A 72,089-nucleotide genomic window follows, 5' to 3' on the forward strand; every position below is an offset into this window, starting at 1 on the left:
CATTATAGATACCTTCATAATGCATTATAATAGTCAGTATAAGCCATTAAAAGGCATTATGAAGGTATCTATCATGCATTACATGAGTGCTTTAAGTAAAGCATTACCAAAATAACTCGTAAGGAAAAGCATATTGTCTTTCAAAAACACATTTTCTCTCTTCTTCAGAAAAATTCACTATTGTAATAATATTAAATGTCTTCATATCAACTGAGTTTTTTTAAGCCACCAGCCGCCACTGGACCGGACAGACTGGCATGTGAAGCTTTGCGGCAGTGGAAAGGTTTGTGTCAAGTATTAAGGCTCCTGCACTGTTTTCTAGAAGGTGCAACAGAACAGGTCTTTCTGACCTGATTGAGTTTGTATCTTGGTCTTAAACGATTAATAATTTACCTCCTGTGCACCAGTGTGTGTGTGTGTGTGTCTGCGTGTGCATGTCTGCGTGAGCAGGTTTACCTATCCTTATGGGGACACACTGTCCCCATAACGTGATAAATATCCGTTTTTTTCCCTTATGGGGACCGGTTTCCTGGTCCCCATAAGGGAAAACTCTACTTTATAAAAATCGGTGACTGCTATGAAAAAACTAAAAGTGCAAAAACTGTTGTATTTTGTTTGGTTACTTATGGTTATGGTTAGGGCAGGGTGGGGGTTAAGGTTGTCATACTTAGCGTTAGCATTTTTCCCATTGAAATGAATGAGCGGTCCCCATATGGATATGTTTACCCTACGTTGTGTGTGTGTGTGTGTGAGTGTGTGCGTGTGCGTGTGTGTGTGTGTGTGTGTGTCTGCGCATGCGCATGTTTCCCAGTGTGTGTACCATGCATGAAAATCCCATGGACAAACAAAAAAAGTGAAAGAGGGCACCTAAAAGATTCTGGAATTCTCTTCATGCGGAAAAGAACAAGCTGTGAGGTCAGTGGGCCCCATTCCCAAAAGCGAAATCCCGGCAATTATTCGCAGGAGATCGGCTGAGCCCCCCCCCCACTCCCCGACGGCAAAGTGTCTGCACCCTCCAGTGAGCAGCCATGACTGACAGGCTGCCGCAGACGCTTCACGTGACAAATGAATATTTCACTGCTAAATAAATAAAGGATGGCCGCCGTTTTCCTTCTGAATGACTTCTTGCGCTCGACTGCCTGCGGCCGAGATTTGCCAGCTCCCCCCCCCCCCATCCCTAACCCCACTCCCAACCCGGAGTACCTCTTCCAATGCTACAAACTTCCATTGCCCTGGGAAGTGGCATTGCACACAGGTAAATGCTCCTCATTCAATCTGCAGCCTACAAAAGAGGCAATTAATCAGCGTTGTTAGGTCAGAAAATATAAATGTGGGGGGGGGGGGCTCCTCTGTGTATCCGGATTCACCTGGGTCACCGAAAGACCAGGGAATTGTTACATAGCAATTACTGTAATGTTTGGAGCACATGTCAGGTTTGAATGACTTTGTGTAATGCTATCTATAGGGTGATTAAAGGTCTTCTTCAGGGATCTGTAAAAATAATACATTCCATTTAATACTAGATTAAGTCTGTTAAACGTCTCTTCGTTTAATAGGCATCGCTAAACACGTTCTCGGCCTTCCCTATATTTTTTATGGATTACGTCTGTGGAGTTTAGTGGGGAGCTGCCTTTCCCAGAGGAACATGGTGTGATAATTCAATTAGCCAGGCTATTACAGACTCTTCCTGCGGTTACCATGGGGGGGGGGGGTGCAGATGGGATTTCAGCTACCTTTGCGGCCACCTCCCCCCTTCCGATGCTCATGCCAGAAAGTCGTGGCAGACACAAGGCAGAAGGGAGGTGGTGGTAATTACCCCTCAAAGCCTCAATCACACGGCTGAAAAGCGTCCACTCAGCCATACACAGGTATGCTCATCCGCCCGTCTCCCACCTTCTGCCGGCAGGAAAAAAAAAACACATAAAAAAGGGCCCTGTGCGATTTCACAGCCCTTGGTTTTCAGCTCGGACTCTCGGCGATGTCACTTCCTGTCAGTGAACACTGACAGTGCTGACAACTGCGTACATTGTCAGCAAAATTAGAAGGAAACTTTGGGGAAGAAGACCAAAGACAAAACCGTGACGTGCTGACCTTTCAGATGTCCATGCCATGTGGCTGAAAGCCAGGAGGAAGAGGAGGAAGAAGAGGACTGATTTAATAGTTGAGAGAGAGGAAGATGCCCACTAGGAATGCAGAGACCTGTTTTGTCTTTGGTCTTCTCCTCCAGTGCTAACTAAAAACACGTAGATAAAACGACTGAAATATGAGGAAAGGCTTTGGTCCAACCAAGCAGGCCGACACCCCAACATCACATTACAGCAGCCGTGCTCGGGCTAATTAACAAGGGCGTCTGCTCAGCGATACTCAGAAGGCACCTATCCTGCCCCCCATCCAAGCACTGGCCCACACACCTTAACACACACACATAGACACACACACACACACACACTCTCCCCAGCTGTCTACTGGAGCGTCCGTCCAAAAGGGTCACTCGCCACAGAGCCGTCCAGGAGCCTGCTGCTACCGGCTATCGCATTTAATTACCCAAACGGCGAGCAGGACAGATGTTGCCCTTGCCGAAAGGTCGGCTCGGTCACTCTCACCTGCTCATACCCAGGCTTCCACTGGCGAAAACAAGCCGGGGAGAGCGGAATACAAAGCTGTAACGGCCTGCTGCCGAAGCGGCCTGCTGCCGAAGCGGCTACTGGAGCTCCACGCTGATGTTGCTCCACACTCCAGTTTTGTTCAAACTGCTATTTTTCCTGGTGTCGCAGAGATCTCCCATCGTTACTGGTGATGCTCATACTTGGAGCAAATGGCGACCAGCCTTGCCAGCCTTCCACCTTGGTACCTCACCCTGCCACTGCTGTCCGGAGCGCTGCTTCTTTGGAATGGTTTCAATCCGGATGTGTACATTTCACGGCCATGCACTGGCATCCTACCCAGGATGTATGCCAGCCCTGTGCCCAGTGCTGCCTGGGACAGGCTCCAGCTCCCCCATGATCCTGACCAGGACAAGTGGTTGGAAGATGAATGGATGGATGGATGGATGTCTTCAGTAGCACTATAAAGTATACATATACATACACTTCACACATTCTATAAATACATTCTATATCACACACAGTATATTAATAAAGACATTTTCTATTAAGTCTTCCAATATGATACAAATATAGTAGTTCAAAAGTTATACATATATGAATCTAAATATGATCTTGCAGATGAAATACTTGATCATATTATTATTTCACATATAAATAATAGTTTAGAATACATCTGCAGAAATTAATATCTTGGGGTCAAACCATAATTTACATGTATTGTACAAAAGGTATAATGTTGACTAATGTAACTTCAGACTATATCTACTCTAGTTTCACACACATTTAGCCAGAGTCTGTTTTTTCCAGCTTCCCTCGTATTTTTAGACATTGCATGCAGTAACAAAAATCAGTGAAGGAGACCTGTGTTTACTAATTCGACACGCTGCATATAACTCAGCCGTCTCCCAATAAACTTCACTGAGCAGTGGATGGCTTGCAGACTTATTTTAAAACTGTGGGCCACGTATGAATTTCCCAGACGATTTCTCCACTGCATTCACCCAGCGAAGCCGTCACACCGGGATTGGCTGAATCAGTGTGGGCTGGCCAAGCGGCGGAGGAGCAGAACAAGTCACAAATCCTTTTATTGACTGTCTCGCGGGCGGCATATCTCTGGGCATCCCTGCCAGGCTGTAAACTTATAAGCCCTTGTCACTGACCGCTCCAAGACCGCGGCAATCTGTTTGCGGCCCTGTTCTCCATCTGCAGACCCGGACGCCTCCACCACCCCCCCCTCGCTTTTGTCCCCCACACTCTCCCCAGACCCCCCCAGTGAGCACCATCGCGCTTTGGGCGCTCATTAAAAATGCACCTTCCAGTTGGGCAGAAAAACACCAGCTAATCTCATCAGAGCCCAGAGACCTCCACATATGTAAATCTACATCTGTTCCCTTTCAAAGCTGAGATTTTTCTGGATTTACACACACAAGAGCCTCCCCTCCTGGCGTCCAATCGGCCGGAGCGCATCCAAACCAGCTCCCCATCCCCCACCATCACCGATGATGCTGCCACCAGTGCCGCTCCACCAAACAAAAACACACGTGCATCCAACACAAATAAGGCCCACCCCCACGGATATGCGCGTCTCGATTAGCTTGGCAAATCTAACTGGGATCCGCATGGCCGCTCAGAGATCACTGACGTATGACCCATCAAGGCCAGGCCGCACGATAAAGCCAGCCGTTCGCCTAAGGGCACTGCCTGGGCTTGGAGGGGTGGGAGGGGCATTCAGGTGTCTCCCCAGCAGCCTGCGGAGGGCCCAGCTTCCCCGCACCCCAGTGCAACATCATTACACACGTTATTTAACAAAGGATTACACTGTCTGCCCTCGCTGGAGACGGCGCTGGAGGGCTTTGCAGCTGAGATGGCTTCATCAGCCGGAGATTGGGGAATACCAGGCTCACCTGAACGACTGCAGGCTCCAAAGCCAACCATTAGTCAACAGGCGCAGTGTGTGCTTTACATTATAGCGGTGTCTTCCTCTGTTTACCTCCTGCCATTAATTAAACAGTGAGGTCAACTTTTTAGACAATTGTTCACATGGGAAACTAAAAGAAAGCTCTTTCTGTTATTTAAGAAGCTAACTGAACCGTCTTCCTGTGACATAAGATGTGACAGCCTTGATGAGAATGATGTGGACCTGAAAAAAAAAAAACAGTACTGAACTCCTGAACTCAGCCTGACTGCGGCCCAGTGCCTATAGCCCGTAATCAGGAGTGACACTTAGCTGGTCTCCTCTGAGCTGCGCATTCCTACACCACATCTAACCCCCAAAGTCCCTCAAACCCTTGACACTGGTACAGAGTGATCCGTGAGGGCTCCAACGCGCCGTGCTCAGTCACAATCCCCACCAGAATGACCCAGGGCCCGATGGCTCACTGAGTACTGAGTACTGCAGCACCAAATCCTAATCTCCCTGCACCTACATCAGGGCTGGTGGAGATCTACTACCTTCAGAGCTTAGGTGCAGCCCAAATATTAACAGACCTGATACAGATAATCAGGCTCTTCAGTAGCATCTTGGTATCAGAGCCGGCTTTGTTAAGGCTAAGCTTTGCAGGGTGAGATCTCCAGCAGCAGCAATAAGCAGCTCTGAAATATACCTTCCATCAGCGTTTCCCTTCCTTAATGACCCCACCCCATTAAACACACACAAAAACACACATAAACATCACGACAAATGGCACTGCCACAGAAAATCACATTCATGCACCTCACACACCACAGCAACTGTCAAAAGGGCAGAATTAATTCGGACGGCTTCACGCGAAGGGCGTACAAACTGAGGTAGATGGGGGAATATATACCCCCCCAAATATTTAATTTTTAATCGTTGATCTCCCCAATAAACAGATTCAAGATTCAAAGAACTTTATTAATCCCAAAGGGAAATTGCTTTGTCCTGGTTATACAGTTGCTCTAATTAACTAATTAATAATTAATTAATTAATTTAAACAGACCTTCATTCCTAGGTTATCAAACTCTTCCCTACCGCACTGGGTGAGCTGAAGGCGACTGAGAACATGCCTGACACTGTCCCACAAATCAGAGAATTACTCAAAGCATCAAAACATCAGTGCTCCTGTTTAGAACCTTTTTTATTGTGATGACAAAAGACAGGTAAATTACAGAAAGGCAGGGAGTGACAGAAAATAGTTAAGGAGGACTGGCAGAAGTATGTAAGTGACATTCGGCATTTGTAAAGCTCTTCACTTTGCAAAGAACAGCAGTGTAATGGTTATGAGTGTGGCCTCATGAGGCTAAGCACACTGGTTTCCTTTCAGGAAAGGGGTGGTCTGGCTCTTGTACACTTCAGTGAAGCACTTAACCTAAAACAAGCATTCAGCTTTATAGATGGCAAAAGCTATACAATTAAAATTAGGTTAGAGGCTACATTTAGCAGTGCTGGGGTACCAGCGGGATAAACGTTGATAGCTGTTCAAAACCAAAACACCCCCCTCCTCCTGGAGGTCAATGGACTGGCCCAGCAGTGCAGCTGCAGCTCAGCAGACCAGGTCAGACGCAGGCGTGCCATTGGGCAGCTGCGAAACATATGCTTACAATCACAGTCAGCAGATGGCACAGTGCTGAAGGTTCTGCTGTTGGTCCTTTGTTACTCAGGTATTTAGTCATTCACCAAAAAGTATCATTGTGAAAGTTTCTTTATACAGAAGGCCTCAGCTTAGAAGCTATAATACTAATTAATAACTAATGGATGGATGTTGCTCAAACCAGGTGGTGCAGTGGTTAGGGCTGTCGCCTCACACCTCTGGGACCTGGGTTTGAGCTTTCACCCATCCACAAGGGCGTAACCTTGGCTGGAACACTGGGGGGTCGAGGTCTCCACCCATTACAGGGGAAACATGATTATTGGGGGGGTAATATTGGCTGGATCTGATTATTGGGGGGGTCATGACCCCCCTAACCCCCAAAGAAATTACGTCCATGCCCATCCAACATTTTCTCCCCGTGTTGTCATGCGACTCAGATTTCTGTCCCCCTGTTATGGGTTTCGTGTCTCGTATATTTTGTCTGCCTGTGTCATGCTCTGATTGTTAGTTGTCGCTTGTCATGGTGTCACCACCAGTAGCAAGCTGGTGAGGCCGGCTTTGGTCAGTAAGGCAATAAAGATTCTGATTTTGATTACTAAGAGGAGATGGGGGGGTTCGCAGATGCTGGGGGGGGGCTGTAATAAGAGATCTGGGAAGGCCAGCTCACTGGGAACTCTCTTCAAAGGCCTGTCACTGCCGGCCTGCCTGTCACTGCCGGCCTGCCTGTCACTGCCGCAGACTGGGCACCTGCTGCCCGCCGCTGCTGGCCTGCCTGTCACTGGCTCCTTGGACCCGCACTGTATTCCGCGGCGAGCCCTTAATCGCTGCACAAGAGTGGAGAAAGTACGAGTAGGAGAGTACAAATAGCAGCTTCAGAACTTACAAATCAAGTACGGAAAAAAACAAGCCTGAGTCTGTTTAAACATCTGAAAAACAGAAGCCTTTCGAAGGTCATTTTACAGATATAACAATGTTTTACACTCCCTTCATTTAGCAGAAGCTTTTATCCAAATAGACATACTTTTATTTACTTTATTTTTTTATTTTTTTTGGGGGGGGGGGGGGGCAGGGTGAGACTATGCCCAGAGCAATTGTGGGTTAAGGGCCATGAGCAAAGGTCCAATGGTAAACTTACTCCACCAACCCTGGGATTCGACCTAGTGACCATCCAATCACAAGCATGGCATCCTGACCCACTGAGTCAATCACTGTACCCCCTAAAAGATGATGTATTAAATTGTTCTGTTTTAAATACCTTTCTTCATTTATATATGTGAAAACTCAAAAGTTTAGAATGACTTATGTTTTTTGCCCAGAATTAAATGTAAAGGATTTTTGTTCTGAGTCACAAGTGGTTCTGAATTCTAGTCATAGAAAAAAATTATGTAAAACACAGGAAATTTCTAGAAGATATGTACCTTTCTTAAGTTATGCCTAAAGGGTGCTACTTCAAACCACAAGAAGCATACATGATCCATATTGTAACATCTACAAGAGTATATTCAGGGAAATAATCTGCATTGAGACAACGATATAGAGCAGCGTAAAGATGGCGGATTTGCATGTTTAATTAAGACATCATCATGTCCACGGCACCACAGCAAACAGAGAAAGGGGCCCGCAGCTGTGCAGCCTGCAGTGGCAGTAACAAGGGCTCCTTCCCCGCAGATTAAAATGCGAATCTGGGGATGAAGGGGAGGAGCTTAGGATGAAACAGGGTTATGACCAACTAATGCACTGAAAAGGCTGCAAATCTTTTAATTAACACCATGTGAAAAGCACATTCTTACTTCATCAGGGTAATAAAACTGTGGGGGGGGGTCTTTGTTGTGTATGGTATCAGGGCCTTGGCACTCAGGGATGATGGAGCGAGGGGGGGAGTTGGGTTTCATGGGGTGGGGGGGGGGGCTAATCAGGTTTATTTGAAGTCACCATCTCGCTGGCAGTGTACTGTCCCTCATTAACTGGGCCCTGCCAGTACCATTGTTCCGTAGCATCAGAAATGCACCAAAGGAATGGAGATTTCCCTAAATCCAGACCATCAAAGGTACCAGGGCTCACGGTGACGATTCTGTGCCTCTGGATTAGAGTTTGTCAAGTGAAAAAAAGGTGTGTGCGTGGGGTGGGGGGGGGGGGGTCACTATGCTAAATTTTAACCATTCAAAATGCAAAATGTGACACGATTCAGTCTGACCCGGACGACTGGAGTTGACACTGCCACTAAATAATCTGGAGGGTGAGGGTTACAAGGTGAGGGGGAGTGCCTAGTGGACTCCTCTGGACTTACCGAGGCGGGATGAGGCAGAGGGATCGGCAGGGAGTGCCTTGTGGACTCCTCGGAACTTACCGAGGCGGGATGAGGCAGAGGGATCGGCAGGGAGTGCCTAGTGGACTCCTCGGGACTTACCGAGGCGGGATGAGGCAGAGGGATCGGCAGGGAGTGCCTCGTGGACTCCTCGAGACTTATCGAGGCGGGATGAAGCAGAGGGACCGGCAGGTTGTGCCTCGTGGACTCCTCGAGACTTAATGAGGCGGGATGAAGCAGAGGGATCGGCAGGGAGTGCCTCGTGGACTCCTCGAGACTTATCGAGGCGGGATGAGGCATAGGGATCGGCAGGGAGTGCCTCGTGGACTCCTCGAGACTTAATGAGGCGGGATGAAGCAGAGGGACCGGCAGGTTGTGCCTCGTGGACTCCTCGGCACTTACCGAGGTGGGATGAGGCAGAGGGATCGGCAGGGAGTGCCTCGTGGACTCCTCGGAACTTACCGAGGCGGGATGAGGCAGAGGGATCGGCAGGGAGTGCCTCGTGGACTCCTCGGGACTTAATGAGGCGGGATGAGGCAGAGGGACCGGCAGGTTGTGCCTCGTGGACTCCTCGGAACTTACCGAGGCGGGATGAGGCAGAGGGATTGGCAGGGAGTGCCTCGTGGACTCCTCGGGACTTAATGAGGCGGGATGAGGCAGAGGGACCGGCAGGTTGTGCCTTGTGGACTCCTCGGAACTTACCGAGGCGGGATGAGGCAGAGGGATCGGCAGGGAGTGCCTTGTGGACTCCTCGGGACTTACCGAGACGTGATGAGGCAGAGGGATTGGCAGGGTGTGCCTAGTGGACTCCTCTGGACTTACCGAGGCGGGATGAGGCACAGGGATCGGCAGGGAGTGCCTTGTGGACTCCTCGGGACTTACCGAGGCGGGATAAGGCAGAGGGATCGGCAGGGTGTGCCAATTGAAAGCAACTTCCGCCAAGCAGCACTTTTTCTGGTCCGGTGTCATTTTCTCCCTCGTAGAATTATTAAGGTTTAATGTGGGACACAACTTTCGCACATGGTGCAGATGTAGCCACCGTTACTTTATTGCTTAACAAGGTTAAGATAATTACTTCCTGGTTATGGCAAAGTCTTTCTCCTCTCTGCCGGCTTCAAACAGCAGTGATGAAATCCTGGCAAGGGAGGGTTGAGAGGAGAAGTTTATCCGTGGATCGCTTGGCATGGGGAGTGTGGCGGCCAAACCTAAGCCCGTTAAGGGCATTAGCCTCCCTTTCCCATGTCACTAATAGTGAGCCAGCCCAAGATCAAATTGATGTAAATCTCTGACACAAAGAGTTTACTCTTCAGGAGTGGATTGGCCTATGAAAAGGAGGTTTTACTCCACAGAGAGAACAAAAGGTAGCATGGCAAGGGAGGAGCTGGTGTAAGGTGTGTCTGGCAAGGGGGGGGTTTAAAACACCCTCCCCCAGATCAGAGGCTGGCCTGCCATCAGCCAGCAGCAAGATACGTGCTTCTGCACATGTGGTGTACAGGCCATTGCAGCCAGCAGAGGGCGTAGTGCTGAAGGCACACAACCCAAAAGGGGCCTGGCATTCTAATGCTACCTAGTTACTTAATGTGAAATTTTCAATAATAAAATAATAATAATAATAATAATAATAATAATAATGAAGTTGTGCGAGACAATATTCGGATGAGAATCTATAATATTAACATCAGTACATGTTCATTCAGATAGAGTGTGTGACTCCACAGGTTAGCTCTGTAATCCGAAGGTCGCCAGCTTACTTCCTGTGCCTGGCAGAGTGATCATCTCAGTGCCCTTAAGCAAGGCCCTTAAACCCAGAAGCCACTCCAGAGGTGCCGGATTACTCTCACCTCTATATGCGAGTCTCTAAGAGAGTAAGACCGGATATATGAAAGTGAAAGACTGTTACATACTTGTACAAATAAAGTCGGCGGTGTGAATATGTCACAACAGGGAGCAGCTTTTATTAGAATATTGTTTTGGGTGCAGTGAGAGTGACTCGTAAAGGTTACCGTGAGTTTTAGCCCAATAACAGAAGTGTGAATTATGCCTATAAGGGATTCAAGTCCTTTGGGACAGACACATTGACTGAAAGAGCCAAAACAAACGCCGATCACAGCTCCTCTCTCCAGCTCCCCTGCTCTTCCAAGGCAAGGGTGCCACTGTACAGGAGCCAGTCTTCCAAAAAACAGTCCCCACCACCAGTATCAGAAACATTCACCTTCAGTCCCCAAAAAACCCTTAGAAAATCCCCCCAAATTGGGGAGGAAATTAGGCCATTAACAAAGACAGCATGAAGTAGCTGCTCACTACTACTGCAATTAAGACAATAAATGCAGACTACATTACCTCCATCAAGTCCTCAGACTTCCTGACATAAGAAAAATAAAAAAAGATCACCCATTTATCTTACAATTAGCACATTTTGAAACCTGTTTCAAATTGTTTCAAGGAAAACAAAGCCCCCCCCCCCACCTTATTTTTTGTCTCGCTGTTTTTTTTTCTCCCCATCTGTGTTTTCATTGTTTCTTTTCCTTCCACCGGTGTAAAATTTGCCAAATTATAGCTTCAGCTGGTTTGAAAGGCACTGAAGCGGGTGTCAGCTGTCATTACCGTCGAGCGCCGCGCCAAACGCCACAAAAAAGCAACAAAAACATCACTCCGAACGAAAATGGAGGGAAAAAAAATGAAGAACTCGCATCGTTTTCGATAATTACCAAACGATAACAGGGCGGGCGCTCAAACGCAGCCACTCAGAAGAAAGCAGGCTTTCTTTTATGGGAAGCTGGAAGTGTTTGTATAGAGAGAAAAAAAACGCATCGCCTGACAGGCGGAGGAGAACAGTGAATTAAGCAAGAGATAACAGCCTGGGGCTGGGGGGTAGCTGTTCCATTTCCCAGAAGCCCCGTGCGGCGTGTTTAAGGGGAAGTCGTGGACAGGCCGCATAAACCCCGGGGCTGTAATAGAGGCATGGCGTTATCCGCCCGGCATCAGCCTGATGTTTGACTATGGTACAACTGCGCTGCCTGTGAGCCGGGAGCTCAAGCACTCCGTTATTAGCGGTTAGCCGAGGGCCCCTGCAGATAAAGCCAGCTCTGCTTCCCCACAGAGGGCCAACAGGCACCGGGCCTGTCAGGGAGGCTGCTGGGAGACGACGAATAAGCCGGCGCAATCTCCCACGGGGCCCCAGCTAGCCTGACGCTTCTCCTGCAGACCTGAGGTTATTGTGGCAGCCCGGCGGGTTCGAGGGTGGGGGGGGGGAGTATACATTCAGCTCCATTCTCTCCTCAACGTGGCTCTGCTACCACTGGAGATCCTCCTAGTGCAGTGTCAGAATGTGTGTGTGGGTTAGGTTTATATTACATTGTGGGGACCAAATGTCCCCCACATTGTAATAAAAACCAGTTTTTTTGACATCGTGGGGACCATTTCTCAAGGCCCCCACAAAGATCTGTGAATGCAATCAAAAAAGTACAAATGCCAAAAGTCGTATTCTGTTTCGATACTTATGGTTATAGTTAGGGCTGGGTAGTGATTAAGGTTGTCATAGTTAGCGTTAGCATTTTTCCCATAGAAATAAATGAGCGGTCCCCATAAAGATGTGTTTACCCGACATGCGCATGAGTGTATGTGTGTGTACTTCGACTATTGTGTGCTGCACATCTGAGCCCCAGTGCTTGTAAGACTTGGGTTTACAAGGGTGCCTAAGAAAGTATGGCACCATTGAATTACTAATGCAATAGTTCTCAGTCCTCAGTCTGTTCCTGGCACCCCCCACCGACCCCCAGAATCACTTTCATTCCAACCCACATTGATTTCAACCTGTAACATTTGTTATTAGCCTATTAAGGACCATATAAGTCTGATTAAAGGAGGGTTGGAATCAAAACATTCTGGTGGGGGGAGGACAGGATTGAAAACCACTGTAGTTATGTGCACCATCAAGTGGAATCAATCAGTCCAGCACTGCAGCATGATTGGTCACTAAATTCTGATACACCCTTAGTGATTGTTCTGGACCCTGTGTGTGGCTTTGCCCATATGCTGGCCCCACAAACACCAAACAAAAGGTGTGAAAACGGCACAGCCTCCTCCGTTCTGTCATTAATACCTATCAGAGTAACTCCCCAGCAGCCCCCCTGCTACAATGAAATGAGTAGATAAAAAAGCACAGGCTCAAATAAAACAAAAATAAAGCCGCAAATATGTTAAGAAGACCAACGCTACTGGCACGGGACAAGCACTAAAGAAAAAGCACAAAAATGGCACCTGTGTTTAGTTAAACACATGGCAGGCAATTACCCATTGAGAATGAGTCATGCTGTAAAGCCAAGCTCGACGTTAGGGTACAGAGACGCACACGTTGCTTTCTGAGGCTAACTACCTCTCGACGTTTAATCACGAGAACCGAGGGCAGCTAATTACCCTCCAGACAGGTCCCTCTCTTGGCCTTCGGCGGGGCAGCAGCTATTTTTGCCCTGTTTGGATAAGGACAGGAGAGAGCTGGGTCCACAGTGTCCTCGTCCCAGTCCGAAGAGCTATTTAAACCCAGTAAGACGCAGCTTGTTTTTGACCCATGTAGGCAGCATCGTGCATTATGGTTTGTAGTCCTGCTTATTTCCATAAGCCACCCATTTATTTTGGTTTGTCCCAAGCTATATTTATCTACATCTGACAAGTTGAACTTGGAAAAGAGAACGCAAAAAGCCAAACGCGCCGCCCGCCACGCTGTGCTGCTTGGAAGACCCCTTTTGTTTTCACATGTGCATTTCGTAATGAAGTAATTACCGAGTTGTTTTCATAAAGAGACTTCAGAGCTACTTAAATCCCAATTTGCAGGGAAGGATGATAAAATATTTCAATAACCTGAGCCAGGTTTTATCCTTTCCGTGGGAGACGCGTAATGGATGGACGGCTTTGAAGGAACAACGACTCGGCGAGACGGAATGTGACATCTTAATATAGCCTAATTATTTTATAATTATTTGGAGACGCAGGAACTGTGTGACACTCACTGCTCCTCAGCGGGAGTCAATATTTGCTCAGGGTCGCCACAGTGCAGGATATTTGCTCAGGGTCGCCAGGGTTTCAGGCACACAGGCCAGCACCTGCGAGACCAGCGCCCGCGGCTGCCCAGAGCTTCAGAGGAGGTGTCACAAAGGAGGCCCCCACCAGGGGAGTGGGGGCCACACAATAACTGTGACAGTTGTAGTTATTTACAAGATGGATCTTTGCCTGGGGCGTAGGTGACGACGCTGTTGCTGGTCCGCTCCGTTAGGGCCAGAAGGGTACAGCCCCCAGGGCCTGAGTAACTGCAGACACCACCAGAATGTTTTGATTCAACCACATGCTGGATAATACTGCACCTGCTTCAGTAAAAGAGAGGTTCAGCAGCAACTGGCACTGGAGTCTATCTGTAAACATGGCAACAATGCAGTTTTACATAATCTGTCACCCCGTCCCTGTGCATATATACACGCTCACTGACTCACACACATACCAGTTGTTGGACATACAGCAGTAATCCTATTCCTAGTGCAGTATGGGGGGAATGACTGCTAAGGATCTATTCCCAGAATGCCTAGCAGGAGATACACAAGCCCAGGAGGTTGAGCTGCAGTTGTCTTAACCTCCTGCTGTGTGCTTGCTGGTTCGGTCATAAATGGATGTTAACTCTGGGCCCCCGGTCAGTCACACTCCCCTGCACAGCAGCCTGTGACAAGATCCCAACCGTCAAAGAAAATCACAGCTTTAATCAACAGCCAAAACCACTGGCTGCTTTGGAAGCGTCAATGAAGCTAAAATGGCACATAGCTGCCACTGGGGGGACAATATAGTATATAAATACAATGTCAATGTAACACGATACTATAGACTGAAGTGTTAAACAACAGCAGCTGTGATGAAGCTGTGTGACAAGGTGCAGTGGATGGGAATGTGAACTAATGTCGGTTGTGATGAAGCTGGGTGACATGCTACATTGGACGGGAATGTAAAGTAGGGTCAGCTGTGATGAAGCTGTGTGACATGGTACATTGGATGGGAATATAAAGTAGGGCAAGCTATGATGAAGCTGTGTGACAAGGTGCAGTGGATGGGAATGTGAACTAAGGTCGGTTGTGATGAAGCTGTGTGACATGGTACAGTGGATGGGAATATAAAGTAGGGTCAGCTGTGATGAAGCTGCATGACATGGTACAGTGGATGTGAATGTAAAGAAGGGTCAGCTGTGATGAAGCTGTGTGACATAGTACAGTAGATGGGAATATAAAGTAGGGTCAGCTGTGATGAAGCTGTGTGACAAGGTGCAGTGGATGGGAATGTGAACTAAGGTCGGTTGTGATGAAGCTGTGTGACATAGTACAGTGGATGGGAATATAAAGTAGGGTCAGCTGTAATGAAGCTGCGTGACAGGGTACAGTGGATGGGAATATAAAGTAGGGTCAGCTGTGATGAAGCTGTGTGACATAGTACAGTAGATGGGAATATAAAGTAGGGTCAGCTGTAATGAAGCTGCGTGACATGGTACAGTGGATGGGAATATAAAGTAGGGTCAGCTGTGATGAAGCTGTGTGACATAGTACAGTAGATGGGAATATAAAGTAGGGTCAGCTGTGATGAAGCTGTGTGACAAGGTGCAGTGGATGGGAATGTGAACTAAGGTCGGTTGTGATGAAGCTGTGTGACATGGTACAGTGGATGTGAATATAAAGTAGGGTCAGCTGTGATGAAGCTGTGTGACATAGTACAGTGGATGGGAATATAAAGTAGGGTCAGCTGTGATGAAGCTGTGTGACATAGTACAGTAGATGGGAATATAAAGTAGGGTCAGCTGTGATGAAGCTGTGTGACAAGGTGCAGTGGATGGGAATGTGAACTAAGGTCGGTTGTGATGAAGCTGTGTGACATGGTACAGTGGATGTGAATATAAAGTAGGGTCAGCTGTGATGAAGCTGTGTGACATGGTACAGTGGATGTGAATGTAAAGTAGGGTCAGCTGTGATGAAGCTGTGTGACATGGTACAGTGGATGTGAATGTAAAGTAGGGTCAGCAATGATGAAGCTCATGGTTCAATGCTCATGGCCTTCTGTACTTTATCTCGTCAGCTGTAGCTATGTATACTTTCTTCAGTTACAGGCTGGTGCCTTATTTATCAGGTGGAGGCCACTGGTGCTCCCCATACCGTCCTTATTGCGCTGTAAAATCTCTCTCCAACTCAAAGCTTAGGCTCCCCTCCCCTCAGAAAGATGGGCTTTGAAGGCTGGTCCTTGGGGGGGCATCCCTCCCGACTCTCCCCAGCTGCTGGAGGTTTATAAACCTCACACAGGTCAGATTGAGCCCCAGACGCGTCCTTTCTCGTTCTCATCTTTTCTGTTACCAGGGAGACGGCACACTCCAGGCCTCATTTATAGAGTATGACCTGCTCCCCCCCCCCCCAGAGAGCCACCCGCATCCCCAACACAGGGTCCACCAAAGTCAGAACTGGGCCAATGGGCCACAGCAAGCAAGCAATGAATTAACTCAGTTGGCAGAAAGGGTGACTTTTTGTTGTTTTTCTTTTCATTTTTGTTGTTTTTGTTGGATGCTGTCCTCGATAGCAGCTTATTCAGTTGCAGAAAGTAAACATTAAAAAATACATATATACTGAGCGTGAATAATGAATAGACCCATTATCTAAAGAGCCCCCCTGCCTCCCAGCCCAGTAATGGTACTACCCACCAGCTACAATAAAACCATGCGGCCGCCTTGCCCAGAACACTAAACTGCCATCAATCTTGCCCAGGCTTTCGACAAAAACAAACGCTTTCCAGGAAGCGGAGCCTAAAATCCGAACACAAATCAAAACAAGTGCTGTGCAGGGCGATAAAACAGTTGTAATGGTCTAACTCGGGGGCTTTAAGGGAAACAGCAGGGGAATGTACTGCCCCCTATTGACCATAGGCTGGCATGGATAACAGCCACCCACTCCCCACAGTGATGGAGTGTAAGAGGCCTTGGGACTGATTTTATGATTGTCTTAGAACTTGTTTTCACTGTATTGCCATCGGTCTTCTTATGATAATATAATTAAAATGGAGAAGTATTGAAATATCAGCCACAGACAAACAGCAAGCGGTGCAAGAAGTAATGCCAGTCTGACATTCTGCAGTGACTCCTGCAATCACAAGGGGGCACTATTTTCACAGCCCCCCCCCCCCCCAAAACCCATTCCAACGAGAAGCACTCATTAAAACGTCTTAGAGAATCGACTATATCCGTGTGAGATTTGCCTTCCCAGAATGCAGAGCGAGACGAAAGATAGCAGCGCTTCCACATAAGGGCCTATTGTGCTTTTAGCAGAGCTGAGTTCACACACGTGAACTCCTCATCATAAACGTTACCCCCTTCTAACATTTCAAAGTTGGGAGCGGTGTTAAAGGTTGGACCTGTGGGGATACTTCCAGAAGCATCTGCTTTGTGTGTTTAAAAGTCTGTACCCTGGGGAGCCCTCAGCCAGAACTCATAACTTCCTTGGCATACGAGGACTCAACAATGAGAGACAGCTAGTACTTCTTTTGGGGAGGGGGGGTTATATATAGGCCAAAACAGAGTCTATTTTGATCGTTGAAATACCATTTCCGTGGTGAAACTGGGGGAAACCTCAGCAAATACAGGCTTGATAAAATCTGGAGCGACGTGATAAAAATTTATGAGAGTAAGGAGAGTTTTTTTTTTTTTAATCGTTCAGGAATATATTGAGATCATGAGTTTCATGTTACTGCATGATCTGTGGCACAACAGACATTCCAAAACCGACAGCTCAAAGAAAACCACGGCAATTATGTCGACCTGAGTGTTTCCTTGCATGTCTGGAATTGTGTGATTTAAATGACACGTGTATCAGTCTCTCTTCAATGAGCCCATATTTTTTCAGTATTTAAACAATGCAAATTAGTATAAATTGGCCAAAAAATAGCTCATAATCCTTGTAACCTGTTGTTGTTTTTGGCTGCTATCGTAGTTCGGTTTACGCTTTCCTGTTTATACTATGGTGTTTCTAGATATTGTCATCGTGCAGGAAAAGCTGTTTTCAAATAAAAGGAGTTTAGAGAGGGGGGGTCGGGAGGACTATAATTCCATAAGTGTGCTGGGCCCTAATGGAGGATTCAGCGTCATGCTGGAAAGACCCTAAACAGCGCTGTGTCACAACAGAGCCGAGGACAGACCGGCAGCAACGGCGGCCCAGTTTCCTCCCTCTTTCCTCCGTCTGAACACTCCGGCGGTGCTGTCAGTGGGAAAAATAAGGAGTGAATTTAACCTTTCATCCAGCATGCGTGGAGGGTCACAGGAGGAGGGGGGGGGGGGGAGATGGCAGAAAGCGAAAGGTCACAGCACACCCTGGCAGCCTGCAGCCACATTGGCTCCCGGGGCTGACACCCTTCAAACGGACGTGGGTCCAGGCGACCCTGAAACGCAGCCCTCAGAAAGCAAAGTCAACAAACAGATGAATAAAACCCCTGCTTTTGTCTTTCCAGCTCCAGACACCGTGGATGAGGAGGCCACCGCGGAGTCTTGCAGAAATAAAGTTCAAATGGCATGATTCCATTAAATTTCACTTCCTAACTGTGTATCATCCATCAATTGTCCATAACCACAATCCAATACAGGGTTGTGGGGCAGGGGAGGGGGGGCGCTGGGGCCTATCACAGGAAGATCAAGTCTGAGGAACATTCTAGACAAAGCGTCAGGCAACAACTAACTTGTTTATTAGATACGCTTTAATTTCTTACTGCTGTCAACCAGCCTTATTTTACTAAGTAAAGTTAAACTCTTGGCTCAAGTTCACAAAATAAGAATTGGAATTAGAAAGGAACCCTGAAGTGTTTTTACACAAGGGTACCCTAAAGTCCGTCTCAGAGCCGTTCTTCTCTTAACAATACATTTTAAAGACTTCAGAGCAGTTCTGGCAGTTCAACAGGAATACTGCAAGTGGTTTAACAAAAAAAAAAGAAAGATCTGACTACAAATCTCAGGGTGATCTCTTCAACTTTTTGGTTGTTGTACTTGGATCCAGAGAAGCCAGATTTGTTTACCTTCAAAAGTGAAGCCAGTTTCATTTGCTGTCCACAGAGAAATTTCGGTCGTCGATGTGGATTGAGTTCCCATCCAAACTAAACAAAACAACATTAATGACCTTGCATTCAACTCCAAAATAAAAAAAAGATCCACTCAGAGGATTAGGAATGTAACTTCAGATGTGCGGCTGTTTGATGTCCGTGCAGGAAGCGGCACAATTCGGAGTTCTGCTCGGGCAGGATTGGCCAGCAGCTTGGGGGCTCACCACACCCCATGTGTTGCCCCTGCTTCAATTCTTTGGTTTTGTTTGCTTGCATGGATGTTATGGAGGGGAGGGGGTGGGGCTGAATTTGGAATTAAGCTGTTTACATATCTCTGAAGGTCACAATTCATACAGTTCGCCATTACCATCTACCCCCTCTCAACCCACAAACTCAGCCACTCCACGCTTAAGCTCCGCCCCCTGGCCCCCACCCAGCCCTCTCCTGGTTTAGCACCTTTGACCGCATGTGGAAAGTGGAATCAAAGGCCATCATTTTGACTGTGCTTGTCCATGTGACACCATAAAGGCCAGATACTCAGGCAGCAGAGCACAGAGCAGATCAATGTACGGTATGACTATGCTGGGACTGGGGTCCGTGGGTCATTACTGTATAATAATCTTAAGGAGGGGGGGAGGGGGGGTTCTTTAGAGGAAACAGCAATGACTAATAATGGCGGTTGGGGGTCTTTATGGGAAACAGCAATTAAGTTAACAGTTTACTGTACAATAAGAGCAGGGCAGATTTGCAGTAAACAGTTACAGGAACATACAGAAGCTGTCTGGCTTCAGTGGTGGTCCCACAACCATATGCTATCGGTGGATTTGTTAAGCAACTGCCTGTGTCACAACCGCCCCTGGCAAATACAAACCAGTTTACATCAAATGCTATAGGTCACCTGCCAATAAAGACGAGCCCCACCTGGCAACCCACCACACTGCATAATCAGTCATACAGATGCTGAGAAGAAAGTTTGCATTGATTCGCTCTTATGAGTGAACTCTGCGCTCGATTGTCCTGACCACAGAATTTTAAATGTTTTATTGTGTTATAGTACCAAAGGTCTGCCATGCTTCAACACAGCCCTTCCTGGGAAGACCGGGCTGGCCATTGATTTTCAGGGCATCGTGAAACGAACCCGCAGCGATGTAGAGCCCTCGGGAATGTTTACTCAGCCGCTTTCACAGCCGTATCAAAACAGAGACGCAAGAGAAGCCAACAGGAATAACGGGAGGGAGCGTTGCGCAGGTGCTGCTGCTCTGCCGCGGCATTAAAAACAACGGCAAGAAGCGTGTACTTTGTTATCGATTTTCACCGTTTCAAAGCGAGCCCGTGACTGGCAGGAGAAGCTGTAAAACTCTGCGTGGCTTCTTGATCTACGCCATGCCCATAAACTTGGTTTTATTAAGAATTCCCGGTTTTGTAAACGGATAAATCACGTCTCTGTTTGGGGCGGGGGTTTCTGCATAGCAACAAAAATAAGGAAATAAAACAAACATCGCTTTAGTCTATTTTTACCGCCTAATGCCTAAATCTGAGACTTGAAAATAAGCGTTGCAGACAGAGACCTTAGAAATTCTTCCCGTGCGGATGGTGAAGTGAATCAGTGGAAATGATGAAATTGGATTAACACTTTGGAGAGTTAAATGTGTTTACATTTACCGCTCACGTGTGGTGTGGCCAGAGGTGTTGAAACACACGCAACATACTAGGTTTTCTCAGGAATAAACAGCTTTGCAGGCTCACAGCCACGGTTGTCATAACTGATCAATTTATTTATTAAGTTTCTCTAGAGCTTGTGGGACGTAAATGATGTCTGTTTCAAAGAGTTGCAAAGTTTACATTTTAATCACAGGATCAGGTTGCCCAAAACTTGGGATGCGGGTAACAGGCCGTGAATGTCTGTATCTTGTTTGGGAGCTTTTCGTGCGGTTTCAAAAAGTCTTTAAACTTCACAACCAACCCGCCTATCTATTCCTGACATATTCCATTTTTTTAAATTTATTTAACCAACGATGGTAGGTGCGTTTTTTTAAACATATGGTTGTGACACCGTGTTACCACATGTTCCTAACAATGTTAAGATGGTGTGACAGGATGTTCAGGTGGTGACATTACAGACAAAAGGTAAATGAAAAGATAGAAGGGGATGCACATTCGCCTGTGGTACAGTGCAGGATTCAAAGTATGGTGGCGGGAGATGGAGATAAATATTGAGAGATGAGACAGTTTGAGGAAGGGGGAAAATGTAAACAGAGAGATAGCGAGAGCAAGGCGGGGGGTGTTCCAGAAAAATGCCCTGCAGATGATGCACTGTAGACCGGGGCAGGACGTCTCAGTGGAACTGGCGTTACCTACACGCTGTAAATGTTCACACTGGCTCAGTATACAGCCCCTAACCAAGGCCAATCACAGACACTCCTAGTTTATATTTTTGTACGATCTAAACTGACAAGTCAGTGTAAGAAATAGTATAAAATAAGATCAAACATACATGATCATAATCCGTAAGCATGCTTAAGCTGCCGCTGCACAGCTACAAACGAGACATCTTAAGATAAATAAAGACATCACCATATACTGTATGAGAAACGCACAGCACCACCTTCTCGTTAGGAGGACATCTTTACTGGCAGACACATACAATGAGCGGATGACCCTACAGTTACAAAAAAAAAACGTATTATTTAAGCATTCCTGCTTGCAGGGAGCAGCGACAGCCGTCTGCTTCGTACACCCCCATCACCAAGCGATCAGACTCAGTACACCTTCCACATCACAGGAAGATTCACAGGACAGCAGACCTTGGGATAATGGACTCATTTTCTGGGGTGAGCCTCTGTAATTTTCCCATTTAGTGTAATAATAGGTTGGCAAGATTCAAACTAACAATAACACGGGAAAACAAAGTGATGCCACATCATCAGTGTGCCAGACTGTCACCAATAGTGAGGAACATACCCAATACTAAAGCCAGAAATGACAGTGTGAGTGGGCTAGTAGATAATCAGGTGGCCCAGTCCCATAACAATTCACTTGGTAACAAAATTCCACTACAGATTCAACTGCATACACATATCTACATACATATTTGTGTGTCTGTGTGTGTGTGTGTGTCGGTATTTAAAACAAGGCATTACTAAGACCAACTGATCTAACCATGCATACACACACACCTGTCAGTCACAATCGTTTTATCGTACTATATCGTGTGCTGCAATTCCTGAATGTTTGGACCTAGGTTCCATCTGGGTGGGGTCCGGGACCACCCGTGCCCACCCATGCCGGTAAACACATGGTAAGCAGAAGAAAGGGTCTAAACGAAACCCATTTTGGACGACTCCTGCGTATCCGTTATGTCTGGGGGTCTGCTGGCGCTTTACTAAATTGCAGGCTTTTGAAGGTTTCCCTCAGAAATGGCCATCATTACACGGCTGGTTCTTCATACAAAGCCGGCTAATTCTGAGCACAATGTAATCGGTTATATGCTTTATCTTCCCATTACAAGGCTGTTATGAGCTGGGCCCGCCTCAGTGAACAGGCATATGTTTCACGAGACTGAGAGAGGATTACCGCAAAGTGCAAACGACACTGCGTCACTGGGAGTGATAACCCATCGGAAAGTCACAGAAGTGCTCAACACTTTGCTCAACAGTGTGAAAAGCAGCCTGATTGTCCAGCCCAGCCCACCTGAAAGGGCTTCAACCAGCCACTGTGATTTTCAATGGGGGCACCTCAGAGACCGTGTGGCATGTATAGTCAACGCTAGGGGCCGGCCTCACTGGATCCTCACGGTGCCGCTGTCCATAATATCGAGCCATTGCGATATTGTGTAGCGAGTTCCGGTTTGCGGGGGTTGGGGGCACTCAAGCATGCATAAAACATAAGGGGTCAAATTTAATTGCATCGCAGAGAGGCGATGAGACAAGACTAATTATCTTTATGGCTTGACAGCAATATTTTATTTGACTTTAGCACTGGGCGCTGCTAACTTGGCTGGCGGGCGGCGGGCAAGGGAGATTTATTCCCCCTAGAGCTGAGTCAGCTCATATGGCATCTTTGATTCCCCCAACAGTTGAAATGACCGAGGTAATTCACCGTCATGATTTATTCATCCTGTTGTCATATTTCAAACACCAAAAAGCCTTGATGCTCCTATTTTTCATGCCTTAGTGTAATATCTATTGGTTTTTGTTTTTTGTATTTTTGTGTGTCGCATGTTTTTATTTCCATTAGGACAATTGGCTGGTTTAAGGGTTAACTCTGTGACGGAATTCAGAGCCCTGTCCCTCAGGGATGGGCTAGTCGGGGGAAAAGAGAGGTGAATCCCCCTGTAAAATGAAAATAAAATCGAATTAGAAACAACAGAGGAGAGGAGGCAGATACCCGGGGGGGGGGGGGGGGGGTCTCTGGCCTACCACTCTGGGTTTATCAAAGGAGCACTTGAAAGGGTTTCTGAGGTATTAAACAGGTAGGCAGAGTGCAGAGAGAATGGAGGAACAGAAAGAGAGGGAGGGAGATGGGGGGGAGCAGTTCTGCACACTCTGCGCTGCCTCACCTCACCTTGCACCCCCCACCCCCCCGGCCCGGCCAGCCCCCGGGGTGATCCCTCAGGGCCCAAGCCTACTTCAAGGGCTCAGGCTGGGAGGACGTCAAACGGACCAGCATCATCTATGTGTAAAAGTTGAGTGTTTTACTAGCAGACCAAAGTAAAGGTATGGGCTGAAATTGACCACGCACCATGCCCCCCCCCCCCCCATGTTAGGATGCAGTAAATAACATTGCCTCAGCTAGTGTTCTGCCCTACCTCTCAAACAACCCTAACATGTCCCTACAGAAAGATGGTGAACAAATTAAAAATTTGCATCAAACCTATGAGAAATCGAACCTGGGATTCCTATGTCTTCAACTTAAGGAAGGAATGACGCTTAAAGGAAAGCCCCCCCCCCTTCCACTCATGAAGGTAAATTTTGAACTGCATAAAAATAACAATCACCGAGTTACTATGCTCTGTATTTCAGAGCAGCAAGGCTCAGATTTGAACAGAAACATCCATCCATCTATTTTTCATGTGCTCTCAAGCACTGTGTGGCTCAGCAGGCCAAGCCTCTGTGCCTGTGATTGGAAGGTTGCTGGTTTGAGTCTGGCTTCAGCAGAGCAGCTGTATGTTTGTGGCCCCGTGACCAAGACCCCTACCACCCAGCTCCATGGGTGCCGCTGCAGGTGGCTGCCCTTTGCAGCCAAGCTTGCTGTTCTATGTCATGGACTGCAAGTTGGGGTAAGCGAAAAGGGAATTTACCCACGGGGATCAATGTAAGTGTCATTATTATTATCATCTTGGTCAGAGATACAGAAGGCATTTTGTAACCTGTCCTAAGCAACATAGGGAAAGGAAGATCCTTGACAGGATGCGGGTCCATCAGAGGACAGACACACTTTTTCAAAAATACTACTGATAAGTGAGATCAATTTTTTGTCAATAAAGTGTCAATATCGCCTTTTCACCAAGAGATCAATAAGCCCAGACTGGATTATGAACAGCCACTAAAGAATGTCAGACTGCCTGTGTGTCTTACTGGGCAGCTCAGAAGCATGACCTCCTAAAGTACAAATTACAAGGCGTGAAACATTTCCAGGATGGAATCGTGGTGTCAGAAGCAAGGCATGAAGATGTGTTCTCTTCTTTCTGCTGTTTTAACTGAACTGCACCAGGGAGAAGAGATGAGGGAAACAGTGTGTTGACTATCACATGGACTCTGTGTTGCTGTGTCACCTGGGAGCGATGTGTCTACTTTAATAAGTAAATAACGTGCTGTATTGTAAGCCATAAGCACGCTCACCCGTTCATCTCTATTTTTCTCCCTGTGATGTTTTCCTACATGAACTATACATCAAGAAAACACTTGGATTTTTAAACTCCTTTTTCCTCTGAAGCCTCATCTATCTGTGGTTCAAGCACGTTCCACGCACTGTCTTTTGAAAAAGTTTCTTCAGTGCGTGGCAGCCAAACCGCAGGCATCTCCAAAAAACTTTTTCCACAGCTAGTGGAGTGAACGTGGATTTAGCTCTTTCCCGTACCCTCTAGGAAATTTTAATGGAGAAAATCCTGTTTCAATTTTATAAATCCTACAGGGTCTTCAGACTTTTTTTTTTCCTTCTTCAAACAAGCCTTTCATTGCGGGCCGGTCCCGGTCTGGGTGCTGCTGAAAGCCAGAGTAAAAAAAACTGAGTATTGTGTTGGGACACGGACATGCTGAATAATGGATCTACGTCTTCTGCTATCTTCACCATCCCTGGGAAGAGCTTGTGTTTATTCTCAGGTTTGTCGTATTAAACAAAAGTCCAGAAGAAACAGAAAAAATGGATCCCCCCCCCCCTCCCCGTTTGCTTATTATAAACACGGTTTATAAAGTTGAAAATTAAAAAAAACATTTAAGTTTCACCTCCAGTCTTTACGGACATTTCCCCGTACATCCCTCTGTCGCAACACAATCATTACAAATCGATTGCAAAATAGCTAACAATCATGATTAAATCATTAAACTCTTGTCTACGCTTCAAAGAATGGGGAGAAAATTAACTTCCCACAAACCTCATTTTTCCCCCCGAACATGAAATAATGATTTTCTGCCAGTCTAATTACAAAGCCAACATCTGATCAAGCCAGCATCCAGAGGGGATTATCACATGTGCGAGTATTAGACCTCATTACCAGCTTGAGTGCAAAATTATTACATCTTGTAATTGGATGGTGAGATTTATATACAGATCGGGCCGGTTTCTCTAAGATTGTAATTACAAGCTTCGCTGGTTAGCCACTTATCACTCAGCACAGGCGAGATGGGTATATGCAACCCAAAGAGCATTTCATTAACCTTTAACCCTGTTGGGGAAAAACCACTGTAACATCCATGTCTGCATTAGGGAAAACAGCTAAATTCACAGATGAAACAATTTACTACTCCTCAGTAAATAAGGCTTTATTTTGCTTAACCCCCCAATGAACTATCTGGGCAAATTGTACAAACAAACCATTCATTTTATTGTTGACTAGGATCCATTTTCTAATTATCAGGAGTAACTGTTTGGAATAAACACTCATCTGTTTAGATGCAGATTGCAGGGAAAACAGTGTCCTGCAGCGGACGCATCGCTGCACAAATGGAAAATGCAACAAAAAAAATGCATGGCTCGTCTACGCTGCTTCAGCCACTTAGCCGCTTACCCCCCAAGCGAGCTGTGCAGAAAGAAAAAAAAAAAACGCAGCAGAAATTATACTTTTAAAGGGTTTTTTAGCTCAATAAATTATTAACTGAGCTTTTGGAATTAATGTGCGGACGCAAGTTAAACGGCCTGATTCTGTGACACAAATCTGCCAGCTGCGATTAGTAGGGGCAACAACCGTCCGATTCCTGGAGCTGTGAAGCGCCTTGTCACATCAGAGGCTGTTTTTAAAAGAGTAATCAATCAGTTAAAGGATCATCATGGCTGTGTCACAACCAAAGTCTCTATATAAACACTCAGCGGCCACATTATTAGGTACTCTTATGTAGTACCAGGTATCTGTTCATCTACATTAAGGGTTGACAAGTTCAGAGAAGCCTTTCTGCACACCATTGTCATACGGAGCTGTTATTTTTGCACTTAGCTGTTAGCTTGTTAGCTGTATTCTTTAATGAACCTGGCCATTCTCCTCTGACCCCTCTCATTAACAAGTTGTTTTTGACATCACGGCTCTCAGTGACTGTATTTTTGTTGCTTGCAATCAACCTACATTTCAAATCACTTAGATGAACCTCCTGACCCTGTATGTGGGCTGTATGTCCTCATTTTTTCAGCCACATGATTTGCTGTTTGGCGGAGCAGGCTGCTTGTATTAATTAGTAGGTATACTTAATAAAGTGGCCATTGACCGTATATACAGGGTCACGGCAGGGGCGATTCTAGGGATTTACTCTTAGGGAGGCCCCACCCCCATTAACGGTGCTACTTTCATTCCAAAGAAATTCATGATGCCCCTGCAACCCAATGTCTACCATGATCAAATCTGCCAAGGTGGGTATGAAATATATATGACAATATGGGACATATCACTAAATGAATTCGGGCGCAGTAATAAAACATGGTGGAAGAACCCCCCTTTACATAGGGTCTACAATCACCTATGCCCCAAGGCAAGCCTAAACCTGTCACTATCACTAACCCTAAATCTAATCCTAGTTCTAACCTTAACTTTAAACCTTAACCCAAACTTAAAACTATCTCTAACCCTAATAACATCTCTAACCCTCCAACCCTAGCCCTAAATCTAGCTCTAAGCCTAACAGCGACACTAATCCTAATCCTAACCCTAAAGTTAGTACTGAGTTTAGGGTTATCTTAAGGCTGGATTATTCAAATCACGGTCTTCAAGGGCCAAGCACTGCTGATTTTCTAGCCTTCCTTTACCCGTGAGCCGGGTGAGAAGCCTCTATGGCCAATCAGAATCAGGAATTATTAAACTAACTATGCGGGAGAACTGTAAACAAGGCCTGGATTTAGAATGGAGAGTCAGCTTTGAAGAGCCCTGATTTAAGGGTTATAGCTAGTGTTAGGGTAGCACCTCATAGTGATGTTAAAGAAAATGACAGTTTTTACACTTGATACTTTTAGCAACGGACAATATAACGATATGAAAAAATTGATACCACACAAACCTAGTGTAAGGGGGCTAGAGAGAGAGTTTGCGGGTGTGGGAGGTGTATGGATTAGATGGGGGTGGGGGTGATGGACCCATCCAGGGAATACATTGTTCTTGTTGTGACAGCATCTAGCCCCAACCATACTTCTAATCCTAATAGAAACCCTAGTAATCTGAAGGAATATGAGACACCACCCCTCCCACAAATTGACAAGCTGGGGGGGGGGGGGGGGATGCTCCAAATTAAAAACTTTGCTGGGTACGAAATGTGTATGAAAATACAGGACAAATTACTAAGTTGAATTTGGAAACACTATTTCTTGGCGGGGGGGGGGGGTGGGGGGGGGTAATTAGGGTCTAGGATTGCCTTTGGGTCACAACAAGCCTGAAGCTTGTCCCAGAGATCACAGGGAATAAGACAGATGGCATCCGGAATGTTCTGTCAGTGCATCAGCAGACACACCATCATCTACAGATACGGGAACAAATATTTAGACACAGGAATGAGAAAGACAACAAAATCTTCATTTCATGCAGTCCATTCACATTTCTCAGAAACGTCCTGTGTTTTCAGTTTTATTTATTGCAGCCTAGCAAGGTACCTCCATACGACAGACTGCATCGGAAGGCACCAAACCGTCCTGGATTTATCACCAAAAAAAACCTTAATGTCTACCGCATAGGAGTCGCCTGACAATCAATAACGCCTTACGTCCTGAGACAAGGACTTAACTTGTTCAATTATGCCACAGACAGCTCTGTTCTTTTGTAACAAGTAATCTGGGTAGTGAAATCGATACTGACAGGATAGCTGAATGCTGGCTAATTTTGTATTACATCCAGCCAATGGCAGAGTCTGCAGTAATAGACCTGCAGCTCCACTTCATTATGGACGGGATGGTGGGTGTGGGGAGGGAATCAATAGCAGCATCACCAGAGGCTCTGTGATGATTCGGTGTTTGCTCAGGATTTGTGTTGTGGTGGTGGGGGTCTCTGGACATACCCATACAAAGGCAGATACTCCCTGGACCCACTCCGTATCATTAAATCACTTATTGACTTTTTAAAACAACTTCTTTTGCTTTTCTTAAATAATTGGTTCCAGAACTTTTCATTTGTCATCAGTTTTCTGAGTTTTTGCTGGGCTGGAGTTAAGAATGATTATTTGCATTTAAATGCGGGTTCGAGAGGATGTTCCCCTGTAAGACGGAAATCCAAGTTGTGTGTGTGCGAGTGTGTATGCGAGTGTGTGTGCGAGTGTGTGTGCGAGTGTGTGCCCTCACATTGCTCTTGGATAAAACATTAAACACTAAGCTAAAGGAAATTTTAAGAACAATTAGCAAAGCTGAAGGGGTGGGGGATTTAGTGTTAGGATGAATCCGAGGATCCTTGAGTGACAAGAAAATCAGGAATAGTAATTGGATTGGTCTGGGTTGGGCCCCAGTATGATATGGTTTCATCGAGTTCAAAATCTTTAGCTGCACCCCTAACAAATCTATTTGAAGGGTTGCAAGTCAGAACTGCTGTTATCTTGCACGTCCAGGGGCCTGTACTACGAAGCGGGGTTACCGTGGGATTTAAGGTAGTTTGGACAAAATGTAAGTGAACAAAAATGAAGTCCATTTTAACGGTGGTACCTTAAATCTGACAAGTTACCCCGATAAGCCAGTAACCCTGCTTTGTAGTACAGGGCACAGGGCTGGAGGTTCAAATTCCACCCCCACTAAAAGTGTCTGCATGTTCTCTCTGTACTTAACCAGCTTTCTCTTGGCACCTTGGTTTCTTCCTGCCTCCTGAAACCATGCAACTGGAGGGTGTTCCTTAAAGCAGGATTTCTTAATTCGCTGGGTTAACTTAAGCTAGAAGTAATGATCGCCCAATAAGAGTTTAGGTAAGGAGCATTCCTATTTGACAATGACTTCTAGCTTAAGTTAACTCTTAACTTCAAGGAACACCCCTCAGGTGAACAGGTATTCTAAACTACCTTTAGTGCCATACAAATGTTGCATATTTTACAAAAACTGAAATCGGGTCTCTTGGACTCTGTTTTATCTTGTGGCAAAATATCTTAGTCTAGGTATGTTTGAATATAACTGAGCATGAAAATTACAGTAACTACGAAATCCACACTAAAACCAAGGCAAGACTTTTTTCAGTTTCAGTGTCATTTCTCTATTTTGCCTGTGAAGGGTAGCATAGTACGCAAACGTCTGCCCTGTTTATACCTCGTCTAAATAAATGGATGGATTTTTTTTAAATTCTTTTTAAGAAAAATGCATTAAATCTCAGACCAGTTGAAAACCTGAAATGATCATCCTAAAATTAAACAGCATATCATATGGACTGCAGAGAGCGAACCTACACCTCCAGGGCTTCGGATTTGACTTCCTCTCTGTAGTTTATGTTCTCCCAGTGTCCTCTTGGGTTTCCTTCCATAGTCCAAAACATGGGGGCGGAATGAACTGGCGCCTCTGAAGTAGCCTTAGTGGGAGGCCTGTGAGGTCCAAAGTGTACACTGGGCTTCCAGAGATCCAGGAGCACCACCTCCACTGGCAAATACTGCACCTCTATTACTCTGCAGTGATTAGTATCATTACTACCTTCATTTAATCAATAGTATTATCTTTAAGCATCGCTATTATTATTAGCTTTATTCTTCTACTGGATGCTTAAATTTCCCTCAGAATCAATAAAATATCTATCTATCTGTCTGTCTGTCTGTATATCTATATATCAGTCTATCTGTCTATCGATCTATCTATCTAGACACACACACACAGTATTAGATAGGGACTAACAAACTAAAGCAGGACTATTTAGCCGTCCCATTTACAGGAGAAAAACAAGGCAGGATTTAAACAAACAATAGTAAATCAATGTAAAAGTGGAGCCCTGATGATTACTGTGACTCATCACAGCAGCAGTTATCATGCAAAAGTAAACAAACTAAATTCTCATTAAGGCTTATGTCATTTTTTTCCATGGCTTCCATTAGAATAATTCAGTCTTATTGCGCTCGTTAATAATCATGACAATTTACATTTAGTGAATTGTGACAGCAATAACGTTTAGTTAGCAAAGCACCAAGAGGATGGGCATTGCATGAGGACCAAATCAGGTTTAACCCACAGATTTGCGGCTATAGATTTGGAAGCTTTACTACATCCTTGGGTCAAAATTCCCACTCTGTACAGTGAAGACACATCACACGTGCCTTGCACTTCTGGTCTTGGCTGTTTCGTGAGCTTATTAGTTACAAATTTATTAGAATGACCTATGAAGGTGAAGGACTGCACCCTAAATCGAAACACTCTTCACGTGACAATCTTTTATCGTGTGTTTATGTTCTCTTATGTTATACTACAACATGACAGCATCTCACTGCGGTAGCAGAACTGTCTGTGTTCTTTGCTGATAAATGCATTTACTGTCTGCACTGACCAATCAGCAACTTTGGAGAGAAAAAAAAACAAAACAAAGGTCTACTCCATCACTCATTTGGCACTAAGGCCTTGGAACTGGGTCAAATGCAGAAGCTGTAGGCATGAGGCACAGGGTAAGGAGCTTCAGCAGACCACATGCAGCAGTAGCTGGCTGACAGATAGACTCTGTACACATTCAGATTCAGGGAGACGGTGCTCATGATGGACCCCAGCTTGAGCAATGGACCACGTTGAGCGGCAGCGTTCCACCTCTGGAAGTTTTGGAAATTCAGATTAGCCATCTAAGAATGTGTGATCCAATGCCCCATAATTCTCTGCTTGGTAAGACAACTGTGTCTGTAAGTGTCTGTAACCATCTGGCTCACCTGATGTAGTCACCTGATTTACAGACCACCTGACCGCATGTCAAAACTAGTTCCTTGAACGTGTGGGATCAGTTAAATGGCTACATGTCCAATAAGAGCTCCACCTGTCCACCTCTGAATTCATTTGAATCCATTTCATTCCACATCAGCCACAGGTAGATCAGTAGAGAGGATAAACAGCTGCCTGGCAGGTCCGAGTGCCAGGGCCGAGTGGCGGGTCCGAGTGGCAAGGGCCGAGTGCAGGGTTCGAGTGCCGGGGCCGAGTGCAGGGTTCGAGTGCCGGGGCCGAGTGGAGGGTTCGAGTGGCGGGGCCGAGTGGCAAGGGCCGAGTGGAGGGTTCGAGTGGCAGGGCCGAGTGGAGGGTTCGAGTGGCAGGGCCGAGTGGAGGGTTCGAGTGGCAGGGCCTCGCGGGACAGACACACTTCAAACTTCGGGTCCCCTGCTGCCGTTTGCAGCTCCCATTATGCTTCCCATTTCCACTCCATCAGCGTCATGGCCTGGATTTGTGCAGCACGCCCCTTGGAGGTGGGACAGTAGACTGGCAAAAGAGGTCAAGCCTAGGGCAATAAATGAGATACTATATTAGCACAGAAATCCACCCCCAGCCCCCACAAGCCCAGTCTCTACAGCAGGAAAAAGAGTAGATGCCTTAGCCGTATGGCGAACTCGTGGACATTGTGATAAATCTGTTAGTGCGTTGCCAAGTAAAACTACTTGATTATGGGAGGCCTGCACTGACCATTAATTTTGTAGTGGCACAGGATCCAACTAGCAGGCCGGGTCAGTGGATTTATTCTGGCCCAGAGTTAATCCATTTCATTACTTATTTGATGGGTTTACTCTGTCAATGGCCTTTTTAAGGCTAATGGATGCCCCAATATAAACACATATACAGGCACAGGTCCACAGAAACACCACACTGGTATAAACACCACACTGGTATAAACACCACCAAGTACACTGACATTTAGCAGGTGTCCCATGTTTGAACTTGAAGTCCTCTTTTGCCCTGGTCACTCTATTCAGGCCTGGTGAGGAGAAGATGTGTAATTCCATGGGACGTCACCCGGACGTCACCTGCCAGCCTGTGGGGTCCCCTTGGTAAATTTTGCTGTTTGCCCTCTGCTGTAATGGGCTCAGTGGTGGAAGCACCTCCATTCCCTCCCCATACCTCCTCCGCTATGAATTTGTGTTACTACACAGGTTTTGCTCTTACATTCTCTTAAGCTGGATACGTTTTGGAATTTAAGTCAAAATCACTAGAAACAAAGGGCACTTTAACAATAATCCGCGCCTTTGTACTTCTGTGAAATCCTGTGGCTGATCTGGCAATAAAATGGTTTTCTTAAGGTGCATTCAAAATACTAAACTTGTTTACTATGTAACGGCAAAATAGAGTATGCGACATGAGCAGTATGTCTGAATCCTCAGTATGTCTGAGAAGGTGGGTGAATAGTATCCAGACAACATACTACATCCTGCAAAATTCCAAAGTGTGCAACCGATGGACGCTACGCTGTCCCGCAAGGCCGCAAGAGCTGCAAACATAAGCATATATTTGTACTTACCCAAGAATACTCTGAATTATTTCCTCCACATTTTTGAAATGTATGAAACGAAAAGTTGAATTACTTTGAAAATAGTCAGTAGCGTTTGCAAACTACCCCAAAGCTTCTGATGGAGTTAATTTTAGGTTTATAATGGAAGCGCAAGTATCATGGTCTGGCAAGTATCTGCGGGAGTTGGCAACCCTGAGTTTATATAACATCATTTTGCATCAACATATGCAGTGTAGTGAATATGACTGGCACGATAATATAGCCGTGCTCGACTTAACTTTCTTCCATTAATGTGCTTTGAGTATTCTATTACCATAACTTACAATGCACCAAGATGGCGGCGCGAGGTGATTCTGCAATAAATTGCAACGCTCCTATAAATAAAGCTTTAAGCGTACACTTTTCGCGGACAGTCATCATGATTACAACTCTTTTGGTGGTCGAAGTTTTTCCTCCAAATAGCAAGTCAAAAAAGCAGAACAGTTGAATTAAGGAGTGAATTTCATTTTTACTTGTCGTAGTGAAATTAAAGGGACAGTTCACCCCAAAACTGAAAAAAGATATGTTTTACAGGGGTTTTAGTGCTCTCTCCGTCTATGGTGTTCTGCTGGGAGTTTCCAAGTTTTGGGGATATCGGCTGTCAAAATGTCAGACTTCCCTAAAAGATAATGGGAGTGAACGGCATTCTTTCTGTGATGATTAAAGTGGCAGAAAAATACATTTGAAAAATTCAAGAACAATATCTCTTACCAGAAATTATGATCCGGTTACTCAAGAAATCCACCGACTTCTTAGTAAGCAGTTTAATGTAGAAACTATTTTCTTCTCCTGAACTCCACACCCCAATCATATCACGGTGCAGAAGACATCGTTTTTGTGCTGGTATCTTCTGCACAGTGATATGATGCCTAATGTCAGATGGAGTGGTGTAAATCACGCAGCCACTGGGCTCCGGGAGACACGTTCTGTGGAGTGGAGTGGAAGCCTAGTAACAGCACAGTTACTAGGCTTCAAACTCAAAGCTAATGTTTCACTTTCACAGGCCCCAAAGCAGATGTGACCTCATATCAACAATAAACCTGTCCCTAGTAAATAAACATGCACTGAAGTGGGGTTGTACAGACCTGTTAGTCTACCTCCATAATATCAAACTACCTGCTACTACTGGAAGATTTATAGAGCTGCAGAATCAACAGTTCCTCACATTAAGTTCATATCTAACAACATAATATGGAACAATTTAAGAACTAATAAGGAATATTGGTTAAAATAGTAACCAGTAGTGTTATTGTTCATTTTATGGCTGCACCTTAACAGAAATGTTGCTTCTGATAGTTACTCTCCATGCATTATTCAGATGATACACACCCATCGGGTTTCTAACAACGTGAGGAAATAAATAAATAAACATAACTGCAGAATACCAAGTCATGGCTTAATTTGGATTTGGATTCACAGATGAACTGAAATCAGGCCAATTCGATGCTTCAGTGACAGACGCAATATGAAATTCCCAAGAGGTTTTAACAGAATGTACATATATTGAACAACCATAGGAATTCTGAGATACCTGTTAAATGAACAGTAATAAAAATGCTTGTGAGCTCTGAACATACGATCCACTATTTTAATACGATTGTGTTTGCTGGTATTTATAAAAAACAAAGAATCTAAATTTTTTAGAGGTTGATATTTCCACTTCTGTTTTGGCCAGAATGCTACCGTCTCCCTGCACGTTTTTAAAAATGCAGGAAGCTCAGCACTGACAGTATCATTAGAAGGAACAGAAGCTGAAAGTGCGGCCGTATTTTAGCCTTTATCAACGGCGCCTTCCCCAGCGGATTCCGCCAGTTTAAACACGTCACAACTAAATAAATAATGACAGCAGCACACTGACTGCGGTGGCTGCAGCCAGCCGCTGGAGGTCCCAGCGCAGCAGGAGCCCTTAAACCGAATAATATGCTTCCGCCCGGGATTCTGCAAAGCCATCGAGCAGAAGATTATGGGCCTTTAAGTACCACCCAGGCCTGAAATGTGACTCTGGGGCCCGGGGGGGCGGCTGTCGGAATTCAAGATGAGCGCAGGGAAGAAAATGCCGAGAATGAATCTGGAGGTTCTCTATCACTTCCAGGTAGCATATCCTGCTAACCCCCCCCCGTCTTTTCCCTCCCTCCTAAGTTCCCTCCTGCAGCCTGAGGTAGAAGCAAAGACGCAAGTCAATCTTGTATCCGTGCCAACCGGCTCTCACCCTTACCCTGACTTGAACTGTTCCATGAAGATTTATTTGATTGCACATAGCTTTTTGTCCCATGGTTGATTTACTGGAGCAACGCAGTGACCTGTATCTAACTTATATCTGCCGCATTTTAGCAATGCCAGTACACTTGATCGTATGTTTTGGCCAACTTTGGGCTGTAAATTTTCTCGCAGATAAAAAAACCTCTTTGCGTACCTGCTAAACTGCCAAAAACTGAGCTGACATCTAAAGTATGTATTCTATCCATCCATCCATCCATCTTTCAACCCCTTATTGGCGACAGGGTCACCGGGGAGCCAGGAAGCAGATCCCAGGCAGCATAAGGCACAAAGCTGAGAAACGAGCTCCCCATCTTCCACAGTGCCACACTGGTAAACACTCACACAAGGATAAGCAGGAGGATGGATGGATGAAGATGGATGATGGATGGATGGATGATGGATGGATGGATGGTCTGCGTGAGCTTAGGTGGAGGGAACGGACACTAAATTATCCCAAATTGGAGTAATCTAGTGATGTGGCAGAACAAGTTACAACCCATATGACAGACAGATATATACGTCAACACACAGCCAACACACACACACACACACGAGCAGGTGCAACAAACTGTGTATAAGCATAATGTACAGGTAATCGCAGCAAACAGTCAGTGTGTATGAATAGCTTTGACAGTGATCGCTTTCCCTCCTGGGTGGGGCTTATAGCGCTGAACTCTGCTAATTGGTCCACAAGCATCGGCGATAGCGTGGAAATGACGCGGAAATCAATCTGATTGATAAGCGACATATTTCTGTCTAATATTGCCGGTGTTCTGTCATAAAATACTACCTATCGAGATGTGCTATCAAGCCTTTCTGCGCATGTGCTGTTCCACCGTCTTGGGATTAGGGTTAGGTTTTAGGGGTTAGGGTTAGGGTAAGAGTTAGGCTTAGGGTTAGGCTTAGGGTTATCGATTAGCACTACGGTAGCATTTTTCGACAAGGCAGCATATATCGACAGAACACCGGGGCCAACAGTGAAACTCACCAGCGCTGATTAGCGGTATGATCGTTTTGTATTCTGTGGATAATGAAAGATAGATCTGCTGGCCAGGTTTAATAATGGATTATAAATATATGTTGGTATAAATGGGCCATATACATAAAATATAAAAATGCAATTTGTTCCAAAGTGTCAAACTGCGTGACGTATCCTTCCCATAACAAAACAAACGACTTGTTCATCCTTCATTGTTCTGAGTTGGTGCTACAGTTTGATATGAAATTTCGTGTGAAGTTTAACTTATGCGCTTTTTCCGTCACACGTTTATTTAGTATACAGATTACATTACTGTTGTGCTGTGGGAAAGCGATGCACGAAGGTGGCCAGGAACTACAGAAGTTCCCGTTTGTGATGGTCCAGAAAGTCAGAACTAAGTACTAGGTTCTAAATTTAGGTAAGCCAGCGCGTTTAACAGTATGTGTACAGCATAGGCACAATGCCCACATAACAATAGCCAATAGTCACAGTGTGTATGGATTGCTTTGACAATGACATCATCCCCTACAGCTCTCGCCAAGGGACTGATTGCTCCCTGATCTGTGGACTAAGGTCTTTAGTTAAGTGATCTAACCTTCTTACCTTGTAAATTGTGCTGGCGTTGCGGTGGTGTGTGGGTTCAGTCTCCAGTTACACTTCATGCATTTCCTACAATAGGTCTTACCTTGCTTCAAAACAGGGCTTTCAAAAAAATTTAATTAGGGCCACTACAATACAATGGCACATATGGTCCTTTAATTAAGTGCTCATTGTCACGGACTGGCCCATAGTCAGTGTTCTATAGCACATGTGGAAATGCTTTATAGCGCATTAAGTGGCATACATTTGCGGAGAGCATCCTGGGATGGGGGAGAATTACAATGTATGAAGTACGTCTTCTGAGGATTAACTAGAAGAGACGTCCTCTCCCAGCTGAAGACTTCCAGCAGGGTGCTTATAGAAATTAGTGTGTGTGTGTATGGATATGTGAGTCATGTATATATTACATTGTGGGGACCTAATCCACCAACCCTCCAACCTGCCTGCCCTTGGCTCAACACGATGCCTCGCCATCCATCCTGCGGCTGTGTGTCTATTAATCCTGCCATCGTGCATCAAGCACCACGTGCCTGCACCGGTCGGCCGCTGCATTGAGACATATATTTCAACCCCTGTATTAGCTTAGTCACTTCCTCTTGTCTGTATTAGCTTAGTCATTTCATCTTGTTTGTTTGACTCATCTGCCGGCCCCTGGAGGATGGGCTCCCCCTTTGGGTCTGGTTCCTCCCAAGGTTTCTTCCTCTTAGGGAGTTTTTCCTTGCCACCGTTGCCTTTGGCTTACTCAATGGGGGGTCCTTACGAGGCAGAAATGTAAAGCGCATTGAGACAATGTAATGTTGTGATAATGCGCTATATAAATAAAATTGAATTGAAATTGAATTGAATTAATGTTTCCACAATATGATAAAAACCTCTTGACATCATGGGGACCGTTTCTTTCAGAAATTGAATTTTATAAAAATCTATGACTGCAATCAAAAGACTAAAAATGCCAAAAGTCTTGCATTTTGTTTGGTTACTTATGGTGAAGGTCAGGGCAGGGTACAAGTTATGGTCGTCATTGATGGCATGAGGGTTATGGCCATAGAAATGACTGGATGGTCCCCACAAAGATATGAATACAAATACGTGTGTATGTGTGTGCTCAAAAAAATGATAGATAAACATAAACAGAGAAGCAAAGAAAATGGCACTTTACAGAAACATGACTGGAATGACGTTTGAGCACGTGCCCATCCAGAACAAACAGCATGGCCGCCCTTCACCCTTCACCATCCTCATGCTGCAGCACTGCTCTCCATACCGTGCTGATGCTCTGGCAGTCAGACAAGACCAGAGAGCTGCTTGGTGTTTGAAGGGTAAAACCAGGGGTTCCCCTGGGGATCCGTGACCGGGGACCGTAGTAATGAATGTGTCTGTCTCCGTGAACTGAGGGTGCAGCCAGGACTGTTTGGGTTTAAAGCTTTTTACCCCCCCACCCCCCTCCAGGGAGACCACGTCCCGGAACATCCTGTCAATTCTTCCACTGAGTTCCTCCATCAACCTTTAGGGAAAAGAGGCCGATTTTTCCGCTGAAGCTGCCACATGTGATGCGAATGGAATCGCGGTACTTTGGCAAACCCTGGCACACGTTCGCATCCGTCTTGGTTCCGGTTCCGGTTCCGGTTCCGGTTCCGGTTCGATGGCCGCTCACCTTCGCGTGGCCCACAATGCAACTACCATCAATGAACAAATAGAACAGACATCGTGATACAAAGCCCCCCCTCCATAACATGAGATCTAGATGTACTAAAAAATACTTCCATTCAATGGCAAAATGACAGATACTGTCAATAAATAATACAGTCAATACTTCTTAGCATCACAGGTGAGTGTATATAATGATTTCGATTTAATGAATTACTTTTAGGTCTCATCTACAATCAATGATTATTGCTTTGGTGATAAACTGAGGTAGGTATATCAGCGATATTTCATATGTGCCATTACATTATAAATCTCTGTGGTAAGATCATTGAGAATCCTTTGAGCTTAATTTAAATTTAATCAATGAAAGTTAAAATGTACATAAATTGTGAATATGGTTGGTGATGTATATAGTGAGGTATGTCTTAATGTACAGTTTCGATAAAAGGTTCTAGGCCCTTCCGGTGACCCTAACCAGTACAAGTGGTAGGAAGATGGATATATGGATGTTGTGTCATATGTGATTTACATTTTTTTGCATGAGAGTACAATCAGTTTGATTATAATTATAAGTTTGATTTGCTCTGTGTCTAGCGCACATAAATAAATAGAAAAGTCAAACTTTATATTATTTTGCTACTGTGGTTTTAATCTTTATTTGTGGTTGTGTTCTAATGTATGTATTAAAGAGCTGCCTTTGGACTAACCCGCGTTTCTCAGCCATATCGCCTGTCCTTCGGTCACCAGGCTATTGTAGATTTTTTGAGTGTTTTGCCATAAATGGCTACTGTAATGTATGGAACTGTATAAATGTGTATACAGGCATATAGGGTGACTCACATCGCTGTACTGTCTCAGTTTGGCTCTGAATGTCCTTGTCCCCTCTCCACCAAAGATTACAGCATGATAATTGGGGAGGGGGGGGGCAGAACTTCATTACTACTAAACTAATAGATCGTGAACTATAGCCCTAAGAAATGAATTGGGACTTACAGGGCCCTGAAATGAGCGGCAGAGTGGCCCCCCAGTGGCACAGCTCTCTGGAAGCTTCAAGTATGCGGGCAGCTCGCTTATTCGGCCTATAAATCCCCCCCCCCCAAACAATTACTAGAGCCACTGCTAATGAAAAAATGTCAATTGCATGCAGTCAAAATAAGACAAATATTTACCACCGTACAGTAATTGTAGAGATGGGTGGTGTAATTATTTTAGAATACCACAGTCATGCTTACGGATGGCAGCTGGGGAACCGGTCTGTGTAACTTTGAATAATTGAACTTTATTGAAGTAATTTCTCTTAATATTAAGCTGAATGTTAAATATTGCCATAGCCATTGAGATAAGCAGGTGATTATTTGGCAGTTTGCCGGTCATGTGTTCCCCAGTAATCATGGGCTTGTGCCTTCCAACAAGTTTCTTTTAAACAAATAAATAACTGGAGAAAACGAAACACAATGGGACCGACCATCTGATGTGAACAAAATAACAAAATATATTAAACAACCATCAGTTATTAACAACCAACATAATAAATAGTGAAATATGAAATCTCTGTTCTGCCTCAAAAGAAAAAAATCCACTCAACAAATAAGCTCTGAACTGGAACTGATTAGTAGAAAATTATTTACTGAATCATTTTGTTTTTTTTTCCTGAGGAACACATATTGGACATTTGGAAAAATGTGAAATTATATATATTATGAGATATATATATTTGAAATATTGTATTATGAAATATATATATATTATGAGAGCTTTTTCCTAACTGTATATTATACATGTATCCAGTGTTTCCTTTGGTCCAGTTCTCTAGACGAGGAAACCAGGACGTTACGCACACACACACACAAATTAGGGAATCGTAGCAGAATGATGCGTGATGTCACTGGGGATCCCCACTAAAATACCAGAATTCAGTACAGCAATCCCAGAATGCACCACAACTAGGCAGCATTTCAGTAAAATCTGCCATATATAAATGTATTTAATATATGCAAAGTAAAAAAAAGACCAATTAAAATCAAACAAAGACTATATCATAATAATCATTTAATTCTTAAATTCTCTAGTTATTTAAAAAAAAAAAATATATAATTAAGCAACAGCATGCCATTCTTGACAGAGTGGGCCGATTTCAGTCCTGCTGAGAAAGGAGTGTAGCACACCAGGGCTGAACCGAGTGGAAAATGGAACCACTGCAGTGAAGCAGCTCATCAGAAAAGCAACGGATGCTCAGGTAAACACAGCAAACTCTGAGAAGGAGCCCAAGACATTACTTGCCATGTTCCCAAAGTGTACTGAAGAAATGCATTTTAATGTTATGCATGTAGATGCACAATCGTAAGTCATGTAAAGCTTGAGGAAAATAATATGTTTTAATACTTGTCTTTCTGCCTCAGGGAGACGACACAGATCTGAGACTTATTGGCTTTTTTAAAACATTTTGACACTTAAAACCTACAGCAGTTTTCTGGTTGTAAACATACCATAAGAAATCAATAGCAGTCAGAGAAAACAGATAAATATGAAATACAGGCGTACAAAACAGTATAGATTTCCAATTGGTGTCACGTGACAGGGGCTGCTTTGAAATGCAAATATTAATTTATGCACATTTCACTTTCTTAGCAAAGAGCCCCTATTGATTGGCTAAAACAAATTCTATTGATCATTGAATATTTAATGGCAATAATGAATTTCTTGAGCACTCCAGGACCCTTTGCCACGTCAAGAAATACATTCTTGAGAAAAAGCTAAATGAACCAGCTTGTGTTTCTAAATGTATTGTAAATCTTCATCCAATGAATTATGGAGAGTTTCCATTGTATTGTATTAATTGTTCATCACAGTTGTAGCGAAAAACCATATTGTGTGTGTGTCTGTGTCTGTGTGCGTGTTTGGGTGGACCTTAGTATTCAAGTCACACCCAACACAGTAAAAAAAAACCAGGAACGGCGTAAAGTTGTTCTTCAGAAAATACGGAGTCTGCATTCTCGATACACGGATTTTCTGGGACCTGATTAAAAATAGTCACAGTATGAAAGACGGGCAGAGAAAGGAGTTTGTTGTGCTTTGAATATAAATGAAGCTTTGTAAACAGAAAATCTGCATTCACCACAAAGTGCGCAGTGGATCACCCCTGGGTAATGAACCTATCTCGGTGACATCACCTCCTTGGCTTGTATGGGGAGATTAAATCTCTCTTACACAATGCGCTGCTGGCATTTGGAATGTAGGCTCCAGGCACAACGTCTGACACCGGGATGTCACAGCAAATGGGACAGGAATCGGTGGGGTGGGGGGCGGGTTGGGGGATGGGGGGGGGTGGCTTAGTTGACACAGCTGCGCTCATATCGGGATGGGCTTGCCCCTCTTCGGTGCAAGCCGCCCTTGCGCAGATGAAGGCCGGCTTTCAAGGTCCTTCAAATTGATTCTCATGAGGGGACAAAAAAATGTCTCCTAAATCGAGTGACATAATTTATGACGTTAAAAAGCTTGGAAACAGGAAAAGGTTGCTGTAGGAATAACATTAAAGGGCACTGCATACCACGCGTGGCGCTGTTAAACAAAGTGCCAATCAATATCTCTTTTATTAGCCGCAATCAATGCGCGCTTGGCGGAGCGAGCCAATTAACGGTATCGACCGGGTGGGCAGAGACTGGAAGCGTTCATTCCGCAAGTTTAATTTTTCCCCCCTCTTCCTCCGGGTGAGAGGCTGTCCCAGCCCCTTCTGTATCTCCAGATTCCCACAAAGGGGTCTCACGCTGGACGACAGCCTGACACAAAACAGAGTTTCCCCAGCCTTGTGGCAGGAAGAGCTTCCCGGGAAGAAAAGATCATTCTGGCACTCAGCAAGGCCGGCCCCCCCACCCGCCCCTTCTGTACGGTCCAGGAGCGGACACTCGGCTTCCGAAAGATTGCTGATGGTAATAACTGCTGACATCACGCACCCATTTCCCGTTTCCGAGAGGCTAACTTTCACTATTCTCTTAACGGGCTGGCTTTGGAAAATTACATAATCCATTGAATACAAGATGAGAAACATCATACTGCAGAGCTGAGAGTTCCTATGGCATGAAATATTTAAGGTTTGTCTCATAAGAGCCGCAGTTACATTTCTGCTTTCTTTATTGTATAATTGGTACAAATTAGTAGTAATAAAACGAGTAATTGTCTGTTTATCTGTTGGTAAGCAGTTATATTGGTATGCTGCCTTGGTCAGCACAAGGTAAATATCTTACCTACACTAACTACAAAGACTAACAAACAATATTAAAACTATGTCAAATTTTTTGTTGACACGTTACATTAATCTTCATTAATCTGTAAAATCTCTGTCCTGAAATTGGTGGCAGATTGGATCCTCCCAAACTGTGATGGTTCATGGCTTTGTGTTTTTGCCTCACTGTCAATTATAAAGCTTCCTCTGTCATGGAAGGTATAACCTTTGACTGCTAGATAATTACCATCACAGCAAGTCTCCATGGTTTCCATACGCCGGACTTGCTGCTGTGGGGATCTTCCTCTTAACTCTATATGTAGGCCACCGTCACTCTCCAGGTGTTTTCTTCTCCAGTGGGACATCCAAGCTGACGGGTAAAAGCACATCTGCTCTGCGTCAGATTGTGGAGGGGAAGAGCTTATCGTGTAGGGTTATCAGAGCTCTGTGATATCTGACCCAGGTTATAGAACGGACTGCGGTGTCCCGGTGAGAGTTTACAGAGCTGACACAGAAACAGAGGAAGGGAAAGAGCGACATGGGATTCTTGGAGGTGACAGTGCTCCTTACAGAAAGATAAGGCGAGAGCGAGGACCTCCGGAACACTCTCTAAAACACATCCTGTTAAACTCAACACAAGTCATCGTTACAGAATAGCGGCGATGCTGTGTGACTCAGACCCTGTTCCGAAGAACAGTCTATAACCCAAAACTGGAATGTTACCTCTGACATATATTTCCCCCTATAAAAATGTGACAGACACACAGCAAATGAACATGCCACTCCAGAGCACTAACATACCTTTAGCATGTGGAACTGAAGTGGATCTGTCTAAATCAGGGGTGTCAGACCGCAGTCCTGGGGGGCCGGAGCCCTGTGTAGCTTAATTCTTTCCCTGTTCCACCACAAATGATTCAGCTCAAGAGCTGTGCTGTAATTAGCACAAGGCACAAGGAGTTGAATCAGGTGTGTTAAATGAGGGGAAACCCAAAAATGTGCAGGGCTCCGGCCCCCCCGGACTGGAGTCTGACACCCCTGGTCTAAATGAAACTTTCTAATTTTACCTGGAACCGACACAGTTAATAAGCAAAACCACTGCAACGGACAGAAGAAAGCAAAGCAAAGACAAGAAGGCGCCGGAATACATCTTAACATGGAATCATAGAGCTGACCCCACAAGCTGGATCGAAAAGTCCACTAGACATCACATTAGCAAGATGTGTTTACATACCCAACGACACCTAATACGTATTGGGCATAGAGTTGTCTTTCTTCCATCTTCGGCGGGCAAAGGATCTTCAACAGTTCGACTTTCAAAGATTTGTTTCGGTTGCTACCAAATGAATAACTTGTTCACTGGCCATGAAAGTTTAACCTGGCCTCCTCGTTTAGAGGCGTTCTTTGATGAATTAAAGACGATCAGAGTTTATTCTCAGATTTCAGAAGATGGGCTTACCTTTCCGTGGCACTGAAATTTTAATGGGTGGGATCCATTCTATTCTGAAGGTCTTCGCCGAGAGTGTCAGACTACTTACACAGAGCTACTCTGTAACCCGAGATTTGAGATGTGGTCCCACCAAGAAGACCCTTTACATCTTTCCACCAGCATCACTGTTTACTTATTAATCAGCAGTCTTCTGGGTTTAACTGGAATATTGTGAATGAAACGTACAGCATGCTATAGACAGTAATAATGTGACCACTGTTCATATATTCTTTGATCAGATAGTCAGAATTCACTGGTAGCTCTTCGGAGTATAACCTTCATATTGTAGGAGTATGACTTTCAAAGATATCTAAGTTTTCTCCTTCCCACAGCTTGGAGGTTGAACACACTGTGCCACTGTATTCCAAAGTCAAGCTACTGCTAGCGTTGAGTGTCGTTGTCCAGGTGAAGGGGATTCCCCCAAAGAGGAGCTAATTGTCCAGTAGGTATTGTCCAAATGAAACAACTCAGCTTCCCCTCTCCCCAAAGCCCCCACACCATCTCCACTCACTGCCCAGATTCAGTAGATGCATCCAAAGCTCACATTGACTCAACACTCACAGATTCCTGCAGCCCAAATTGACTCAAGGGCGTTGTCAGGCAGAGGTGGAAAGTTCAGGTTCAGAAAGTACAAATCCAGACCAAGATTTTGTTTCAAGCAACCGGTTGAAGATAAAGAGACACATTCACAGAGTACTCAGCTAGTTGATTGAAACAATATCTTGGTCTGGATTTATACTTTCTGAACCTGAACTTTCCACCTCTGTTGCCAGGTTCCTTGTAATAAAGGACCAAAACAACTCAGACATAACAAACCTTAAACCCCAGGGTAAGTGCTCAGATTATATGACAATTATGTTGTGGCAAAGATCTTCCTACCAACATACTTCTACATTTACAATCTTAAGGACTTAAGTAAGAAAGCCACAGTCCCAGGAAAGCAGTAATGGTCCCAATCAGAACAGTTCAAGGGACATCAGAGAGCTATGAAGAAGTTTCCTTGTTTTGTCTGAGAGCAGGCAACAGATCTGCAAACATATCCTTCCTTGCCTCCAAAAAAAAAAACGTAAAAAATGCAGTCCGAAACCAGAAGTTATAGGCTGAACCCATACACTCACTCGGTGCATACACACACACGTGTCGCTGTGAGTGCAGGCCCCGGAACTTAAGTAGCACTCATTTGAAACTCCGCACTTTTCAAATGCCATAAATCTGAATTAGGTGTGAGAGCTTTCACAGCTGCTCTGCTCCTCTCTGGAATCAGCCCCTGGCAGTACACAGAAATAGCTCAGAATTAGCAATCATTTACACTGTTAAAAATGCAGAGTGGAGCAAACTGCACTACAGCAGATCGTCAGTAGTAACCAGATCATTACATTAAATTACTTTGCTTAGAAAGAGGTTTAATTCAAAGTGACTTGTACCAATTAGACGTGTGCATGTTGAGTTTTTTTTTTGTACAATTGGACATTTTATCTATCTATCTATCTTTCTGTCTGTCTGTCTTTCGGTCTGTCTGTCTGTTTGTTTGTTTACATTCAAGTGAAGTGTGTCACTCGAGGGAAAAATAGCAGGACATCTTCACAGGAGTTCCTGCCAGAGAAAGTCGATGAATCACAGGATGTTCACAACAAAATGAGCCACTTCAGAGCTCCGGTGAGATGTCCAAGGGTCCTATCCCAATTCAAGGGACAAAACGCTTGTTTAGCCAGTAAACACAAGTGCATCCGTGTTTAGTGTTTCCAGGTTGCTGCCACATCTTGTGCTGGAATTCAACGTGTCAGTTAACAAGCATGACTAGTCTGATGAGTCAGGCAAAGATGAGACTTACGGAAATACAGTACTGATTAAATATTCCTGACGAATGTGACTCTCCCACATAGTCTTCTCTCGGGTACCTTAAAACTCTACCAAAGGATGTGCCATCCAGCTCCTTGCCCACAGGTGTCTCTATATACCACAAAGACATCGAATAAAATATCACATATTTGCGTGTCTGGAAAAGCGAAATGACTTCTCGATTTAACGCAATCTTCTGCTGTTAGATGTCAGGTTCGTATCCTGCAAGTCCGAATTTACCACTGCCAGTGCAAGGCTGAAATACGATGATGTCACTGGCAATGCAAAAAGAGTCAAAGGTTATGTTGCAGCAATGTTATGAACTAGTTTACAATATCTAATAAGTAGTGCAATCAAAGGTATATAATTTCACCTTCTATACCCAACGAGACCTTTGATGTTGGCAGCAATACTACATCTGCCTTTAAGCTTAAAAGGTTTGCTTTTAGAGACTGGTCCAGATTCCATAAAAGCAGAAAATAACTTTGGTCAGGCCCTGATGTCGACAGTCTATGTGATTTGAATGGAAAATAAAAATTAAATTAAATATCCATGTCAGTATGAAAAATTGACAGACAGCTATTGCATAAAATAGCAACATCTTTCAAATAATAAAAAAAAAAAATCTTTTAGGAATGGCTGACATTTAAATTGAATTTTATTACCGTGAAATGACATCAGGGCTCTGTTAGGAATTAAGGAGAATGAAAGTTGTCTTTTAGTGTTTGTGCCCGGGTTGGCGTACTGTATGTGGTACTAAGTGTAAACACAGGCCACTACATATGTAACAAATTCATCTCTGCGCCAAAATCCATAAAGCAGCATCAGGAACAAGTACCATGTGAAACAGCCAATGGCGTTTAACTAGGGAGATGAGCGGCCAATCCCTGCCTTCTTTTACTGTCAGCTGATCACTGATCATGCGCTCAGTTTACCCTCAATGTCTGAACACGATGCCCAGGGATTTCGTGAGGCAGGAGAGGCTCTATTGGCCAAAATGGGCACAGACCAAGTCCCCTGCCTTGGGGTGACAGCAGGGACACGGCGGTTTTTCTAAAAACCTTCACCATGAAGCATTAATGAGTGGAACGTGCCAGCCCTAGTGGGTGGGGGGGAATCTAGGATGGAGGAGACGAACTGGAACGCTGGCCAAAAAGCATTGATGATATATTTAGCCTCATCTGGGTTACGTTTGCAAGCGGCCATCGAAAGGCCCAAGTGTGTGTGTAGCAAATGAGGAACAGGGGCCCTCCTCAATTTCAACTGTCATCAATATAGATGCTCTGCAAAGGTTTGGCCCTCGTGGCCTGTTCCGAATTACCCTTCGCCTGCAGAATTACCTGGAGATGAAAGCAGCCGGATCAATTTTCCAAAACCTGTGGAACAACCGCGGCTAAGCGAAGATGACAACCAATTGGTCACTTTAATTCAGCCATTTGAAAACCTTGGGGACAAAATGCAACATGTGCAATAAGGGGAGATGAATTCATGTTTTTCTTTTTTCTCCCTTCTCATATGTAACACAAGTCTCGTTTTAGCTTGGAAACAATTATCCTGTCCCATGCACCGTGATGCCGTACCGAGTACGGAGTCTGTGCAGGACAGATGCCTACATTTTATATTAAGGGTTATTTGTGTATGTGTGTGTTTTTTTTTCTGTTTTGCATGGCACAGGGAGAGTCTCTTTTTGAAGCCGTATCAGGTGGTAAAGTAAGTCTCACAGTTCCAGGGCCACAGGTCTGGCACTCCCCTGCTGTTGGAGTGGGCCATCCTAATCCATCCCCCACGGACGCTTCCCAACACACGTCAGCTGCTCTGTACGGTACACACCCCTCCCCCCGCCCCCGGCTGCTCACCTGAGCTCGCATTGAAAATAAATGGGGAAGAGAACGAGAAAGCCTGCAGGTCGACTGATGCCTGACGCCGCTGCCAACTTAGCCAGGATTATTCTCCTTCTACTAGCTCCGGCCTACAGGGACTAATCCTCCTGAAACTCCTCGCAAAGCCTCTCAAAACAGTTTATGCAAACAAACATCAAGCGGAGCTATTTGTATTGGCGTGGCTTTTCACTTAGCCGCCGTCAACGAGGAGCAGATGGCCCACTCTGAAAGCCAGCGAGGGGAGGGCACGGGGCACCGCGGTGCCGCGGCGGAGCGGAGATCGCAGGCTCCCCTTTGTTAATTTCATTATGCTCTTGTTTTATGTCAGGCGGGTAGGGGAGTCGAGGGGTGAAAGTCTTGTCCTGCATTTGATTTAAGGCTTCCCAACGAAAGGGGAAGGGCGAGGGGGGCTTGAGACAGCCTCAGTTTTGGGACAGGACAGGACCCCCTCCCCCCACCCCGAAGTTTCCCAAGGTGCGTGGTGCCCTTGTTTTTTCCACAAACCAAAACCCAACAGTTTTAAAGGGGAGATTAGGAACAGAATGGCTTCTCGAAACCTTGCTAATTACACCTACGATTGCTGCTGCTGTCTTTGCTTGCGGTTTTTTGACAACATAAAACAAGGGCAAATTCAACACAGGAAGACGGGCAGAACACAGAAGGCATCAAGAGATGCCGCCGATGTCTGGCACCATCACAAACAAGGAAGGGGCTTTGAATGAGTGTGACCCAAACAGGGAAGACGAGGCAGAAACAGTCAGAATCTACCGCTTAGGTAGGTTGGACCGTTCAAAGGTACAGGAGCACGTCCCACTACAGAAGCAAATCCTGTGACACTTAGATCATGAAACCAGGTCTTTACACGTGGGAGCAGGACCTCTCAGGCTACTTCCCTTCCCCTAGAGTTGGTGAAACTGGAGACGATGGTGGGATTTGCTCTCCGCCCCTTGCCCCCCCCAGGCCACCTTATGGGGGTAGGGGTTCAGCTTGAAGACGAGGAGAAACACTGAAGTATAGACAGAAAGTGAGAGAGAAAGGCTGAGGGAGAGGGAGAACGAGAGAGAGAGAGAGAGAGAGAGAGAGCCCTCTCTGTCACTAGTCATTTTCCAGTGTAGCTGCCAACACGCACTTTCAGTGACAGGCTACAAATCCCTGACTCCACCACTGATGACGGCTCCGCAGCAAAGCCTTCCGAGGCCTCAGCCAGCACAACGAACTTCTGTGTCCTCCCCAGAGGAGGCAGGATTCCTCACCCTGCTATGTCAGTCAACTACCTCTGCATCCAAACACTGCGGGTGACTAATCTGCCAATCAGACGCCTCCATTCTAATCAGACACCGTCGTCTTCCAATCAGACGCCTCCATTCTAATCAGACATCTTCATCTGCCAATCAGACACCTTTTTCTAATCATATTCATATAGACCCAACAATTTGACATGAGAACTTACCTCCAAATAGATATTACAGTTATTGGGACCCTGAACTGCACCAGACCATGGAAGCAATGTCTACTTCATAGGTCAGTCACACTAATTTATAGGCCCAACCTCTGCTCTTCATTGTTTTATTGCAGTAATTGTTCGGGTAGTAAATCACTGTGCTTGAGGTGTCCTAAAGTCACTGATTAGAATTTATTTGCGCAACATCATGAGTAACTTCCCTCTGTCTCTGTCACCCATCCAGACATTACGGACTTGTATATTTGTGGTTGCTTCCAAGTTTACAGTTATTACACAATGTTGAACTCTGACCCCTCGTGCCTTTTGGTCAGACGTTCAGGTGCGGCCAAACAAAGGGGCTTCCAGCACAAGGACCTTGGCCTCAGGTGTGATGGAGTGGGGCGAAGGAGGCATGAGCAGAAAGGAGAGAGAACGTGAAACTCTGTGACAGAAGACATAATATCCACCTCAAACCTTCATATGGCAGAATTGTGCTCCCTTCTCTAATTTAATGCCCCCCCCCAAATACCCCCGGGTAATTGGCATGGCTAAAGGGTTTGTGAGACAGAATGCACCTCCTTCCACCCACAGCCGCCTGGGTCTCCATGAACTTCATTTCAAAATGAGAGAGATACACAGCAGCAAGTTCTTTCCACTTCGGATCCTTATTGGAAAAATATATTCAAATAACGTCAAGGATAACATGGTTACACCCCTACTCTGCTACTGATCCGGGTGGCACATACTTAACAGCCTCCCGTGTTGTGGTCAATTTATTCACAAGTGCACATAAGTTTGTTTTAGATTTAATTGGCCACTCATGTGACCGTATTCATAATAATTCTGGCATTAAGGGAGTTCTCATTAGAATATTTATTACTTTCTTTCAATTTTGGATAATTTAACGGTTCTGAGGCCTTCACTGCTCATACATCTCCCAGATTGAAACCTTTGTAATAACAGTGGATCACACGTACTGTAGATTCACTGGAATATATCAATCCACATTAATGAGATTGTTCTGCACACCACTTCAGTTCCCCATCGCCTGCTTCCTCCCCTCATTCTGTCTGTCATTATTATTATTTCATAAAAGCCCTGATCTATTTTATGAAAAACCAGCAAACCTTTGTGAAATTCATTAAATCAGCATAAAAAATGTATTATATAAGTAAATTGCACTTGCCATTCCTGTTCGTGCAATTGGCCTTAAAGCAAAGCAGGGCTCTGTGTTGGTTTAACTTTTCCAGTGGGCAAGCTGTCGGCGAGGGTGACGGTGTCCAGGCTTCGGGAGTCTCGCCTGGGCCTGATTTTACAGAGAACCCGCCTGGTTGGGAACTGGACCCCCCCCCCCAGAGGAGCACAGGTCCACCCAAGAGCCAGTGCATGCCAGCTTTGCCTGAACTGACTGAAGTTTATTCATATTTATAGTGTGTTTGGAGCACAGGTAAGGGCAATCAGAACATCGCAGCTGTGCAGTGCCACTGAGAGGAGTGCTCTCTGCACAGGAGTTTACGATTCTCATAACTGAAGAGATGCTGTGAAGTAAGCAAATATATATAGATATATATTATTGCCAACTTACACATTTTGAATGAAAGCTATCAAGTATCATATTCTCCTTCAAGGCACAACAGCTGAAACCTTTCGGGAACCGAACCTTAAAACGTTCAGCTCTTCATAACCAAACGTCCAGAGTACCACACACCACAGACAAGCGTGTGTTTTGGGCTTTTTTTTTTTTTTATCATAAATGCGTACTGTTTTCTAGACTTTGATGAGCAGGACGGGGCAGAAGCGGCCAGGCTGTATGACGGACTTCAGAGGAGCGGGTCGGCCGGATGTGTCATTACGATTAGTGTTCAAATTGGGGGGCGTCAGATGGGTCCGCGCTGCTCCTTTCGGATGAATAATGCATGTGTCGGTCCAGAGGCAGCTGCGCCCGCATGCATACACCAGTGGAGAATTTTGTATATTTAGATATATTTTTGCACCTTAATATTACAATGCAGAGCATTTGTTTACTAAATTTTACTTTTGTTGCCAATGAACGACTCACCCGGAAGAGTCCATACGATTCACAGTGGAGACGTTGACGGCAAAGGAAATTATAAAAAATCGGAAATTTTCGAATGGGCCAGATAAATCACTGTAGAATGAGAACTGAGGGGGAGGGGGTTCAAACATAGGCGATAAATAAAACTAAAAGGACACTGCGGTTTATTTCTAAACACGTGTAAATAATCCCAAGTGGAACACGAGCATAGTTTATGATACCTGTCTCCGGTGTTATATGCTTTTAATCCATTTATGTGTAACTAAACAGACTTCGTGGTAGTTTGAGGTGCACATTAGTTTAAATGCATGCATGGGACTCTAGAAAATAAAATATATTGGGTACAAATCTTCAAATTAATCTGTCACAGTTATTCAAAGGCGGCTACTGAAAGGCATTTATATATTTACTATAAGTTTGTTTAGAGATGCTTAAGTGGGGCGGGGGGGGGGGGGGGGGGGAGCATATAATAATAATTATAAAGTTCCTCCTTTTGCTCGTTTTTATCAACAAGAAATTTCCAAATCCGGATAATTCCTGGAATTACACTGGGAAAAAAAACAGAATATGTGTTTTGTGATATATTTCTAAGCAATAGTTTTAAAAATCCTGTATCCTCTTAATTCGTATTTGGTTCAAATGTGTACCTCATATAGGAAGTGCGGGTGATTTCTGCAGTTTTATACAGGACTAATTAACTTACATTCACTATGCGCGTCACGATATAAAAACGACCAGTTCAGTTAAAAACGTTGCCATCAAAAACGTCGCCAGCCGCAATTTGTTGTGCTGAATTTAAAATTATAGTTTGTGAAATTTCCGAAGACAAACTGCGAGGGTTTAAATAAGAACCTGACAGCGGGAAATTAGTGCTTTATTTATAAGATACGAGCAGTAAGTAAAATCTTTGTCGTAAATAAGATGTGAGCAGTACAAAAATAGTACGGTCCAGAAGCTTTTGCATTGTTTAATCTTGTCTGTTATTAGCAGGTAGCAGAGTACATTAGGAGGCCATAGGAATGAAAATCGTCTAAGCTATATATAGGCAAATATTTTTGCACATCGTTAATAATCATTAAAAAAATAATAAATAATAATACCAATAATAAAGAAAACTAAAAAAAGCACAGTATTCCACACCATGTTAAAAATCAGTTTCATGGCCGACATATTAAGCTACAGATTAGGCCTACTTTTAAATTTGGTACTTGGGGCAAAAAGACTGTAGTCAATATTTCAGAAATGACGTTTGGGTATGTGTCCCGCATTCCTTGCAGCACCCCTGCTAGCTCAGTCCGAGACTCTCATCCCAACGAGGTCACCACCTCTGTGTTGCACCATGACCGGGAGTGGAAATGCCAACTTCCAAAAGCCAGACACTTGTCAAGGCGCGGTAAGTTACACGGGGATGCGAGATCGGTGTGGTATAGCTTTTGCTATTAACTTTTAATGAGTAACAAGGCGCTCACCATGCGGCTTATCGCTTCCATCTTACTACTTTTATCCGCAGACGGGATTTGTGCCTCCTTCCCGCAGCTCTCTGGCGCCACTCGAAGAGAAACCCCGCAATTGCAGGCGCCTCCCTGAGGACTCGTCTCGCTTTTCATCAAGGGCGAAGGCAATGAAATATACGCCCCATATTCTCCTTGGTGTTAGCTCGAATTCAGACGGGGAGGGGGCACGCTGGAGCTGCGTAGTGTACCTGTTACAGCGTAATTCTGGATGACATGACAACCGGTGAATGGTTATTACAACTTATTTTGCATTCTCAATATTGACATATGGGTTTTAAAATCGACTGTCTAAAGCACTCCTTTGCTAAGAGTTGATTAGTCAAGGTCATAAAAACTGTTATTTATGTGGAAATGGACACGTATTACATCAGACAAATACAGGCTGTTCATCTTCGCGAAAAACAGAGGCTAATCACTAAATAAGTGTCTTCCTTGTCTTTCAAGTGTGCATTAATTCAAACGATTTTTCCCTTAAAGTTTTATATTACTGGACATTAACAAAGAAACTCCAGTAGCTGTGTTTTTTCCACTTAGAATTTCTCCTCGAAGGCAAATTTGCTGTGTAACTCATTCGTTAAACACGAGCAGAGCCATTTGTTAATTGATGCAATTACACGTTACTTGTAATGGCCAGGTTGGTCTCCAGGCAGACATCAATCAGACATCTATTGACCTGCCAAACTCCTTTTCAGCCATTCCTGTTGGGACTCTTTCTGACTCTAATAGGGAAAAATGGGAACATCATCAGCATTAATTTAGGGCCGGACCTCTGGCCGGGACTGTCGACATCGGAAAGGCGTTGGAAAAGTGTCAATCTGGAAAAGCGACCCAAGGGAGTAGAGCAGTGTTTGCTCAACTTATTTTCTGCTTCCCGCTGAATGAAAACAAAGCTGTACCTTTAAGTGTACTTTAACCTGAGTCAGTTAAAGGCAGAATCTGACGTCCCAAAGCGTCTGTCCCTGCAACTGCACCGCTATTAGTAATTTCTTTTAACTGCTTGATACATGCACGGATAAAGGTGTTTTAAAAGGCGTACAGATATGAATCGATGCATAAGGCAGTCTGCATTAAAAACTATTACTACAATAATATAGCATCGATAGAAAACATTCGTTTGATATACACATGATAATTTAAACAAACGATCGTATTTACATGGCAATGCGCGTTCACAGAGAAACTTACACTGTGTTTACCGAACAGTTTCTAGTAGCCGTCGGTATGTTTCCTTAATTCGTACATTTCTATCGGAAAGGAGCGTGTCATATTAAGTTAACGGGATGCGCACCTTAAGGAAGCGCGATGTTAGATGCGATTGGTAAAGACATTATTCTATCCGTGCGGCCGTGCCGTTCCGGGATTACAGTGACGTCACATTGATACCCTTGCATGGATGAATGCTAAAGAACTATAGAGGCACAAATAATAGCACAAGCAGAGTCCATATCTTGCAAGTCTTAGGATATCCTTTAAGCCCTCTTCAGCCAAGGCACAATAATATTTTTTGTGGCTGATGCAGTTTAATATTGTTTGCTACTCTTTTTCTTTGGAGGATTATCTACATACATCTGTGTATGTGAAAACTATTTGCTGCTTTAAACAGCTTCAAGCCTTCTTCTTAAGTGCAGTCATCTATTATTGACAAAAGGCCGTGCGTGGAAATGTCTGTGAGAATGTGCATTTGAAGTGCATTTGGTTATAATCGATCAAAGGGAAGATAATTGCTGATGGTAACAAAAGAAGCAGCCATGTCTTTCTCGCAGTTCGGATATCCTTATAATACAACTTCACAGGTAAGGAAAAATACAATATTGTGTTTTCTGCCATTACACCTGAAGCAGCAAGGTGTTCGGTCTATTACTGAGGATAATTTATATATCTATTATATTCATATTATGTTTTACATAAGTTAACGTTAAAAGTGCATTAAAATGCGGGGCATCTTCAAATATATTTTATTATTGCTAAAACAAGTATGCCAATATTCCGGTGGTTTAAATTTAAAAGATTGCGAGCGGATTATAAAAGTAAAAAATATTTACACTGCTATTAAGGGAACAACTAACTTCAAGCACAATTTGACGTTTAGCCTGTTAGCTGTTGTTGCAGTTATTAACATTGCCTTCGGCGTATTTTGATATATTTAAACACTTTTTGAAATTATGCAGTATAGCGTACAATTGCAAATTCGATTTATCGGACCGGCATATCCAACAATCAATACACTCAATAGTGGAAGTTTACGTGATATATTATTTGAGGGAAACTTTTTTTCAAAGTTGAAACCCTTACTTATGTCAACTCTGTCCGTACATGGCTGTGGCGATGACAAACAATTTCTCTCGTTCTTTAAAACGTATTGCCGTGAAATAAAATGCTCAGTCTTGGTATTTATATTATCTGCATAAATTCACGTCATTCCATCGTTACTCAAGTTATATAACATATTCCATTTAAGATCTGTAATTTCATGTAAAGCATACATAAAAGGCCATGTTGTTTTGCATGTAGTTATGTCTTAAATCTATAACTTGATATATTCTACTGCTCACCTCTTGTGGCCTTTCTCTAAAATATTGTAGAGCCAGATCATTTATGAAGAGAATATAGCCTACAGCCCACACGACTGACATGTGTATCAAAATTCTCTTTACGCAGTTTTTCGTGTCGGCAAACCCCAGTACGACTTGCTGCGATTCGATTTCCAGGTCGGTCTCTGATGGGTCCGGCGGTTCCCAGACTGCAGCTGCGTTTTGCTGCCCTCCTTACGAGAACCGACTGCTGGCGAGCACACGGGGCGAGCTGAACGCGGCTCTCGGGATGTACGGCTCGCCTTACGCGGCAGCAGGCGGTCAGAACTACGCCAACTACTTCCCATACAGCACAGACCCCTCGGCGCTCTACTCCACGCTGGTAAGTGCGCACTTTCGTCTGACTCATCGATCCTTTTCGACGTGCTTATCGATTCTCATTGTTTTAATAATGTTTCTGCCTCTATCTTGAGCTTTAACTACTGTTACTTGTTTAACAAGTACAGAAGCTTTTTTAACGCGGTGAATAACATTTCTTGGATTAATGGTTTAACTAGGTTGACTGTATTATGCAGCTGTTAAGTTGGGGAAAATATGATGATTAGAAAGAATTAGCTTCCTATTTTAATATGTGACTATATTTCATGGTAAAATTTTAAAAGCTACAATTGCGGCAATTGTAACACTTTCCATCGCGCACTGAGACGTTACTGTAACAATATATAACCTTGTCTGTAATGCATTTGAAGTTAAATGGTTTAGCATTTAAAGAGTGACACACATACCTGCAGTTTACCTTTGAATTGTGACAGCTCTTACGGTCTTAGACCCCACAGTACGACATCAAGGATGGCGCTGGGAATTTGCACTCGTCCATCACCCAATCGGCTGCCTATTATCCCTACGATCACTCTCTAGGGCAGTACCAGTATGACAGGTACAAACGTATCATTCTTATCTTAATTACAACTGTCCTGTTAATTGTAACAGTATCCAGCTATAAAACTATGCCAGAAAACTAAAGAATGCTTTCCAAAGAAATTATATAGTTTTGCATTAAACATTTCTAAGAATATCAATACTTCTTGTGTTTGTTTTTACAATGCACAGCTTTTGGAAGTAGTATTGTGACGTAACTGCACAGGATACACATATGATGTGGTTGTTCTGTGATTAAAGCTGATGGCTTCCATCTGCGATTGAAATGGCAGGTACGGAACCGTAGACTTCAACGGATCGTCGAGGAGGAAGAACGCCACGAGGGAGACCACCAGCACCCTAAAAACCTGGCTTTACGAGCACCGCAAGAACCCGTACCCCACCAAGGGGGAGAAAATCATGCTGGCCATCATCACCAAAATGACCCTCACCCAAGTGTCCACCTGGTTCGCCAACGCCAGGAGAAGGCTAAAGAAGGAGAACAAGATGACCTGGGCGCCCAAGAATAAAGCTGGGGAGGACAAAAAAGATGACCTTGAGAAAAGCGAGCAGGAGTGTGTCAGCAAAGGTGAGCATCTCTGCTTCCTGCATATATCCGTCAGGATTTGCTTACAGAGGAGTAATAATAATATTAGTAATAAATAATGCAATAAAATCTTGTATTTTAGTGACGAACAGCCACCCAGTCAGTGTTTACAGTTAATAATCAGAACCCAAAACCCATTCAATACACAGGTGGTTTATGTCTCAGCCCATGCTGTAACCTGCTTGGTAGCCAAAGGCTACATTAAATGCAGAGGCTCCCAGCAGCTTCTCTTTGTGATGCTCTGGCAAACAGCCTTTTCTTCAGTCTATGCCTTTATTTACGCCTAGACTCCAAGGTGTGTAAGGACGACAAGGGCCTGCGGTTGAGTGACTTAGAAGACATGGACGATGAGGACTGCGACAAGCTCGGTGATGACTGTGAGAAAGGCTCCCGTGAACAGCAAGACCTTAACTCCAGTTTGCCTGGGGAGCCCGCAAAGAGGGACTATGGCAGCACCCTGACTTTCCCCAGCTGCTTCCACACGTTCGGCAGCAATAACAAGGGCGCGGCGGCAACAGCGTCCGACTTCCTGGGCCCCTGTGTAGGCAAAGTGCCGGCTGCGGCCCTGCCGCTGTTTCAGGCAGCGGGGAAGTCCCTCATCTGGTCACCGGCGCGGACCGCAGACGTTAGCGTACCACCAGGTGCCTCGCATGACGGTGAACTCATAACCGAGGCTCTCGGGATGGACTGCCGGCTCCAGACAGCCAGGCCCCCTGCATCCAGTGCTGGCCAGTGTGGGGACACGGCCGGTCAGCGGGAACCCGTGACTGTAGCCCCCGCAGCAAGCTCGTTCCACGAGGGACCATCCTCCCACAGCAAAAGCTACGGCCACTCCAGCTTTAACCAGAAGAGCCTGCACAGCAGATCCTACTCCCTGCTCCCGGACACATGCCAGTACCTGTCAATGGAAGGAGCCCCAAGAGCACTGACTCGCTAGCCAGAATCCACACCGGGAGCCCTAACCACACGCATCTGCTCTGTCTGCTCTTCTTACATTTAACAGATGCAAATATTTGCTCTGCTTACACTTTCTGATTGCCGACTCCTGCAACATCTCATGCAGAAAACCTGTATTGTGTTTCTATAGGACATGATTTGAGTTTTTCCCCCTATGCTAATATTTTGAAACTTATTGTGTTGGACCCACTTAATCTGAAAAGATAGGATGTATATTATTGGCACACGCATATAAACTTTGTTATTCAGTTACATGATTTTTCCTTAATAACATTTCACACAACATTTTTATTTGATTTACTGTGGTGAATCAAATGACCATTAAAAAAAAATAAGTTTATTATGTGATTATTCCGAAGTATTCGAACCATCGCTATATCTGCCCTTGTGTCAACTATACAAATATAATCAAGCAGATACCTGCACGCGCAGGCAAATCCACACACTGATTTCGCTTTTTATTTACTACTGATTTTACTGCAGTTACTTATTCGTAACCCATCAAGCAGGCAGAATTGTTTGATTAAATTTTCTGCATTTGAAGTTCAACGTTGACAAAACCTTTCCTTCATCGCTTCTCGTATATTAAGATAAATCCAAAATATTTCGCAAGCACTAAGCTTTTGAAGGATTGCTTACACCTTGAAATACATTAAAAGTTGAAGTTTAAAACTTTATTTAAAGACACAGACCCACAATATGCCCTAAAATCAAATGACTGCTTCCGGTTTCCAGGAAAGTCCATTAAATGCAATTTAAAAACGGGGTCGAGGTAAATTACAGAAAAACACAATCATACTTATGCATATCCTGTATTTAATTTAATAGAATAACTGATCTGCTTCCAGGGCCTGCAGTTTCAAATTCGCAATTGCTGCTGTATCTTTATATATATAATATGTGACTTTTTCCTTTACTCTGTTGGCCAACGTGCAGTTTTCAAACGGTGGGACACCAATACAAATTATGCACTGTGGACCGGCGATTTAGAAACGATCTTCCAAGCCGTCAGCTGTGAACAGTTTAAACATTTTGAACGCTGTCAGTGTTAGACGTTTTTTGCGACTGTAGAGGCAGCCCCGACTTTTGCACAATGTTGTTTTTACGGTCATGTGGACTATGTGAAAGATATATATTTAAAAAACGACTGATGTATGCACTTGGCAATCGTAGTCGGGCAATTTGAACAATTAATTTATTTAATTTATGAACCATTTTGTAATGTGTTTTAAGTTGTTAAATTTTGCATCGTTTCGAAGTTGCTTACATGTGATAAGTGTAATTTGTTTCAATTTGATTGTTAGCTTATAATGCAGGTACTTTTGTTTGTTGTTTGTTGCATATGGAATGGTATACTGTACTATATTGCCTGTCAATGTATAAAATAATATCTGTGTTTATTTTGGTTGTGGGAAAGCATTTTGGCCATGTCGGAAATTTTTTTATAACAATGCATTTTACAAGACACAAGCTTCTGGGTCGTGATTTCAGGGTTCACGTCGTATTAAAGGATTGAAAGTTTTCCTTGATCAAAGTTCGTTGTCAGGCGGCTCAAAAACTAGAACATTGCGGGAAGGTCATAATCCAGTCAGAGGCATGAATGCGCTTTACATGGCCGGACAGAAAGGAAACATCATCTCGTCATTGTTTATATTTAATTGGAAGTGACATCAAACATTTTGTTACTGTTCGGGCTAACAACGTAGCAAGAATACGGGATGAATGCATCTTTGTGCCCGTTGCAGGGGGACCCGTTGCAGTAATTTAATAATTGTGGCAACCAGGAGGTCGCTTATAGATCAACCCGATAAGAACAATTCTCATGGTTCACCGGGGCCACCATTTATTTTAACTGTTTTGTGGTTGATCTGTCAAATGACTCCTTAAAGCCCGCCAATTGGGGAATACTTTTTGCAAAATACTAATAGGCAGGCAAAATATGCTAAATAGCTATGTGAAAAAGCATGAAAACTTATTGCCTCAAAAAGGGTTAAGAAAACTGTATGTAATGGTCCCTGAAAATTGCACGGGGGTATGCTATCCCTGATAGTTCGCGAATTTTGTCTAACATCATTTTGATTTTCCTTTAATGTGAGCTAGTTTTGATACAATCTTTATTTAAGAATTACATAACGTATAATTAAGATATTTAATTGCATGCATTTTTAGATGTTGCCATTTCCGGTATAAATTTTTAAGTTCAGATGAATTATTCCGCCGATTTTCTTAAATGAGGCCGTTTTATTGATTTACTTTTATTTATCGACACTGTCGATTCGACAGAACCTATAGTGTGTGAGTAAGGGACCAAGTGTTAGTGCACTGAAGGAATTATATAAACATTAGATCCCTCTGAAGAAACTTCATTCCTGCGTAATAAAGAGAATCTTGGAGTCCACCGCGAATGACCCTCGGCTTACACGCGCTCAAATTAAACTATGAGAAGATAAACATTATTTCAGGTCGGATTTTTGAGATTAGTGTTTGTAATAAAGGGCATTAGGTCTATTTGAAGGCGTTATCCGCTTTCTAACTTGTGCCACTGGCCTTTTGAGACACGTAACACAGACATCTGTCGCACCGAAGTTCTTCTGACTATTCAGGAAAGCAGAAAATTGCACCGAGGACTCCCGAACGATTTATATACGCTAACTGTAGCAAATATTTTCAGTTTGTTTTCCGAAGCTGTTTTCTACAGTGTAAGTATCTATTTTCTTTTCCCAGTTCTTTTAACTTAGCTGTAATGATACCACGTGACCGTTATAAATTAAGGTTAGTGACTGCTGACGCAATAAAAATATGTTCTGCAATATAGAAATAAATAACTTTGCAGGGCTGCAAATTGAAAATATGTCATTGCGTCTTTCCATTGTACTATTTGTGTATCAATTCCATTTTTTATAACTTTTAATGTTAAATGGTAAGTTTTGGATCTCTGGCATGCTCTTACAAAGCAACCCAGTTAAAAGTTAAAAACCAGAAATAATAAACTATTGAACCTGTAGAACCTACTCTATATTCAGCTGATGTAATACTTATATTGTCCTGGATACACATAACCATTATTTTACTGTTGTACATTATTTACTGTGTATTTGAACGAGATGTATGTGTGTATGGTCTGGGCAGTGGTTGGCTATGCCTCATTTTTGGGCAAGAGACATGACTTTCTACCTTCCCGAGTGAAAGCAACGCTGGGGTGAGTTCTGCTGGGTTTTTTTTCTGGGGGGTCAGTTCACCATGATTCAAGATTATCCAGCCAGACCAGCATTGTTCCACAATCTGCCATGTCGGCGAGATCTGTATCGCAAATCGCCCTAAATATAATCTTCTGGAATCATATTCAGAATACTGTTTTGATTAAAACTCGAAGACGGACACAACGGTCAATGACATGGAAAAGAATTTAAGGCCACAGCATTAGCATGTAATGAAAACGGGTCGCTTTGACTCACAAATCCACTGCACAGGACTGGCATTGCCAGTGGTGTTGACTGACGTTACTGATATCCCTGAACATTTGTAATTAAGCAGTTACTGTCACCTTTTATACATGGATGCATATGGCACGAGTTAAATACAAAAGAGCCAAGACATCGTTTACAGCTGTTGAGTTACAGCAAGTCTCCGCGTTCAGTATGTTTAATTTTGGTTACTGAAATTGTGCCTTGTGGTCAGGAAGGAGCCTACCGCCCAAGCCCTACTCGCGAACATGAAGATGTTTGGAGGTATATTAAATATTTAGACGGGGGTTAATTAAAGCTGGAGCGGCAGGCAGAAGCAGCCAAACATTATTGAAGGTAATGATGCATACAGAATGGGATTACCACGGTAACACGATACCTGAGGGGACAGCGAGCAGTGGAAGGGAACAGCGGTGCTTCTCGGGACTCCTCTCCAGCCCGTCTGTTTGATGGCCGATAGACAGTATGAACTTTGAGGGCCGCTGTGTTTACGAAGAACCTTCCTGTTTGAGTTCTGACTGCAATGGAATCACACGGCTGCGCCAAGATCGGACCCAAGGAGATCGGCCCGTTTACCTGCAGCGGTGCGGATACAGTGATGCACATTACAATTGTTATTCTCGGAATACGGACGGCTCACGGCGGTGTAGAATGTACTGATGTTTGACATATATTTCAGGCCTAGAAAGAACATGCTGTTTAATTAAACTTGAGTCTGACACTTTAAATGTGGAGAGTATAAAACTTTTAAACTCAGAAATGTATTTCTGTCACAACCAGTCACATACACACAAAATCAGTATCATCATAATTACCGATCCCTTCTCTTGCTTTATTATTTTTAATATGTATTTGGAATGGGGGCCACCGGACACTTAATCCCAAACACCCCTTGGATAAGGCTTCTGCGAAAAAGAAAAAAAAAAACATTAAGAAACATAAAACTACACATGCACCGTGAGTAAGCAAGTTAGGAAGCGGTAGGTCTGAGTGCTCTGTAAACAGGCTGATAGAAACGGCAACTTTATCTAGACCTCAGCGATATAAAAAGCAGTCACTTGAACCAAACTGAGCCCTCATTAGGCCAAGTTACCGGCTGGTGTCAAGTGGGATGCAGCCACCGCAGGCTTAGCCGAGCACACGCTGGCGGACCAGATTAGGCCCAGCGCAGATCCACAAGTGTGCAATCGGCCTCCCGCTGTCAGGCTTTCCCAGCCAGGCCGAGGCTGTTAGCAGTTTGCCCTTTCTGAGCATGGGGCCCCTTTAAAGCCAAACAGCCTTACATTCAGCAGTCTGCCCCACATTGGAAGGGCACACTTCACACTTAATAGTGCTACATACACACCAAAGCCTGTCTGTCATTCAGACAAAGGAGAACCCAATTAAATTTACGCTTAAAATCAAAAACTTGGAACAAAAAACAATCTAAAGAACAACATACGTTGAATTTTACAGTCATCAGATTTATTTTTTCCTAGAATAGTTAATTTTTTTCCTTATTATCATTCCATATTATGTCATCATCCTGCTGTGGGTAGCTCTGCCTCTTCCGTTCTCTTTGTGTGTGTGTGGTGTGGGGGGGTTGAATATTCCCCCCATGTCATGAAAGGTTCCTCTAGGTACTCCAGTTGTCTTCCTGCAGCCCAGAAACATGCAGTAAGGCTAAGCGGTGTCACTGAATTGCCCATAGATTCTGATTGCGCGTGTGAGAGACTGCATGTTTGTGCCCAGTGATGGACTGGCATCCCCTAGCGGATGTATACCAGGCTTGTGCCCCGCACTGCCATAGGATGCAGGTGACCCTGACTAGGAAGAGAGGCTAAAAAATTACTGACGGACGGACAGACAGACATAGATTCTTCAATTAAAAAAAACAACCTCATATTTCAGCACAGCTATGCGATTTGAAGATTAAAAGAAAGCTGGAAAGGGGAGACATTGGTTTTATACCAGAAACTATGTGACATGGGACACTTTTGCTTGTTAAAAAGCATTTTCAGTGTTATATGTTACTACGAGGTAAGGCAGAGTGAGCAGTGTTACCGTGGCGATTTAAGAAAGGCAGGAAAAATCAATCATCCAATTTACCCAGTCAGGGGAAGTTTTATTTCAAACCAAAAGTAACATTGGCAGTTACACTATAACGGTATTATGTCTTTTCAGTGTTTGTTTCTTCCTTTTGTTACCAAACCATCACAGAAATAGGTTTTGTCAACTTTACATTATTACTGTTACTTTTTCCATTGTAGTAACTTACTCAGATGGGCGGAAGCAATATGAAGCTTTAAATCAAATGATATAAATGTTTCCCTGCAAGGTAACGAAGCACAAAACAAATTTGCTTAACACCTTTTCTCCTCACCCACACAAGCCATGGAAGGAGATGTCAATGACAGAATGACAACTATTCCTGATAATGCTGTCCTGTGACATCACAATGGGGTGTTAGCTCACAGAATCCGAGTGTGACATCAACTGTATGCCACTGGAAGCAGTACCTAATTAATGCCAATAAGAGCCACAGCAACAGCAAAGTAAATGGCAGTGTTTGACAAATGAGCCAAGATGGAGGTGCTATTTGAAGTGTCCTACACTGTTCACAGCTCAAAAGATGGCGGGGGCGGGGGGGGGCACTCATACACTTCATTGCATGCCGTCAAAGAACGCAGTGAGATTTAGGCTGGATATTGTTCCCGGGGCATGCCTCGCTCCCGCTCGCTCATGTCCTCACAAGGCCCTGCTAATGAATTTTGGCGAAGATAATGACAGGCCAAAGACAGAGGCCAGAGCGCTGATGAAAACCGCCATTGTGTGTGGGGGCAGAGGCAGCGTGGTGAACTCCTGGACTTCCTGTGGCCTTTCCATGAACCGTGGCACCCTTTACCCCCCAGTCAGGGCTCCTGGGTGTCCCGCCCTCACCAGTATTCCACCAGGATCCCTGGCATCCAATCATTAGCTTTGACTGAAACAAGATTAAAAAAAAACTTGGAGGATATACACATCTCTCATGGGGAAAGAGAACTTGACCGAGGTACTGCCTTGAGATGAAGCACTCAAAGATCTCTGCACGCTGAGCTCATTCGTCTCCCTGACAGCGATCCCACTGCAGACGTAACGTTACAGATCTGAGTCTGCTGCTTAGCATCGCTGCCGCCGCCCGCACATGTCTTCAGGCCGACGGGTCGCTGGGCCCGGGGCTTCGACCCACTGTAGGTGCCGCGGAGGGAAACCCGGTGGTGTGGCCCCCTTCAGGTCCACGCGTAATTATAAAAAAGGGCCCTGACTTACCATAACACATGACATCATATTCCCAGCTGTGTTCACTGCACCCACTAGATATAAATCAGAGAAGGACCATAGCTGCACTCTGTTAAGGGGACCCATGAAAATATCCTACGTCTGTCACTTCCCAGTACCCTATTTGGAGAGACAGGGAGAGAAAAAAAAACAATTTCCAAAGAGATTCCTCCATTTAGGTGCATTCCAAATAAATGAAGTAAGTGGGAATAAATTAAATAACTATATAAATTAAAATTTGACCTTGGCAGACTTCTTCTGGGCTGGGGTAGCTGATGTGTGCTTCACTCTGCGACCTTGCCCACACGTGGACAGTATCTGTATAATCTCCTGTGTCATTTTAATACCCTCCGGTAATCCGCGTTTTTATTTAATCTCCACTTTACTTCTGCTTTTCCTCTGCCTTATCTGAGTCATCTGTCCATTTCTTTGTGCGCCTTCTGTTAAACATTAGCCAGCACTTTCTCTGAGGCCGCACTGCGGTCCCGTCCGGCTGCGGTCTCAACTTCAGGGCCCTGCTGGGTGAGGCAGACAGTTAGTAACCTGAAGATGAGGCAGGGCAGATTTAGCTAGGGCGGCTCGTCAGAAGAAAATGCTATTTGAACATACACTTCCAATTTTTAAAGACTGCGGACTTTTATTCAACTGTTGCTCTAGTTGTTTAATAGTTCAATGTATGATATTTGTAACATTTTTCAATTGTTAAGAAACATTATCGCCATTATTTGTATAGTAATTTTTATAGTGTAATGCCAAAAATGGCAGGTGTTTCCAAAAATTTGGCCACTAGTGAATATAGTACAATAAATTAAAAGTTATATCTGAAAATGTGGCTAGTGTTGGTCCAGGTGGAGCTACGTAACTTGGAATGTTGAGAAATATCGATGAAAATAGCGTAAAACTATATATTTCTTAGGATTAAAACATCAGCTAACCAAATACACATATTAGAACTTATTCATACATAACCAGCCTACATAAATTACTTTCAGAAACAGTACCATCATCATCAGTATAAATTAGCCATTCCTCATAACCCTCAAGAAATGTTTCAAAGCAGTTTAATCTCAGGCCTTTGCAAAACAAATGCAGCTCCCTCAAGCTGCGCAAACTGCTCCGTCGTTTGATCACCCCACACTTCGATTTGTTTCTCTGCCATTATATTTACTTCGGCCCTCCCAAGTCTACACACCAGGTAGGAGTCACCCGTATGTGCCACAGACCTTCAGATTTCTTGACCAAAGTCAGCTGCCAGGCATGCGATCGGGCAGCAGGGGGCGGGAAGGTGAGTCCTTAGGAGACCTCCTAAGATTTATGGTGACAAAGGCACCATGGCAACGCTCAGCCAAGCAGGTGAAGCCCAAAACGCGACGCAGCGTGTTTCTGCTGCACTGCCGAGTGTGGCAGTGGACTCATGAGGGAGCTTGTCGATGACGAGGCCTCAAGCCGCCGTTATCCTGGCCAGTCGCCTGAGAGCCACCAGGGAAAGGCTAGCAGAAATTTTACATGTGCTGCTGTGTGCTTTTGCCGAAACTCCTTCCATAAGCACTATTGGCCGTTCCTACTCACACAATAAAATATCATGTCTCACCTCTTATTTACCTAACAGAAAAAAATCAAGCCTTCTTTTAGCGTCAGTAAAACTAACACAAACTAAGGATTTCATACATTGACCTGCTCTGTATCTCACTGCCTCAGTGTGTACCAGATTTATCAGGGCATGCGAATTCAAACCTTATATCACTCAGAGTTTCTTTTCTTTTAGCCAATGCTGAGGTGTGTTAACACCAGAATCGAGCGGAGGAAGGGGGGGATAAGAAAGTGTCATAACGAATTTAATCGCCGAGGCGTCTGGCTCTGTTGCCGTGTCGACAATCCGGTCCTGACATCGCTTTTAAATCATCTGCCTCAGCATAAGAGCATCAGAGAGAGTGGGAGTCGTGACATGTTCACATTGTGAAGGCGAGAGGTAAATAAAAGAACAGAAAGAAACCACGCAAGGGCGGGCAGAGACCACACATTATCTGAGTACAGCCTTAAACACCGTGTGTGTCATAAAGATTCCATTATTTCCGTGTGGGTTTCTTCAGGAGAACAAACGGTAAATCTCTAAGCCGTCTCCAACTGCAGGTTCATCGCCATGGGTTTTATTGCCCAGCTTGTTCCAGCTATTATTAATTTATCTTGTAACCCTTACATTTTAAATCAGCGCTTTCATGTGGAAACCCGAGAAACCTCAGCCTTTCCATTTTCCAAGGTGGGCTGAGACATATTTACCCCCTGATGCAAGACGCTGTTTTAATCAGCCCCTGCAACGTGCTCTTGAGGAATTTGCTTTTGGAAAACGCCATTTCCCTGAGTCATAAATGCCCCTTTAAGTTACTGCACTCCTTGATGTGGTTCCACATTAAAAAATGCAAAACATTTGTTTAGAATTGGTCAGGATTGTTATCAAATGTTGGTTTCTGCTGCAAAGTGCTTCAAAATGCACAGTTTAGCTCCCTCTACAGGACACAGAATAACTGCACTTTGCTGCTCAGTTGTGTCGTATTGGACATCAGGATAAAACACAAACTGAATTGTTAACCTACTAGTGACATCTAAAGGAATGCCACGGCATTGAACGGTATCAAAGCCTAAAATGATGGTCTCATTCTGAACTGGTGGGTATTGAAATTTAAACTGGGGAGGATCAAAGTGCCGCTTAGCCCGGCATAAACCCTCAAAATGGAGGCCGAGCCCGTAGGTAGAGTGTTAGGCAGCTTACGGCTACAGGCACACAGACACGACCTGGTACATCCACAACATGACCCTTGGTGGGGGAAAAAAAAATAAGACATGCGAGAGACCTCTCTAGGGCACGACCAGGGGGACAAATGAAGAGAGTGAAAATAGAACAAAACGACATCAATTTCTGGCGTAATGTCAGGGGGGGAGTTACATCTAATCTGTCCCACTGAGTTCACTGTTTCACAATTTGCCTTGTTCTATAATCCCGCAATGTGTTTCATGCTGTCTAGTTTGCAACGTAGATTTATGAAACCAATATGTTCTTTTCCATCCTTTAAAAGACTATAAGGCATTAAGGTTGAGGCCCATTATGGCAAACACACATTTTCCCCAGCATTAGGAGTTATGGGAATAGCCATCCTCAAAATGAAAGCCATAAATCATATTTCTAACTATTATACCATTAACAAGGGCGCGCTTCTGTCTCTCAGGTCACGCTAATAGTGCTCAGGCGGCGGCTGTTTAAGAGGCAGCGTGAAGCCGCCAGCCAGGGGCGGACTCGCTTATGGTGGTGGCCAGGCGAGCGGACTTTCCCGCCGGTGCTTCCCTCCCCGTCGGCTCCGCCTTTCCTCCCCAGCCCTGGCCTCTCCTCCACGCTGTGCTTTCTCCAGCGGGACCCCGTGACGAGGCGCCCGCGTTTCTCCGCAGCCCCTTCTGCGGTGTTTGGATGGTGCCGCGGAACATATTAAATTTGTTACTAATTTTAAACTTGGCAGGGCTTGGCTGCGCAGGCGCAGAATGCAGACGCAGGCATGGGGCAGCCGGCTTTAGTTCAAACCCGGCCCGACCGCAACCACAACGCAAACAAAGCAGACGCAAAACGGTAGCTCCCGCCTGTATTCTGACTGCATGTGTTTGAAAAGGGAATCCTTAAAAAATATCCAGATGTAGTGGAGTTAGTGGGAAGCCGATGGCGTTGGGGGGTTAGGTTTCGGGGTAAGTGCTGTTCTTTTTCAGCTCATTCTGAAGTTTTTTGGGAAAAAACAGTGCAGAAAAATAGCGTTCGGGAAGCGGCGAGTCTCCGGTTACAGTCAGATGTGTCCGGCCGGCGTTGTACAGACCGCAGGAGGCAGTGCAACCCCCAGCACGGTGTATCAGGCTTTGCACCTAAAGCCTAAATTAACAGGTCATTTGGAAGAGGGCAGGCGGCTCCAAAAAAGAAAAAAAAATCAAGGTATAAACAGCTTTTACAGGGAAACGCACCACATCCTTCATGGAGCGCTGGGTGTAAAGAGCGGAAAGGCTCCCCTTTGAAAGTCCGCTCGCCATGCAGCTGTGTCTCCTGGAAGCACGCTGACCGCAGGCATGCGCCGGGTTCATTGGGATGCACTGGGTCAGGTCGGCTCACCTGGAACCCAATGACAAGGTCAGGTGAATGTTTTTTTTTTATTGTTTGTTTTTGTTGTTATAATTTTTTTTTAACCTTCCTGACAGCACCTTTCGGAGAGGCATTTGATCCCCCCCCCCCTCCCAGCCCCCCCATTGTCTGAGAGGCTGTGTTGACGCGGGACCCCAGCTGCCTCTGTCACCCATGGAACTGCAGTGACCTCTAGAGACCGTTTCACCCACGTGCAGCGCGACAGATGCCCGGTGCAGGATGACAGCGTTGTAATTACGGCCCAGGTTGAAGGGTGCCGCGAGCGGGAGAGATTGTGGCCACCCCCCACCCCCCCCCCCCCCATCTAGACTGCAAGAAAAAAAATTACTCACTGCAGTGAACCAGAACTTAGCAAATCACCCCAGGCACAAGTGGGCATGTGGGGCTGCATTAGCACACAGAGCTGGTTAGTAATGGCTGCTCCTGGTTGTATGGCCCTAAGTGCGCTGACATATTTGTCTCTGTCTTTGTGGTTAACAAACAGGCCTCCCAAAAAAGGCCGCGGGTTCGAGCTGTATGGGAGGTGCTGTCATTGAGCCCCAAGAACGACGCTAAACAGCAGAACATCAAACGGTGCACTCACAGTCTTGAGTACCGCAGCACAGCACTGCAACTGAGCACTGCGATTGCCAGTAGGATCTGAGCGCTCCGTCCTGAGCAGCTCGCGTGTGCGGAAACGCCATGTGGACGTGCCGCGTCTCACGGCCCTTCTGACACGTGAATCAAATCTAAACACCCAAACTTTGTTTCTCAAGAGCCCACCATCCGGTTGGAATGGGATCACTGCCAGGCTGTGACGACAGACCTGGAAATGTTACTCAGAACAGCAGCTATGCTTTGATACGCCAGAAGATAGGCGTGCCATAGTTTCCAGACCGGCACCCAAAGTGGGAACCCTGACATCCCCATGGGCATGCATGTGCTTAGGAGCAGGTTGCTGGCAGCTGCAGAGGAATTTTTACAGTCCTGGTATCTTTATAGTCAGCCTGTGTGTGCCTGATCCACTGCTGGAATGCCATATAACAGAAGAGATCCTTACTATATAAAGAGAAAACTTATTTTTTTAATGCTCTGCTTCAAGCCTGTACAATAAAAATTAAAGTCCCAGGCAGAGAAGATTTAGGAGCACTTTTACCTTGTAATATACTGCGGGATCTGGTCGACCTGCCAGCTTGCGGCACCTTATGAAAAATCCATTCAGTCGCGCAGGTGGTGTGAAGTTATTTTTATTCAGTAGTTTTTATTATCATTGCTGTCATTATTCAGAAAGTGCTGTAGTATGGGAGATGATGGATGGGGCACTGGGGCAGGGGACTGTGAATATGTGCTACGACTGTGACAGTAAAGTTACTCAATCCGCCCATCACAAGAAGAGAAAGGACACATACTTTTAACCCCCGTATACTGGGCATCTGAAAGGCTGTGTTTGGGGCTGCGGCTGGAGGAATGATTAAGCACGAAAATGTACGGGTTTGAGCCCCGAGAAAGTCAGTCAGTGATGCTGGATTCTTCAGTGTGATATAAACCCTCAACCGTGCTACAGTAAATCGCCCCCAGCTAAGTGGGAGAAGAAACGGAGAAAGTCAGCCACATGAAGTAAAATCCTGTCTTAATTTCCAGACAGCATTTGTGAAAGCACACAGGAGGGATCTCAAAAAGAAACTCGGCTCAAGGAAGGCAAGGGTACCATGACACCGTTTTGTTGGGTAACCTCTGACGGGTATATTCTCAAGATGGGTTGTGACCAAGACCCAAACCGGGCATGCTCCAGCACGCAGCCAATGGCACGCCAGAACAGAAGTTTCTGCAGCCAATCAAATTGGAACATGAAGAAGCAGTATGTCCACAGACAGGGTAGGAAGGAGAATCAAAAGACTGAGCCATGAATATTCGTTTCAGGTGGGGGGGGGGAGGTGGTTGCCGTCTGGCAAGGGCAGGAGCCAACGTGGCTCGCACTGACAGGCTGGGTGGGGGGGGTTAGAGAGGTTCGCGTGTCAGCTGCCTGCTTGTCAGTGGGCTCCTTCAAGCCTCCACATTTGCATGGGTCGACTGTGAATGGGGTGGGGGGCACACCTACCGTCAGCATGGAAGCAATTCACACTGCAATTATTTTGGGTATGAGAATGAGCTCTGTTTGTTTACGCCAACGCCCATGGTTTCCTCCACGTCTGTATGGAGCCACTACTGTATGTCAACAAATCTAGCAAATGCCCAGACGCCACATTTTACAGAAACCAGCGGTTTGCTTAATTAGGCTTCTGAGTTTAGGTCGACATGCAGGTCACACCAGTAACTACCTCTAAACATGCAGTCTAAACATGCAGCTATACTGGAATCTCCAAAACAGAAATCTGAACTGATGCTGGAAACATCAGACAGGCACTGGGCTTGAACCCAGCACCCCATACTCAACAGCACGGAGACTGGAGACAGACTGGTGCGATTACCCAGCATGAATCACAAGCTGACGGAGTGTGGATGTATTTTTTTTTTTAATCACTCAGTTGCACTGAACTCCCCTTAGAGGAGAGGAGACTTTCATAAAATTGATTTTCTGAGTTCACCCTTTTAGCAGATATAAGCTTGAAATATGAACCCTTCGTTGTTGAAAGCGTCCCCCCCCCCACAATCTCCCACACTACACTGGCAGCCCCTCAGTAGCTAATAATCAGCTGGATTTGTGTGTGTGTGTGTGTGTCCACAATATGATAAAAACTTCATTCTATTCCCCACAAGGGTAAACTAAATTTTATAGAAATCTGACTGCTATCAAAAATTCTAAAATGTCAAAAGTCATTGTTGGATTTGGATTATGCCCATGGAAATGAATGGATGGTCCCCACAAAGACAGAAAATAATCCAAATATGTGTGTGTGTCTTCGGAATTCTCCTTGGCAGCCATTTTTATAATGAACCCTGGCTAATGACAGGTCCTGCTGACTGCCACGGCCAAGGCGGCATCACTATGATGAGCACTGCTCTCCCACCGTGCCCAAAATAAACCATAACCTTCATTGTCACTGCCCGACGCCAATTCACGCCATGCTAACAACACGATGCTAGCTGCAGTGTTAGCCTAGCGTTATCACTTAAGGCATTACTCGTACAGGAAAGGGCGGCGATACACACTCAGTTTGCAGTGTATTAGCTACACCTGCTAGTTAATAGAAACAAACTGCACCTCCAAACAGGGAATCATGTGATTGCAACTACATACAGGGTCAAGAGGTTCAGTTTCTGTTTGGCTAAGCATTAGCGCGGTGAAGATGCGCGACCTAAGCGATTCTGAACGCGGTATGACTGTTGGTGCCTGATGTTCTGGTTCCACCGCCTCTGAAATAGCCAGCCTCCTGGAATTTTCATGCACTACAGTGCAGAGTTTACACAGAATGGCATGATGAACAAAAAACATCTAGTAAATGGCATTTCTGTGAGCAAAATACACCCTGATAATGAAAGGGATCAGAGTAGAATTGCCAAACTTATTAAAGCTAACAGGAGGGCCACAAGTGCAAAAATACCAGCTTAGTGCAACATTGGTGTGCAGAAGGGCCTTCCTGAACACAGAACTAATCTGCCCTTGAAGCCA

At 44.7% G+C, this 72,089-nt stretch overlaps 1 protein-coding gene across 3 annotated transcripts; it reads left to right on the forward strand.

Moving 5' to 3' along the window:
- The first annotated feature begins 53,530 nt into the window (after nucleotides 1–53,530).
- Nucleotides 53,531–59,012, forward strand: irx6a (iroquois homeobox 6a). Of its 3 annotated transcripts, XR_002835570.2 has the most exons (6): nucleotides 53,531–54,351; nucleotides 55,217–55,471; nucleotides 55,917–56,026; nucleotides 56,301–56,596; nucleotides 56,902–58,343; nucleotides 58,508–59,012. XR_002835570.2 is itself a non-coding variant. In XM_023790315.2 (5 exons), exons 1-5 carry the CDS (start codon nucleotides 54,286–54,288, stop codon nucleotides 57,549–57,551), a joined length of 1,377 nt encoding a protein of 458 aa, XP_023646083.1. In that variant the 5' UTR covers nucleotides 53,531–54,285; the 3' UTR covers nucleotides 57,552–59,012. The 3 variants fall into 3 exon arrangements, 2 of the variants coding, with proteins under 2 accessions (XP_023646083.1, XP_023646084.1); XM_023790315.2 differs by having other exon boundaries at nucleotides 56,902–59,012; XM_023790316.2 differs by having other exon boundaries at nucleotides 55,267–55,471; nucleotides 56,902–59,012.
- Nucleotides 59,013–72,089: the final 13,077 nt, after the last annotated feature.

This window comes from Paramormyrops kingsleyae, chromosome 11, assembly GCF_048594095.1.
Source record: "Paramormyrops kingsleyae isolate MSU_618 chromosome 11, PKINGS_0.4, whole genome shotgun sequence".
In the NCBI taxonomy this organism is placed as follows: domain Eukaryota; kingdom Metazoa; phylum Chordata; class Actinopteri; order Osteoglossiformes; family Mormyridae; genus Paramormyrops; species Paramormyrops kingsleyae.

Coding starts and splice junctions, on each gene's coding strand:
- irx6a (XM_023790315.2), top strand. CDS start 54,286: ATGGTAACAAAAGAAGCAGCCATGTCTTTCTCGCAGTTCGGATATCCT. Junction 54,352..55,216: donor CTTATAATACAACTTCACAG/GTAAGGAAAAAT, acceptor CTCTTTACGCAG/TTTTTCGTGTCGGCAAACCC. Junction 55,472..55,916: donor CGGCGCTCTACTCCACGCTG/GTAAGTGCGCAC, acceptor TTACGGTCTTAG/ACCCCACAGTACGACATCAA.